The 72089-nt window shown below is 37.7% G+C and overlaps 1 protein-coding gene across 7 annotated transcripts; it reads left to right on the top strand.

The window, feature by feature from the left end:
• Positions 1-3559: 3559 nt before the first annotated feature.
• Positions 3560-56715, top strand: LSM14A (LSM14A mRNA processing body assembly factor). Of its 7 annotated transcripts, none has more exons than XM_054588993.1 (10): positions 3560-3887; positions 24646-24809; positions 28337-28466; positions 39514-39636; positions 44729-44905; positions 45191-45256; positions 48267-48449; positions 48556-48730; positions 49669-49897; positions 55624-56715. In XM_054588993.1, exons 1-10 carry the CDS (start codon positions 3767-3769, stop codon positions 55645-55647), a joined length of 1392 nt encoding a protein of 463 aa, XP_054444968.1. In that variant the 5' UTR covers positions 3560-3766; the 3' UTR covers positions 55648-56715. The 7 variants fall into 7 exon arrangements, with proteins under 7 accessions (XP_054444968.1, XP_054444969.1, XP_054444967.1 ...); XM_054588994.1 differs by having other exon boundaries at positions 48559-48730; XM_054588992.1 differs by lacking the exon at positions 55624-56715 and adding an exon at positions 50772-51209 and having other exon boundaries at positions 48559-48730.
• Positions 56716-72089: the final 15374 nt, after the last annotated feature.

The raw sequence follows: 72089 nt of genomic DNA on the forward strand, positions 1-72089 counted from the left end.
TTTGACCTGCCTTGGAGATCTCCAGAGGCTCTGCCCCACCCAGTTTATGGGCCCACCCAAGCTGCTTTTCCATGAGAATGGCTGGTCTTGGCTCCTAAACTCCTATCAAACAAGCACAAGCTGGTTTCAGTGGGCCCCAGCAGCAGTCACTTTAAATTCACAGCTTAACTTCACCTGATCTCCCTGCCCAGCACAAGTAGCAGCCTTCTCAGATTGCTTTACAGCTCAGGCAAGGTGTCCCAGGTGAAACACAGATGGGATCTGACCTTGGCCTGTACATTCCAGGAAACCCCAGGGCCAAAACACCCAGTGGACAGCTACAGATCACCTCAGAACACCTCCACCCTGCCCCTGCACAGCTGATCTGCCATGAATGGTGGAGATCGATGGTCAGTCTTCACAGCCAGTCCTTGCGGCTGACTTGCCTCCCATTAGGTAAATCCCTCCCATTAGTCTGCCAATAGCAACCAAGACTCAACTACAAGAGGAGGGTATATTCAGCCCACATGAAGGGTGCACCTCAAGTACCAAGCTTGGGTGATAGGGGAGGTTGTGCCACTGGACCCTACAAGACACCTACTATATTAGGCCACACTGGCAGGACAAAGCAGCTCTACCTAATACATAGAAACAAAAACAGGGAGGCTGCCAAAAAGAGGAGACGAAGAAACGGCCCAAATGAAAGAACAGATAAAAACTCCAGGAAAAAAAAAAGCTAAACAAAGTAGAGATAAGCAATCTATCAGATGCAGAGTTCAAAACACTGGTTATAAGGATGCCCAAGGAATTTAGTGAGGACCTCTGCAGCATAAAAAGACCCAGTCAGAAACAAAGCATGCACTCATTGCAGTAACAATTTACAGGGCAACAATAGTGGAGTGGATGAAGCTGAGAATTAAATCAATGATTTGGAACATACGGAACAAAAAAACAACCACACAGAAGAAGAAAAAGGAATCCAAAAAAATGAGAATAGTATAAACAGCCTCTGGGACAACTTCAATAAGTCCAACATTCGCATCATGGGGTGCCAAAAGGAAAAGAGAAAGAGCAAGAAATTGGAAATCTGTTTGAAAAAATAGGGAAAGAAAGTTTCCCTAATTTGATGAAGGAAATAGACATGCAAGTCCAGAAAGCGTAGAGAGTCCCAATTATGATGGATGCACAGAAGCCCACTCCAAGACACATCATAATTAAAAGACCAAAGGTTAAAGATAGAGAGAGACTCTTAAAAGTTGCAAGAGAAAAGAAGTTAGTTACCAGGTCATTGAAGGATGGGAGGAGAGAGAGGGAAAATGGGTGAACAGGTGAATGGATTAAGAAGTACAAATAGGTAGTTATGGAATAGCCATAGGGATGTAAAGTACAGTATAGGAAATGGAGTAGGCAAAGAACTTATACATATGACCATGATCATGAACAATGGTGGAAGAATTGCCTGAGGAAGTAGGTGACACTGAGGGGAGGAGAACAAAAGGGGGGAAATCAGGATAACTGTAATAGCATAATCAATAAAATATAATTTAAGAACTTTTTTAAAAAAAAAGAACAGGTTTGTTTTGGGGAAGAAGAAAATATAGATGTAGATAATTTTAAACATGTGGAGTTGGAAGTGCAGGTGGGACACCCAAGCAATCACATGTGGTAAATATGTAGTTAATGTGACTCTGGAAGTCAGGAAACCTGTAATGAAGATGTAAATTTAGAAACTGTCAGCTTATTTCAATAGATGGGGCGCGGGTGGGGCAGAGAATTAGCTCACTGGGCAAGCACGGGAAGGTAAACTAGGTTTCAGGCCTGGAAGGGGGAGGAAAGAACAGATATAAGAGTTCAACTCCCTGGCCACGATCTTTCACTTAAGCAGGTATTTCACAGCTTTCCTTTGAAGCCACTGCCTATCAGCTCCAACATAGCCTCTAGTGCTTTCCACTCTCTCCAGCTTCCCCATCTCAGTGTTGCCAGGCTTTTCACTATTTGTTCACTCAGCTCACCAGACATCCTGCCTTCTTCTAACTGTTCATTCATATAGCCACTTACTGATTGGCTTCCCTGTGCCAGGGACTGTACTTGGTCCTGACCATCCAGCAGTGACCAAAACAAAGTCCCTCCCTCAAAACATTTACATTCTAGTGAAGGAAACAGATACACAAATATAATTAAATAGACATATTGGGGAGAGAGAAATGCTTTGAAGAAAAGGCCAGCAGAGTAAGAAGTTGTAGAGTGATGCAGGTGTTCTTATTTTAAGTAGGACATTAGAGAAAGTCATTCCTGGAGGAGACATTTGAGCAGAGATCTGAATGAACTGTGAAAGCTCAGGGAAAAGAAGGGGTGGCTGAAACAAAATGGGGAAGTAGGTAACCTGGGGCTAAATCATGTATATCTTTGTAAGACAAAGTAAGAAGTCTGGCTTTCACTCAGTGTGGCATGGGATTATGGGGAGAGGAGTATTGACTAGAGGAGGAATATGATCTGGCTTAGATTTTAACAATACCCTTCTGGCTGCTTTGTTGAGAATAAACTATTGGGGACAAGGGCAGAAGTTGAGAGACCTTTTAGACCATTGCAGTAATTCTGACCAGAATAATAGTTGCATGTTACTGAGAAGTAGGGGTGGAGATGGTGAGAAATGGTTAGATTTAGGTGGGTGGTTATAAGCAAAAGTTCATTGGACCAGAGTAAAAGTTCCAGATGGTGGGGGCTTCTCATTGGCTGAGTGTGGTGGTTTCTCACTTGCTAGGCAGTTACTGGACGAGGAGAAAAACCTTACTCCTGCTAGGGTAGTAAAATAAACTTCATGCCTAAATTTGTAAAGAGGCTGTGATGGGTGGTACCTTCCAAAAATTTCCCCTGAACGGCTTCCCCACTCCACTTTCAATGTGGTTTTCCTTTATTCATTTTCACACCTCAATGGAGAACCATCGAAAAAGTTAGGTTTAGAAAGGAAATCAGGATTAAGGCTTTGGACACACAAAGTTGCCAACTAGACATCCAATTAAAGAGGTTGAGTCTATTGTTTATGTGAATCCAGAATTCACACAGTTGAACAAAGCTAAATACTCAGGATTGGTATGTGTATAATGACTTTGAAAGCTTTCAGCCTGAATGGGACCATCTGAAAACGTTGGACAGAGTCCCTGCTCCAGGAACAGGGAGTGGGGGCGGGGGGGGGGGGCTGTAGCGCGACCGTGAGACCTCTGTAAGGGGCACACTGGCCTCAAAGGGTGAAGGACTGGGTCTTAAGGAAATCGTCAGGAGTTTGGAGGCGGGTGGGCAACTTTCAGGCAGAGGATCAACATTTGAAAGACATGGGACTCTGGACAAAATACGAGTACGGACAGGTGAAGGCCACAGCTGAGGTCAACAGGGCCGCGCGCGCCCAGTGTCCGAACGCCACGATGCCTTTCGCCTCTCCTCAAACTCTTCTCAGCTGGCCCAAGCAGAGTCGCGATAGACCAGCCCAAGCGACGAGGCCGAGACGCCCGAGTCCGCGGCGAACTGCCAGACCACTAGCAGCCGGCCGAGTCTCGCGAGAGCGCGCCGTCGCTGGCCCAGCATACCCCGCGCCGCCGCCGCTGCTGCCGCCGCCGCCGCCGCGCCGCGGCTTGAGGGCGGAAGGCTGGGGGAGGGTAGCGGAGCCGGCGCCGCCGCCATGTTGAGTCTGAGGCGGCTGCTGTAGGCACCGACGGAGCGAGCGGGCGTGCGGAGCCGGGACCGCAGCGTGGGTTGTGCCTCTCTGCGAGCAGCCCAGAGCGGCGGCGGCGCCATGAGTGGGGGCACCCCTTATATCGGCAGCAAGATCAGCCTTATCTCCAAGGCGGAGATCCGCTACGAGGGCATCCTGTACACCATCGACACCGAGAACTCTACCGTAGCCCTCGCCAAAGGTACTCCGGGGTGGGGTGTCGGGCCGCGCGCATCGGTCTCGGCCTGCGGCCTTCTCGCTCCTTCCCTGTCCCTTCCGTCGTCCGCTGGGAGGCCGCTTCTTTCTCTCCCTCCAGGCCCTAGCATCGCGGGCCGGGCCGCGCCGCGGCCTCCCCCAGGGGTCCCCGGCTTCTACTGCCGAGGTCCGCGCCTTCCATCCGGGAATTACACGACCGAGAGCTGGGCGGGCGGGGCGACCCTGAAGTCCCAGAACGGGCAGGAGAACGCGGAGCGACGTGTCTTCCAACTCTGAAATTCCGTGGTCTGTCGTCTTACCACGAAACAAAGCCTGAGTAGTCAAAGAATTTTTCCGTCTCGCTTGAGTTTAGTGCTGATTTCTTGATTCTACAGCACCATTTTCTCACGTTCTCAATTTCAATTTGTTGTGATATTCCTCAGGTGAACTGTAACTAATGTGCTAAAACTTTGGGTTTGCTCTTCAGTGCATTCTCGAGTGGACCACATCCCTCTTGTCTCCTATGTGGCATTTACCTGTTAAACCGAATCCTTCTCAAAGTCTGTTCAACCATCTCTAAAAATGCTTGCTGCACTCGCGTCTGCCCTGTTTCTGGAAGCCTGGTGGGGAGGAGGGGTCAGGCTGGAACCTGGACGCTTGTTCCAGAGGCAGAACTGTGTGGCCCGTGGGTGCCAACCGACCCTTGTGAAGGCTCCCTGGGATAGGGAGTTCTGGGTGTTGAGAACGAGGGTATCCTACTTTAGTTTTTAGCTTCGCCACAGTCTGTGTGTATGGGTTTTGTTTCCTTCCCACACGCGCTAGGCCTTCCTTCCGCCAGGAAACCAGGAGTAAATAAACTTTTTAGCTCTCGATCTTGAAAGATATCTCGCAGGTTTGGCATACATATGAGAGGGAAGCACGATAGCTAAGGTAATTTTGCCAGCACATCTGGTAGACTTAGGGAATAAGTAAGTAGCTTGATAAGGACAGAGGTCCAGGGCTACGAAGGAATTTTCTAAATCTTTAAAAAAAGAATTAATCTTTAACTGGTAGGAGACTCATTTCACGGTATAAAACAAGTATTTAATGACATTTTTTTTTGGATGCTCTGGTAGATCTTTCTCGATAGCACTCGTGTTGGGACAAATCTTGACTTAGTTTCCTTTTCTGTTCTTTTTCCAGACGGGTATTTTGCCGGGTAGTGTTTTTGGTTAATGACTTTATGAAATTATGAAAAAGGCTCTCTGAAGTTCTTGGTGAGAGCCATATAGAGATTGAAAACACTTTTCCTTAGTAAAGTCGTTTAATAACTTTTAAAAAACTACTATTTCACCTAATCTCAATGTTAAAGTATCTGTTAGTTTAGTGACTTGTCAGTTAGTTGGCTGTGCCGCCACCTCTCAAAGAAAAAAACCTATACATTTTTAAGATTTCTAATGTATTCCAGTCTATTAAAAACCTATGAATATACTCTTCTGTGCAAGAAACCAAAATGTCTGTATTTTGTTAATGACCCACATTTAAAAAAAATATTCCTTTAACCAGCTTCTAGAGTCAATAACATTTTATTAATCTGTAATAGTTAAATCCACATGCCAAACATAATATTAATTTTATATCATGACGATAAATATGTGATACAAGGACAGCAATGAAAAGATTAAAAAATCTTTTTATTTTTATAAACATTTTTATATTTAATCCCACATACATAATATATGCTTTTTAAAAATTAATGAGTTATTTAATGTGTTTGGTAATTTGTGTTTGCAAAAAATTAGAGTTATCAAATCTTGGCATATGTATTCTCCTTAGCAATATCTAATCTAAAACTGCTTTATAATTATCCAGTCAACACTAGACACTTACCGGATTTCAAAATTAGAAGTGGGGTGTTTGGTATTAAAATTTTAGAATTTGCATTACTTCTTGAGTAATTTGATAACTGAAATTCCACCTTTATTTGGATGAAGGATGACATTCCAATACTAAAGCTGAAAATTTATTCATGGAGTTTAGAATACAGTAGGTATTTGTATTTAGAGGTCCTGATTAGTTTTTTAAATTATAGATTGAGTTGATCTCTCTGAGTAACATTACTAGAATTCTCTTTAGGATATTAATTTTTTTTAATACTCTCTAAGGAGAGTGTTTTCCTTTTTTTTAATTGCAAAATATAACCACAAACATTGAAAAGATGCATAGCCCTTGCAGGGTGGCTCAGTTGATTGGAGCATCATTTCGTACACTAAAAGGTTGTGGATCGGATCCCTGGCCAGGGCACATACCTAGGTTGTGGTTTTGGGCTCCATTTGGGTCCTATGGGAGGCAGCCGATTAATGTTTCTCTCTCCCGCTCTCTTTCTCCCTCTCCCCCCGCCCCTTTCTCTAAAAATCATGAAAACATCCTCAGGTGAGGATTTTTTTAAAAAGAAGAAACATAGATAAAAATGAAATATTTTAAAACAAAGATCCTTGTAAATAACACCCAGGGCAAAACAGGCATTGCCAAGATCACAGAAGCCTCTTACCTCTTGCATCTTCCCATCATGACTACTGCCCTTTTAAGGCTAGATATAAACGTCACTCTGACATTGATAGCTTTGTTACTGAAGTTTTCATTCCTAAATAATAGAGTTTAGTTTTGTCCATTTTTTAACTTCATATAAATGGAATCATCTTGTATATAAAGAGGTGGGCAAAAGTAGATTTACAGTTCTTATGGAAAAACATATAACACAAGAATAAATAATAATATAAGAATAAACTTGTGTTTCACATACAACTGTCAACCTACTTTTGCTCACCCCTATATTTCATTTTGGGTTTCATCATGGCATAGTAGTCCATCATAAATATAACACAAGTTTATCTATTCTGCAGGTGTTTTGGATATTCGGCATTTGATGTTTAAATTGCTTACATGTTTTGGCTGTTATGAACAATGCCTTTATGAAAATTGTGTTTAAATGCAGTGATGCACATTTTTGTAAATTTTTGAGGGTATACACTTTGAATTGCAGGATCATGAGGAATGCGTGTCTTTATTAGGTAATGTCAAGTTTTCCAAAGCAGTAGTTCACTAGTTTTTGTTTCGGTTATTAGTATATGAGATTTCTAATTGTTCCACATCCCTCACCAACAATAATGCTTAGTATCAGATATTTTCATTCTAGTCAGTCTGGTGGGTATGTGGCTGTACCTGGTTTTACTGTCCCTTATTACTAATGAAGTGCACAAATTCTCGTATCTTGGTCATTTAGATTTCATTTTTCATGAAGAGCCTTTGAAATCTTTTGTCCATTTTTCAATTGAATTGCATGTGTTTTTCTAGAGTTTGGTCTTCTCAATGTGAATCTTTTGCTGCATCTATCTGTTGCAAATAAATTGTCTTATTCAACAGTTTCTTTTGGTGAACAGAGAAGTTCTTCATTTTGATGTAAAGTTGTTTATCACTCTTTATCTTTATGGCTAGTGTTTCTTTTCTTGCCTTTTTTTAAGGAATTTTTTTTTCTACCCCAAGATCATGGAGATATTTTGATGGTCTTTTCAGAACTTTTTTGCTTTTGTCTTTTCACATTTAGGTCTATAGTACATCCGAAATTGATTTTGTGTATGGTGTGAGATATTTAAATCTTTAAATTTAGTTAAGGGATTCACTTGGTTTATATGGTCCACATTATAATTTGGACCATTTACTTGGATATTACTTATAATTTAAATTCACCTGGAACTCTGAAATACTGTTGAAATTTTGAGCTAGTCACATTTGATGTGATATATAATTAGGGTGACCACATGGCCTTGTTTGTCCTGGTGGAAAATCCTTCTTTGTGCCTATGGTCTGGCATAATTATTATGCTTCTTTTCTCTTTTGAAAGTGTTTTAGTTTGGGTGATAAATTGTATGGTCACACTATAGCTAATCAAAAACCCAATCCCAAAGGATTTCACAGATTAGTTCTTAATTCTTTAAAAGTGAAATTGAGGTAAATTGATAGGCCTTGATACTCACAATCTTCTAAATGAATGTCAAGAAGTCTTACAGGCAACCTTGAAAGACTTAGACGTGAGTCTGAATTGTAGTCTGTCATCACATCTCTGAGTTTATTTTATTCCTAGCACTGATTATGACCTAAACATAATAAGCTCATAAACATAAGCTTATTTGCATGTGTTTATTTTGTGTCTTCACCTTCTCCCCCTCCCCCCCATACAGTGAGTTCGTGGGATGAATGAATGTTTTATTTAATGAATGGGTAAATGGAAATTACTTAGCATTTTAGTTTATTAGTCTTGTAGAATTCTCTTGGGCATATCTCCAAATAATGCTTTTTATGTTCACAATTGTATTTGTCTTCAAAATTAAAATACCTAACATGTTTCTCCCTTCCATGCAAAAGAGTAAGTAGTTTTGGAGAATTGGGATACAAGAGGATAAAATCTTTTGACAAAATTGATATTGTTGAGGAGACGGTTTTATTTTATGGCTCAAGCTCAATTGAAGTTTTCAAGATTCAATTCAGGATACTTGAGAGAATGGCAAAGTTGTGACATGCATGAATAATTTGTGGAATATTTCCAATTATGTATGTAACTACGATGCCCAAGCACATACTAGATCTTGGAAGCACCATGAAGTCAGGATTTTTATTTCATTCATTGCTCTATCTTTAGTGCCTAGAATAGTGCCTTGCAAGCACATAGCAGGCTCTTGGTAAATATTTGAATAAATGAAGGATATTTGTAGTTATTGAAGGTTTCTAATTATGGGAATTTAAAAATTCAGGGAGTACACATTTCCTGTAAACAACATATAGATTTTAACACTTTAAATAAAATGAATGAAATTTATATCTAACATATTTGGTTAGTTGTAACTAGTTAGTTAGATGTAACTGGATAATTCACTTCTCAAGTGAAAACCAGATTGCCACTGTATTAGGAAAAGAAACTTTATGAAGAATGATTATATAAGCCAGCTGCTTTTAAAATGGTTTGTCCTTAAAATTAAAGTATTGGTGGAGGGATATAAAAACAGGTAACTTAGTAATAGAATATTTCCTTAATTATCTTTTAAGTGTTGCCCATTGGCATTGCTTACCCACTTTTTGATTGTTAATTAACCACTTAGTCATAAACTCCCATGAAAGAGTGGGAGAGCCTTGTATAGTGAATGAAATACTTGTGAAGTGCTGTATTGATTTCTTGCATTCTCACACTGGGGATCTAAAATCAGCAATTCACAAAATCACTGCCTAGAATGTCAAAGATCTAGTGAAACTTGAAGCTGTAATTTCTTTTGGTTGCCCTATTTAATCAGGTTGCCAGAATTTGGAGTGTTGGAAATGGTTTACTCTTTCTGTGTAGTCCACAGAAATACTTGATAATTATGGGAGTCTGAAGTCAGATACCAAAAACTAACTGCATTTTCCAGTGGAGTAAGATAAGCTGTGACTTTTGGAATCAGAGTAGAGAAGCAGAAAGCCTGAAAACAATAATGGAAGGCAGGAAATAGAATAAAGAAATCTTAATTTTGGTATGCGCATGACATAATAGCAGTAAATGCAGATGGTTTGATTTGAATGTATTACTATGTGGTAGAAGAGGCCCTCTATAGGGATAAATTACCTTTTGTCTATGATGCTTTAAAGTAATATTTCAATTAACCATTTTTAAAATTAGATGTCATAAAAGTAAAATTTTTAATGGGTAAAATGTTAGTCTGTAAAATATTTTATTCACAAGGTTCTTATTCTAATTTTTGTAGGGTGTGTTTTTGTTTTTAGAAGAAAATGTGATCCCAAAGGTCAGTTGAATACATAGTTACTCTTTGACCTTGGACAAGTTATTTAACCTTAGCTTTAACTTCTGTCTTTTAAATAAGTATATAATAAGTAAATAAATATAAACTGGTTTATTGTAGTCTCTCAATAGAGTAGCTATCTCATTATTGATTATATCAACATAGGATATTGACCAGTTTCTCTCTAAATTCATGTTCACTAATACAAGAGTCATATCATATTTCCATAGTTTGTTCATTCTCTTTTTCTGCTTGACTGTCCCATTCCTTCTGTTTTCCTCAGATCTTCAACACCTCCTCCCCCATCTTCACTTTTAGCCTGTGAACTTGCTTCCTATTTAATTGAGAAAAGAATAGCGAACAGAAGAGAATTTTAATCAACTCATCCTGTATGTACCCAGTTACCTGCATCTGTGCCCGAAACCTTAACCTTCCCTCTCACTATAAACTGTTCTTTCTTCTTTCTAAGGCCACCCTTCACTGTGCAGTAGGTTTCATCCTCTTTTGATGATTCAAGGACACTGTTCCATCAGTTCCCTATTCTCCTGTATATTCGGTTTTTCCTTTTCTACCAGATCTTTTCTGTTTCATTACATATAGGCTGTTGTTTCACCCACCTTAAAAACAGCAGCAACAGCAAAACACTACTACTATTAACTGCGTTTCCTCTTTTCTACCTTTCATTTCTGTTCTGCCTATATACCAAAACTTCTTGAGGGAGTTTTCTGTGTCATCTGTTTCTATAATTTTTTTGAACCCACTTTATTTAGGTTTTTATTCCCACGAAAGAGAAGCTGTTCTTATCAATTTTACTAAGAACTTTTTTGTTGCTAAATCCAGTGATTGCTTCTTATCCTCAGACCAGTCTACATTATACTGCACAACTGGTCTTCTCATCTTGAAACACTTTATTCACTTGACATCATCCTGATTTCTCTCATACTTCACTGGTTGCATCTCGGTCTCTTTTGTTGATTCTTCAACTCCTAACCCTCTAAGTGTTGGAGAGCTCCAAGGATTAGTTCATGTTCGTTTGTTCTCTCTTTTTAAAAATTATTTATTTTTATCATCTGCACTCTTCTCTTGATGATCCCATCTAATACATGGCTTCAAATTCTATCGATACATTACTGACTATTGCCTCTAATCTGGACCTTTTAACACCCAACTTGCACAGTAAGTCCTCACTTAGAGCTGTTAGTGGGTTTTGCAACTTTAAGTGAAACAACACATAATGAAACCAGTTTTCCATAGGCTACTTGATATAAAAAAGAGTTGAGTACCTACAGCATCAACGTTATAATGAAAAGATGTTATTCTAGAACCTGTTAAATATCCAAGTACCTCACTAACATCATCTGGAGGAATGTCTGTTGGACATGTACCCTTCAATGTGTCCCAAACCTGTTTCTCCATCAGGCTTCGCCATCTAATTGAATGACAACTTATTCTTTTTGTTGGTAAGACCAAAACCTCTGAGTCATCCTTAATTCCTTTATTCCTCTCACATCTCATGTGTTTCTGAACCTATCAGCTAGCTCTACTTTCAAAATATATCCAGAATTTGACCTCTTACCACCTCTACTGCTCTACTTTGGTCCATTATCTCTCACTAGTCTGTTTATAGATAGCCAGGGGTTCCTGTATCTTGTTTACAGTGTTGACCTCTGACTTGATCCTCTTTTCCCCCACAAAAATTGCCTGAGTGCATCTTTGTCATCGCAAAACCAAAAAACATGGAATATGTGAATGGCAGATTTTCTTAGCGAACCATAGTTTTCTTAATTACTTGATTGATTGGTTGGCTATATTATTCCAAATTCAGAATCTTTTTTTCCTATGGAACTTTGAAGTTATTGGTTTGTTGTCTTCTAACATTCTAGTGTTGCTGATACCAATGTGATTCTCAATCATTTTTCTCTCCAGAAGTTTTACCCTTGGATTTCAGAAGTTTTGCAACACTGGGGTATTTTTTTTACTGAGTGGTTCTCTGTGGACCTTGTAAATCTGAAGACTCAAAGTTTTTTAAACTATTCAGTTCATTCATTCTCCCCTCTCCCCTCTCTCGCTGTCTTTGTGGCTCTCAGATTAGTTTCTGTTTTTCCCTTATGTCATGTTTTCATATCTCTGTCTCTTGGTTTTATAGTTTGGGAGATTAAAATGTAAAACCAACCAGAAGGAAGAATACCTAAATGAAACCAGTTTAAGAGTCAAGTTTAAATTTAGACTGCAGATTGAACATGCTTTTACTTTTCCTTCCTGTTGATAAATCCTGGTAAAACTGTACTAGAGGGACTTCCTTTTAAAAGGCATATAAACCTGTAAAGGACAAGGTCAGTTTTGAAAGGAGGCAACAGCAACAAAATTTTGGAGGCTGAAAAGCAAATGGATGAGTGTAAATGACTTCTTAGCAGAACTGAGAAATCTGGAATCTAAATGAGTAGTTGGTAAAGCCAATAAGTAACTTAATTTGCACCTGGCCTCCTAAAAGGTTCAGGAATTGGCATCACCTGGTGCTACAGAAACAAGACTATGAAGTAATTAGGGGAGAAGATGGAACTAAAAACTGGAAGATTAATGCAAAATTTGTTTCAGCAGTGGTGATGTTTCCAGTCACCTTGTACATTTCATACAATTGGATAGGTATTCTTCAACTCTGGTACTCTCTGGGAGGATGAGGTAGAGGTTCTGGAGAAACCTAGACACAATTCAGAGCAGAGGTTACCTATTGGGTGTCCCGCCGGCAGCCCAGGATGCCTGTGAATGTGGCCCAACACATAATAGTAAATTTGCTTAAAACATTATGAGATATTTTTTTTGTGACTGCATTGTCACCATGTATTTAATGTATCACCCTAGACAATAGGTCTTCTTTCAGTGTGGCCCAGAGACGCCAAAAGCTTGGACACCACTATAAGACAGCATGAAGCAAATGGGGCAGATAGAGGGGAAGCTTGTATCTGCCTGGTGCTTATTATTTGATAAGCTGTTGATCCAGGAGAAGTACTGAATGCCTGCTATGACTGCATGCTAGATATAGTGCTAGGTGCTAGGAAACAAAAGAGAGCAATACAGACGAATTTTTTGAGGACACAGCATCTGAGCTAGGGCCTGATGGATAAGTCACAATTAGCCTCATGAAGAGGGTATCTAGGGAGAAATGTTCAGTCCAAGGCCAGAGGGAAGCAAACACACAGACAACCACTTATCCTGGCTCATAACACCTTGCAGTTCATTTAAGGTGGGACTACACAAGTTGTCATTTAGGCCTTCAGGTCAGTCAGATTCCTTCAGGTCTGGGACCTTTTTATAAGGTTCCCTTGCATTGGAATGTTCTTCTCTAAACTCTATGTGGCTGTGTTGAAGAACTGAGCAGTGCAACATATTGAGATAGGAGTCACAAGGGAAAGAGCACTAACAGCTCTGGAAGGCTCCAGTGCCAATGAAAATGTGTCAAATAACAGACTCAGGACCACACCCCCACTCATTCCCTTTCTTATTAGCTTCCTTTGCTGAATTAATCTTAATTTATTCAGTTTGTTGTTTGAATAGCAGACTAACAAGTCTTGAGGGGGTTTTTTGGTGGGTTATAGGGAGGCATTGAAAGTTTTAGCCAATAAAGTGGCATTCCAGAGTCCAGCTTTAGGAAGTTTATGCTGACAGCATTGTAGAAAAATTGATTGGGAGTGAGGGAAGAAACTGACAATAGTGAGGTCAGTTGAAATCTTTTAAGAGTTTGGAAAAGATAAAAATGTAGGCTGAAACTACTTAAAATAGTAAGGAACAGATACCTGAGAAATTAGGAGAATGGGTTGGACTTTTAAAAATTGCCTGGACAAGGAACAGGGAGAAAATGAGCAGTGGTCCACAAAGATTAGTTTCTATCGACCAAAATTGGGCATGGATCAGGAGGGAATCAGGTTTATCCTTTTGGATTTAGCTTGAGCATTATCATTCCTGCAAAGCATTCCCTGATTCTTCTAGATAGGAATTGTTAGGTGCACCTGTGTTCTCATTTGACCTTCTGTTTTTGGAGGGGGGTGTTTATCAAGCTTTTCTTACTGTTTCACTGCCAGACATCAGCATATTTTCCTCCTTTGTGTCCCTTTTACAGAGCAAATTAACTATTTGTTGGTCACATGAGGAGTTACTGTTTCTGGAAATGTATCTTGGTCAGAAAATGCATAGTTGAATAATAACTTAATATTTTATAGAAAAAGGATGATAAATGAAGACGGTATTAAGCATAATGTATTCTCTCAGAAAAGTCATCCCCCACAATTACAGGTTTGAAACTTTGCTCAGTTAATTAGCTCCTCTTATCTGCAACTTCACTTGCTTCCTCCATGCCAGATTCTTCCCCTTGAATTACTAATATATGTAGATTTACTCAGACATATCTTTTCTCAATCATGAGAATTTCAGGCTGAATGTAAGGGGACAATTACTAGTGAGAATAAGAATTTAGGGAGAGTTGCTCTGGGTGTTGTGGCTCAGTGTGTTTGAGCACTGGCTGCTGAACAGGAAGATTGAAGGTTTGATTCCTATTCAGGGCACAAGCCTTGTTGCCAGCCAGGTCCCTGGTTAGGGGGCATGCAAGAGGCAACTAATCAATGTTTCTCTTGCATATTGATGTTTCCCTCCCTGTCTTTTTCCTTCCCATCCCCTCTCTCTAAAAAAAAAATAAAATCTTAAAAAATATAAAAATTAAAAATTTAAGGAGTAGCATGAAAAGAGAATTGTAAAACCAAAAAAGCTATTTAAAAATTTAGATGGTGATATAACAAAAGTAATAATGTAAAACACATTTACAAGAGCCTCTTTGAAATTGTAGATAAGAAAGATCTTGAAATGTAAGTCACAGGACGACAAAAGAAATAATTTCAAAGAGATTTCTGAGCCACACCACTGATCACACCACAACCCACTGAGCAACACCACCCAGAACGACTCTCCCTAAATTCTTATTCTCACTAGTAATTGTCCCCTTACATTCAGCCTGAAATTCTCATGATTGAGAAAAGATATGTCTGAGTAAATCTACATATATTAGTAATCCAAGGGGAGGAATCTGGCATGGAGGAAGCAAGTGAAGTTGTAGATGAGAGAAGCTAACTGAGCAAGGTCTCAAACCTGTAATTGTGGGAGATGACTTTGGGGAAAAAGAAATAAGGGTCCTGCTGGCGGCGGCTCTTGGTGGGGCAGAGAAGAGCTGGAGGCACCCACTTATCCCCAAGGCCACCCTACAGAGCCCAGAGAGCCAGGGAAGGGAAGCCCTTTAAGCTCCTAGGAATTTTAGATGTCAAGAACATTCCCTGTGCATGGAATGTGCTATTACATATGGTTCGTTAGGACCTGTTGTAACTGACCTTAGAAATTTTTTGTTGTCTGGTAAAATTAGAAGGTCATGTGATGTTGGAGGAGGAGGATTTATCTTGGTGACTTTAGGATGCCGGTTCCGTTGTAGATATAATAACTCAAAGCCCATATGAAAGTACCTACTTTGATCCTGAAAGAAAACAAACCAACAGCAACAGCAGCACTTGAGCAGAGTCTCCAGTATAGAAACCCAAATACAACTCACTGAAGTCAGTGAGAACAAAGTAGAGATCAACTAAATGAAGTATGTGTAAGTTGTAAAAAAAGAAAGAAAGAAAATATAAGAGTCTGTCTTCCCACTCAAGACTGTAAAAAAGCATCAAGAACATATCACTTCCACCTGGGAATATCACTGGAAGAGTAATGTGACAGTAAATTTTTTATCAACTTGGCTGCGTCTCAGTGCACAGATATTTGATCAGATATTCTGGATGTTTCTGTAAAGTTGTTTTTTGGATGAGATTAAGTCTGTGGGCTTTGAGTAAAGCAGATTACCCTCCATGGTGAGGGTGGGCCTCCAATCGGTTGAAGGCCTTATTAGAACAAAGACTGACTTCCTCAGAATAAGAAAGAATTCTGCCAGCAGACCACCTTTGGACTCTCTTAGGTCTCCAGCCTACCAGCCTACTGTACATATCTGGGGTTTTCACTGCCAGTTCCTTAAAATAAATGTGTGTGTGCATCCACATTGTGTTGGTTCCATTTCTTTGGAGAACCCTGACAAATACAAGTAGTAAAGTATTTCTAAGCTGAAATTTAGGATAGGTTGGATGTGGGGAGGAGCTATAGTAGAGGAGAGAAAACCTGCTCTGTGAATTGAGAAGGATGAGTGTGGTTGAAACTTGTTAGTGTAAATGGGTTCGAACCAGTTCTTACCACTAATACTTGACAGGAATTTTAAATTTAAAACTACATCATAAATCTTATTCTAATTTTTTTTATTTGAATTTAGCCTTAGTCTCCTTACTTTTGGGCATTTCTTCACTAATTCAGTCATTTGTTTATTACTGTCACGTATTGGTATTCAACAGACTGGAGTGTTTTTTTTCTTTATCAGTTGATATTAGAGTCTTAATTTTTAATTTGTATCAAAAAAAAATTCAGGCTTTTGGGCCCTAGCTGGTGTGGCTCGATGCATTGGAGTGTCATCCCGTGCACTGAAGGGTTGCAGGTTTGATTCCTGGTCAGGACATATGCCTGGGTTACAGGTTCATTTCCTGGTCAGGGTGCATGCAGGAGATGGCTGATGGATGTTTTTCACATCATTGTCTTTCTGTCTCTCCCTCTCTGCCCCCACCCCCAAAATCAATAAATGTACTTTCAGGGGAGGGTTTAAAAATTAAGGTTTGTGGAAAATACTGATGAGGTCATTTGGGGGTACTAAGTATATTCAATTACGTATATGTTTATCTTATTAAACTTAGAAAGCTTTGGTTTTTTAATACTGTAAGTACTGTTTTGGAAAGTTGGTCACTTCCCTCTAGCCATGTACTATGACTATATATACAGGTGTTAATTCACTGGTAACCATGTTTGATTCGTGTGATGTTTGAACTTGCCTTGATCTGCAAATAAAGGTTTTTAGACGACTTTGCCAGAAATTTGACCTTATGAATTAGAAAAAAAAGACATGATTAATCTGATGCATTTCTATTAATAAACGTTTGCTATTTGTAGCCATACCAGGGAGTTGATTATATTCTTTAAGTCTAATAAAGAAAAGTTTTCTTCCTATTTCACACACACTTCTTAAACGCTGGTCTAGATGTAGGTTTTTCTAGCTTGGGGAATAAGAAAAACTAGAATACCTATTAAAGCAGTGTGACAACTTTATCGAGTTTAGACTACAGAGAACAACCACCCCTAGTTTCAGCATTCTAACCTAACTATTCCCATTTTGTGTGTCCTCTTCCAGGCTATATTTGTAAGGAGGGGTATATGTGTGTGCTTTATTGAGGTAAAATGTATATGATGTACAGTAACTTATAAAGTATATGATGTAAAGTACATGATTCAGGAGCATTTAGTCTACTTACAACGTTGTTCAACCACCACCTCTTAGTTGCATATTTTTTCGTCACTTTAGAATACCCCTACCCATTAAGTAAATCCCTCCCCATGATCCCTCAGTAACCACTAATCTGTTTTCTTTCTCTATGGCTTTTATTTTGGATATACACTATCATATTTAAGGGATCATAAAATATGTGACATTTGTATCTGACTTCTTTCACTTAGCATAATGGCTTTGTAGCTTCATTCTAATTATAACGTGTATCAGCATTTCATTCCTTTTTATGGCTGAATAATATTTGTGTGTGTAATTTTTTTTTAAATTTGTTTATCCTCTCATTTGTTGATGGGTGTTTGGGTTGTTTCCACCTTTTGGCTACTCTGAGTAATACTGCTTTAAACATTCATGTGCAAGTTTCTGTGTGGACATAGGTTTTCATATATAGTGAAATTGTTGAGTCATTTGGTAATTCTCTGTTAAATTTTTAGGGGAACCACCAAGTTGATTTCCTAAGTCGCTGCACCATTTTACATTTCCACCAGCAATGTGCAAGGATTCCTGTTTGCCAGTATTTATTTTTGTTTTTTTATTATTAAAGCCGTCTTAATGGTAATGAAGTGGTATTTAATCATGGTTTTGATTTGCATTTCCATATTGACCAAAAGATTAAACATTTTTTCATGAGGTTGGTTGTTGGTATAATCTTTTTATGAGAAGTGTTTCCAAGTTTTTGTACATTTTTAATTGAGTTGTCTTTTTGTTAAGAATTCTTTATACATTCTAGATACTAAAGCCTTAAATGTGGCTTGCATTTCTCCCTTTCCATAGCTCGTCTTTTAACATTCTTGAATTGTTCGTTGATGCACAGTTTTTAATTTTTATGAAGTTTTTCTTCTTTTGTTGCTTGTGATTTTAGTGTTAAATCTTAAAAATCTATTGTCAAATTTGAGGTCATAGACTTATTCCTATGCTTTCTTTTAATAGTTTTATAGTTTGGGCTTTTGTTTAGTGCGTTAAGCCACTAAAAGGAAAATGTGGTTCTCCTCTTCTCACCAACTTATTCTCAGTACATCTTGTCACCAAATGTGTGAGTGTTTTACCCAATTCTCCAACTCCCCGGACACCAACTGGGAGCCCTACAGTTCAGTTCAGTTCTGACACTATCTGTCAACTTTTTGGTGTATAGGATGACACTCTAATCCACTGAGCAACCCAGCTAAGGCTAGATAATTTATTCTTTTGGATTCTGTTATAAGTGGAATTGTTTTCTTAATTTCCTTTATGGATTTATCATTGTTAGTATGTAGAAATGCAGCTGATTTGTGTGCATTGGTGTTGTAACTAGTTCTTTTTAATGAATTTTATAGTCTTTTCTATATATGAAATCCTAGCATCAAAAACAGATAGTTTTACTTCTTCCTCTCCAATTCAGATGTGTATTATTTATCTTGCCTACATTGTTGAATTCCGTTGGTGAAAATGGGCGTCCTTACCTTGTTTCTGATCTTAGGGGAAAGCTTTCAGTCTTTCACCGTTGAATACATTAGCTGTAGGTTTTTCATTTATGCCCTTCATGTTAAGGTCCTTTCTATTTCAAGGTCACTAAGTGTTTTTTACCATGAAAAGGTGTTAGTTTTGTCAGAAAAAAATTTTCTGCATCTTTTAAGATTGAGTGTGTGAGGTTCCCCTTTTTACTCTGTTAGTGTTGTATATTACACTGATTTTTTTTTCTGTTGAACCACCCTTGCATACTTAGCATAAAATCCCAACTGATCTTGGTATGTAATTTTTTAATATATTGTAGGGTTCAGTTTGCTTTTCTTCTCTTTTTTGGGGGGGGGAGGAGTTTGGGTAATTCTTTTTTAAATGGGAAAATTCACTAGTGAAACCATCTGGCCCTGGTTTTGTTGTTGTTGTTGTTGTTGTTTTGAGTTGACTTTTAAAAATTAAGTTTATTAGAGTAACATTGCTTAATATAGGGTCATATAGGTTTCAGGTGTACGTTACTGTGCTATATGATCTGTATATCCACCACCTATAGTCAAATCATCCTCCATCACCGTATGTTTGCCCCCTTTACTCTTTACCACCTCCCCATCCCCTTTCTGCTGGTAAGCACCATACTGTTTGTCTGGTCTCTTGAGTCTCCATTTGACATCCCACATATGAATGAAATCATAAGGTTCTTAGCTTTTTCCGAGTTACTTATTTAACTTAGCATAATATTCACAAGGTCCATCCATGTTGTTGCAAATGGCAGTATTTCATCTTTTCTTATGCCTGAGTAGTATTCCAATGTATATATGTACTGTATCTTCTTTATCCAGTCCCCTATCAAAGGACACATTGGTTGTCTCCATGTCTTGGCCACTGTGAATAATGCTGTAATGAACATAGGGTGCATATATCTTTGCAAATAAATGTTTTTGAGTTCTTTGGGTAGATAATCAGAAGAGGGGTTGCTGGGTCATATGGTAACTCTATTTTTCAGTTTTTTTGAGGCTCCACCATTCTGTTTTCCATACTGGTGAAACCATTTTACATTCCCACAAGCAACAAATGAGGGTTCCTTTTTTTGTCCACAACATCCCCAACACTTGTTATTACCTGTCTTGTTGATACAGCCATTATAACAGATGTGAGGTCGTATCTCATAGTTTTGATTTGCATTTCCCTAATAGCTAGTGAAATTGAACATCTTTTTATATATCTCATGGCCATTTGTCTTTTTGAGAGAGGTGTCTGTTCAGGTCCTCTGCCCACTTTTAATTGGATCATTTGTTTGGAGTTGTATGAGTTCTTCATAAATTTTGGATATTAGCCCCTTGTCTGAGCTGCTGTTTGTAAATAACGTCTCCCATTCAGTTGGTTGCCTTTTTGTTTTTGTTGTCAGTTCCTTTTGCTGTGCAGAAACTTTAAATGGTCCTGGTTTTTTGGAGGTTTTTGATTACTGGTCCAGTCCCCTGTTGAGATTTTCTGTTTCTTCTTGAGTCACTTTTGGGTAACTAGAAATTTTTTTGTTTCATCTGGATTATCTAGTTTATTTTGGCATACAAATATTATATCTTATAAGCCTTTTAATTTCCATAAGGTTGGTAGTGGGTCTTTGTTTTCATTTCTGATTTTAGTTATTTTCAGATTGTTTCCTCCATCCTTAGCCACTCTAGCTAAAGGTTTGTCAATTTTGTTGATCTTTTCAGAGAACCAACTTTTGGTTTTGTTGATTGTTTTTCTCTTCTCCATGTTGTTTATCTCTGCTCTAATCTGTATTATTTCCTTCTGCTGGATTTGAGTTTGTTCTTTTTCTAGTTTTTTACAGTGTAAAGTTGATTTATTTTTTTTAAGGTAGCAGTCACAGATACAACTTTGCCTCTTGAGTACAGCATTCTGTTCACCCCATAATTTTGGCATGTTGTATTTTCTTTTTCGTTTGCCTCAAAAAAATTTATTTTTCCTAGTGATTTCCTCTTTGATTCATTGGTTGTTTAAACATGCATTGTTTAACTTCCATGTACTTGGGACTTTTCCAATATTCTTTCTATTACTGATTTCTAGCTTTATTCCATTGTGGTCAGAGAAGATACTTCATAAAATTTCAGTCTTTTTCAACTTGTTGAGGTTTTTGTGTAACATGGTCTGTCCTGAAGAATGTTCCATGAGAATAATGTATATTCTGCTGTTTTTGAGAGGGAAAAAAGAGTATTTTCTCTCTCTTAAATGCCTTCACCAACACTACAGGGGAAGCTGCTTTTGCCCTTGAAGGTTGAAAAAAAAAACAGCCATCTTCTGTGCTGACACCTCGGTGGATTGCCAGGCAGGTCAAATCATGCAGCCCCAATTTTTGGAGGACAAGGTTTCTATTGCCCACCTCTCACCAGCAAGTTGTACCTAGGAATATGGACTGCCATACCCATAACTTGCCTGTCATGGGGATAGGTGATGAATTATAACAGCCATCCGCTATGCAAAATGTCAGTATTAACCAAAAATTACCAGCCTCTTTCTCTAAGAAGTACTCCCATGGATGCTACAAGTATTTGACTAGACTCCATAATTCCAAAATGGTTTACAGACTGCACTTGTCAGCTCAGTAGTAGTTTTTGATGTTGCAAATAATGTATCAGTCTATTGTAGGGATGTGTGTGACCAGAGTTGGAGAATTTAAGTAAGAAGTTTCATTCAGTAAGTCATGTTATTTTGGTGAGCTGGAGTCTCTTTAAGACTGATCCCGCTTTCTGGAAGTACCTCTTCACCATCACCCACTTGTCCAGTAACTTCCAAACTGGTCTGCTTCCATTTATTTTCCATAGTTACAGGACAAATACTATTGAATGGTGGTTGCCATGGACTGGAGAAAATGAAAAGTTGTGGTTCAGCAGGTATAAAGTTTCAGTTAAACAAGATGATTAAGTTCTAGAGCTCTACTTTTCAATGTTTTGCTTGTAGTAATGATACCGTACTGTACACTTAAAAATTTAAGAGTTTAGATTTTGTTATATGTTTTTAATCACAATTTTTAAAAAATAATTGAAATGAAAACATTAACAAAAATGCTGGTGAAATATATCCATCCAACAATTAAGTTGTTGGTAAGCTTAAAAGAGAAAAACCGAAGGCAGCCTGATGGAAGAGGGTATAAGGATATAAGGAAGATGTGAGGCGACTGCTGGAAGAGGGTATAAGGATATAAGGAAGATGTGAGGCGACTGCTGGAAGAGGGTATAAGGATATAAGGAAGATTTGAGGCGACTGCTGGAAGAGTGCATCAAGATCAGGGGTGCTTTGAAAGTGCTTTGAAGACCAAATATGTAGGCAGGTTGAGCCAAGAGGAAATTTGGCATTAGTGGGCATCTTAAACTGTTCTTCCATGGCTTGCCCCCTTTTTTTTTTTTTTTTTTTTTTTTTTTTTACTATTACCTACATGTGGAAATAATAAACAGGCTAGGGAAAATTGTGTGAACCAATGTGATTTCCAGCTGTACTGACATGATTTTTATTGAGTGATTCCCTATAAAAGATGAGAGTATTAGTTTTTGTATTACCTTTAGTGCTTTTCTCTTTTCTCCACTCATTCTTCATCTCCCAGTTCTTGTTAGAATACTGTGTGATGCTGTGACTTAGAGTTGAGAAGTCTCCTAGGACTGTCCTGACTTATCTTGCCATACTTTAAAACGGTAGCCTTTTTTGGAACTATTAAAGTTAAAATTTGTTCTAGGACCATAGTAAAGTGTCACATACATTTATATGCTTAAGTGAATTTATTGTTTATCTCTTATCTTTTGTTACCACTGTTTCTGAGTTTGTTTTGATAGAGCAAAAGGTAAGTCTCTGTATGTCTTATAGTGCAGTAAATTTTTTTCTGTAAGTACAGTGAAACCTTTTGATCAAATTAGGTCTTCATGTCAGGAAATTTCTCCTATATCTTTCATTATATTTTTTCTTACTTAATCTGTTGTCCTTCTCAGAAATAGCAGTTAACTCTTAGGTCTATAAAAACTCATTTTTCTGTCCTGGCTGGTGTGGCTTAGTGGATTAAGCGATGACCTGTGAACCAAAGGGTCTCCAGTTCTACTCCCAGTTGAGGCACAGGCCTGGTTTGTGACCCAGGTCCCCAGTAGCGGGGAGGTGCATGAGAGCAACCACACATTGATATTTCTCTTCCTCTTTTTCTCCCTCCCTTCCCCTCTCTAAAAATAAATGCATAAAATATTTTTTAATCATTTTCTAACATTTGATTGCTGTCCTTTTTCTTTACATCTTGTTTAATGATTGGTTTTACTGCTTTGACTGTTCTGTTGTTGATTTATTTACTAGTCCTCCTGTTATAAAAGTGGTGTCTGTTTTTCTCTTTCCTTAACTCTGTAGGCTACCTTTTCATTTCAGTGTTAAATTTTTATCATAAGTTTTATTTTTCTTAACAATTTAAAGTAACCTTTTGAATATGTGGTTATAGTTTTGATGGTTTTGTTAGGCCGTGGAAAACTAATGGAGCTCCTTTTATTTTGTAGAAGGGGAGGCCTTTGACTTTTACCCTCCTCTGCTTCAGGATGAGCTAATCTATCACTTCGGAGGGCTGGGACATTATACATTGTGTGGTGATGGTGGTGGTGCTGAGGTTTGGAAGGAGATTGAATTATTTGTAGTCTTCTTAGTCCTGCTTTTTTTTTTTTTCTTCAATTTTAACTCTTTGTTTAGCCTTCATTTTGGATAAAGGACAAAATGTAGAACCTTGTCACTTTACTGATAAAGTACTGTTTGGCTACCTGGGAAGGGGAATTTTCACGTTTTCTGCCTTATCTGCATCTCTCTCCCGATCCTAAGTTGGTGGATGTCAGTGAAAATTGGTGGGTGGTATGCTACATATGGTTTCTAGGATTCATCTTCCATATGAATCTTAGCATCTGATGATACTTTTTAACAAAATTTCATGGTATGAGTTTGAGATCACTTCCTGGATTAGGGATATTTTTAAACTTTTTTAATTTTGTGTAGTTTTCAGGAGGAATATTTTTCTGCAAACCTACACCTATGCCACTATCTTCCCTGGGAGTCTTATAAAGACAAGGAAGAATTTTTAGGATTTAAAAAGGCATTATTCAAGCTGGAATAACATTTGCCTTCAGTCTAGCTCTGGATCAGTTCTGTGGGAAAATGTATACATTCAAAACTTTGGGCAATGTTGAAGGGTTTACTTCCTCTAGAATGCTCTTTAAATGGATAATACATGATTTTTCAAACTTTCTTATCTGGAACTTTTATACGGATGCAGACATTTTCCGAAGTTTCCTAAGACAGTGAAGATATAACTTCGGTATTCATAAGAAACTCTTGGGGAATTGTGCAGATTTGTGGACGGTCTTTCCAGAAAGTCTGATTCAATGTATTTCAGTAGGGTCTCAGAAATCTTTTTAGCTTACCCTGATACCAGCAGTCCACAGTTTCACTTTGAGTAATGCCACTATCTTAAGTGTTAAAATAATCAGATTTAGTTTTGAGATAGGTAATTTAGGTAACCTGGGCATCTCAGGATGTCCCAAGGGGCTGGATAGCTGATAGCTACTTCTCTCAGCTTCTAGGTGACCTATTACTCACCAGGATAGATGTTCCTTTCATTGTTTTCTCATAACCCCAAAGTTCAGTTCCCAAACTTTGGTATTTAATGGACTATATAAATCTTCATGCACTCCCTCCCACACACATATGCACAAATATTACATAGGTTTCCAATTTTTTATTTTGCTGAACGAGGACATTAAAAACAAATCAACAGTGGAAGAAAGGACATTATAACACTTCCTCTTACAAGTACCAAAGATATAAATAAATAAATAATGTAGGAAGAACACAAGCTTGTAATACAGTCCTTTAAACAATACATTTAGCTCTACGCAAAGCCCACGCATTTTCCTCTTTTTAAAAAAAAATTACTTACCTACAGATTAATGAGTGCTTCTTCATGGGTAACATTTAAGAACTGCTGCTTAAATGTACTTGGAACAGTACACTTACAAGAGGCACTACCTAAATATGAGTAGTCACATATCTCATATTCTCTGTTTTTTTAACAGTTCGGTCCTTTGGTACAGAAGACAGACCAACAGATCGTCCAATACCACCTCGAGATGAAGTATTTGAATACATTATATTCCGTGGAAGTGATATTAAAGACCTCACTGTTTGCGAACCACCAAAACCACAATGTTCTTTGCCTCAAGACCCAGCTATTGTTCAGGTAACCGATAGTAAATGTCTTGGAATTCAGATTAACTTAATGCCCGTGGTTAGCCTTGGTTTTTGCCCCTCCCAGGGTTTTGAGGTTTTTTAATTTTCTCAGTTGAATGTTCATTCAGCTTACCATTTTCTAGTTCCCTAGATACCTTAAAATACCTGGATAATGTTTTCATCTAGTTTTTTCTCTTTAGATCATAAAGGACTAAATAAAGAAAAGCTGAGGAGTTTATTGTTATCATAAAATATTTTCTTATTTCAAAAACAGTTAAAATAGCTAACATTTATTGAGGTCTAATTATATGAGAAGCACTAGTCAAACCACCGCACATATATCAATCCTCACAACACCCTCTGAAGTTGGTATTATAATTATTCTCAGTTTTTACAAGTAAGATTGCAGTAGAGCCACAATTTGAACATACTCCGGCAGGCAGTCTGGCTCTGGAATCCAGGGTCCATGCCGCTATATTAATTCTCATGTGATTGCTATTATAAACCAGGGTGGTGATAGCTACTCTTATGTAAGATTACTAGTTTAAGGGTAGTGGGAGGAGCTAAATCACATTATATTGTGCATTTTGGGAGGGGGGGTGTAATATACATGTGTTTTATAAGATAGCCAAACATAAAAAAATTTTAACATAGGTTCAATTCTTTAAATAAGGTATTAAAAAAGAAGGCTAAGTGTTCTCAGTAAATGAATTGTGTATTTTATTAAAAACAGTAGCATGTAATGTCCAAATGACTTTATGTTATGGATTAAAGAGGGTGTCCATTTTAGTACCTGTTTGCATTTTAATTGGAAGCATTAAAGAAATTGTCAAGGCTCAGAGAGCCAGCTCTCTCTCTCTTGGATTCTAGCACAGAAGACACACCCAGGATTCAGGTGTTATAGCAGAATATACACAGACTGCCCTTTGGCATTTGTGGTTTATAGAATATAACCTTTAATTTGTGCAGTCTTATTTTCTGTCATTGGTCTGTTTTTCCAGGTCAAGTGTAAACTTGTTGAAGGCAGGACCAGATAAATATAACATAACTTTTTAGCCTAATCTTATTTTATTTAATCTTCACAGCATCAAATGAATCGCTTAATGAGATTTAAGCCAAGAAATCTCAATATTAAAGTAGAATACTTGAAGTGTTTATGGATGAAGAAAATTGTTAGCTTTAACAGCAGAGGAAGCAGGTTCACATAAGAGAATTTTTATTTGAGGGCATAGCTGATTAAAAGCTTGTGGCGCCCTTAGTTTTCCTCTGAATCCATTTCCTCCTCAACCTTTTTCCTTGTTAGAAGTCTTTGCGCTAAAAATTTGCATTAAAATATGTCTACTGATTTATCAGTGTAATACTTTTAAATTAACTTTCCCTTTTTGGGCTGTGAGTTATAAAACCTTAGTTTTCCCCAAAACAGATTCTTAAAATAATATGCAGGGGACAGCACAAATAGCACCCTTTTATAATAACAAAATCATAAGCATGTAATTCTGTAACATAACAATATCACACTCAAGCACACCATATGACATTTTAGGTGAAATGTTCATGTTAAAACTATAAATTATTACACCCATATTATTACCCTGCCAACCATGCTCAAGAAGGCATTACTTCTGCCAGTTTCTGTATTATCTTGCATAGGCTTTGTCTTCTAGTTATTGAAAGAACATTCCTCATGAACTTTTCTAATATGAAATTAAAGCAGAAAAAAGGAAAAGGACATTTTAACATGTATTTACTCTTCATTTGTTAAATGAATATTAAAAAGATAAGCTTTTTAATAAGAAGTGGTGAATTTCATTGTTGTAACATAAAATGGAGAAATTCTTTAGTCTTATCTATCCTTTCTTTAAGTCTTACTTTTGAGAAAGTAAATCTGAAGGAATCCTGAGAAAACCTGAACTTTCTAAATGGAGGGAGAAGAGAAACATTCTAATAGAAATAGCTGCCTATACCAGCGATTTTCACCTTTGTGCCACAAGAATTTTTAAAACTTGTGATACCTGACTTTGTCAGGGTCACTGACCTCTTTTTCCTTAGATTGTCAAATTTAAAAATGACAAGCCAACACAACAATAGCTATCCAGTGTGAATGGATCAAAATTATACCTTTTTTTCCTTTTTGTCAGATGGGCAAAAAAATATTTTTGGTGTGCCACAAAATTTTAGTAATTAGTTAATATGTACCATGAGATGAAAAAGGTTGAAAAATCTCTGTTCTATACCAAAGAGTGGTGGTATCTGTCAGACAGACAGACAGACAGATGATAGATAGATAGATAGATAGATAGATAGATAGATAGATAGATAGATAGATAGATAGATAAATTCTCCAAGGAAGCAGTTATTTAAATAATCAGCTTTATAAAAAGAAAAATCAAGAGAGCACAGATCAGAGTGGTATTGAATAACTTTTTCTAACTATCATAAATTTTGAACTTTCACCTTTTGATTCACCCTTTTGGTTGTATTTCTTGAGCACCTGCTATGTGCTGATACTAGCAGTGAATACAGATACAAGGTCTTGACATCAGTGAGCTTGTATCCCAGTAGTTATTCATGCAGTTCATATTTATATTATAAAATATTTTACATTGATAAGCTAGTATGTAACTTTGTATATATACATATTAAATTATATTTCAGGTTCAGTAAGTTAAGATTTTTAAAATTCTTTAACTTAATGATAACTATATTTAAAAATGTAAATTTTGTGTGGAATAGTTTGTTTTTGCATCTCTTCCCTGTAAACTTATTTGATACCTCAAATAATCAAAAATAAGAGTAAAATCAAAAGTGAGATGTCTTATTTGTCAGCACCAGACTTAAAATTCATTATTGCTAATTATGATTTTTCTTACATATTTTTTAAGCAATTACCTTACTTGATACTCAAATAACTTTTCCTCAGTTCTTCCTAAATCTGCTACAAAATGCTTTATTAAAGGGAAGAGTTTATTGTAGAAAAAAAGTTTTTATAGATCACATTGAGTATAGTTGGCACATATAGAAAACCCTTGAAACAACGCAGAACTCAGAGGCACCAGCCCCCATACAGTCAAAAATCCACATGTAACTTTTGACTTCCCTAAAACTTAAGTACAGTTGTCCCTCCGATTGCACAGGGGTTTGGTTCCAGGACCACTTGTAGATACTAAAATCAATGGGTGCCAAGTCCTTTACATAAAAAGGCTTAGAAAAATACCTACAGTCAACCCTCTCCATTTGTGGTTTCAAGCAACCAGGGATATGGAGGGCCAACTATAATATTTATTGAAAAAAATGTGCATGTGAGCGGACCCCCACAGTTCAAATCTATGTTGTTCAAGGGCCAACTGTATATATAAATTGTGAAATTAGAAGGTTATTCAACAGTTGTAATGTTAAATGTATCTTGTAAGTTATAATTGCTTTTGTGTCTAGTAGTTAAAATTTAATAGTTCTCTTAAAAATGTAAATATCCAAATTTCTTTCCATTATACGTGTGTTGTTTAGAGCCTGGAAAAATAACCCATGGTTTTTCTTTAGTCTTCACTAGGCTCGTCTACTTCTTCATTCCAGTCAGTGGGTTCCTATGGACCTTTTGGCAGGATGTCGACTTACAGTCAGTTCAGTCCAAGTTCATTAGTTGGGCAGCAGTTTGGTGCTGTTGGTGTTGGTACGTTTAGCTTTTTTCTTTCTTTCTTTTTTTTTTCTTACCACAAATTTTCAGACATCATGTTTGATGTTCCTTTATATTAAAGCCTATTGTATTAAAGTCTTCATTTAATGTCCTTATTGACTAGTGGTCCTAAAATGGTCATTTTTTGGCCCTGGCCAGGTAGCTGGGTTGGTTTGAGCATCTTCCTGATATACCAGGTTTGCAACCAATGAATGCATAAATAAGTGGAATAACAAAATTGGTGTTTCTCTTTCAAATCAATAAGTAAAATGGTCATCTCTCAGAATAATCACTTTTAAAAAAAAACAACCTAGATATATCCAATTACCAAATTTCACTGAATGTTATTTTAAGTTTATATAAGATATATACATTTAAAATAAGTATTTTTCCAACAGGGTGGGTTTTCAAAAGGGTGATTGGAGATAATGCCATTAAGGAGTATTTATATTATTTTGAATGTAGCAATTATCCCATTTAACACCACTTATGAGAGAATCTCACATATAACAAGCACATTTGGGGGCTTGATGCTTTGTTTATACTAACAGTGTTTTAGAAATATTATATTGTAAGGAAAAGAGTACTATAAGATGGACTAATAACAGTCCTACTTATGTTTGGTGGACCAAGACTATTCATTGCATGCAAAAGGTAGATGTAATCAGACCAACTCAGTGTTGTTTTGTTTTTATAGCTCTGCATTTTGTTCTTACGTACACCTGTATTAAAAGTCCCACAGTGGGCTTTTTAGATGTCATACTCTAGCCCTTAATCTTTTTTAAGTTTCATTGAAATAACCATTTATCAGTTTAATAAGTTTACTTTGTCTCACTGAATCACAAATCCAGTTTCAAATGTATCTTAGTATGCTAACAAGTTATATTGAAATTAATACCTTTTTTATATAGTTCTAATTTTTCCAGTATGTAAATGTTTGACTTATTCACAAAATAAAAAAGGATAGTGATTCAATGTTGTGAAACACAGAGAGACTTGTGGAGACAAGAGAGAAATAGCATTCAAATATAATAATTTAATTGGATCTGGATTTTTGTAAAAAGTTGATATAAAGAACGTCATAGGGACTACTGAGAAACTGAGCACAGACTGAATGTTAGATGGTGTTATTGTTGATTTTCTTAGATGTGTGTTGTGGTGGTGTGGTTAACCATATAAGAGAATGTTTTTGTTTTGGAGCGATGGTTTTGAAGTTTTGTTTTGTTTTTTAAGATTTTATTTATTTATTTATTTTTCAAGAGGGGAAGGGAGGGAGAAAGAAAGGAAAAGAAATACCAGTGTGTGGTTGCCTCTTGCACAGAGGACCTGGCCCACAACCCACGCATGTGCCCTGACTGGGAATGAAACCTGCAACCCAAAGGGTCACAGGCTGGCACTCAATCCACTGAGCAACACCAGGAGGGCAGTTTTGAAGTATTTAAGGGTACTTGTGCTCTATCTAGACAAAAGAGAAATGTGTACTTCAATATAAATAAATGAAGAAGCAGAATAGGCCTGGCAAGATGTTTGCGGTCAGTGAATCTAGATAAGGATTATATCAGTATTCAAGTGTACACTTGCAATTTTGACATAGGTTTGACATTTTTCAAAATTAAAAACTAAATATTTAATTCCTTTTAGATTTATTCTTGGATAGGTGAAATAATATAACTTTGGTTCGTGTACTTCCCAAACCTATTTAAGTAGTAAGACCAATGTTAATTACACATGTTAAATCTGTATATACCCTATGTTAGCTATAACTACTAAAATCCTATTCTTAGGATTCAAATAAGAGATGGTTGCAAATTATATTAGCCTTTTGAAATTCCTTTCACTAAGTTGAATAGTTGGCTAATGCTGGAATTACTATTATATTGGATTGGCCAAAAAGTTCATTTAGTTTTTTTCCATACAGTGGCTCTAGTTGTCTCTAACTTCATTTGAAACAATTCTGTTATATTGTATTGTGACAGCTGTCATATCAGCATGCATTTTTTTTTTCTAAAAACTTACCAAAATTGGTGAATTTTTGTGCAGCCATTTTAATACTGAAGATGGAAGAAAATACACAGCATTTTCTGTGCATTATGCTTTATTTCAAGAAAGATAAAAATGCAACTGAAACACAAAAAGATTTGTGCAGTTTATAGAGAAGGTGCTGTGACTGATCAGACCTGTCAAAAGCAGTTTGCAAAGTTTCTTGGTACTATTGACATATGACCAAATGATTTTTTGCTGTGGGGCTATCATGCATTGGGAGATGTTTAGCAGCACCCCAGCCTCTACCTACTAGAAGCCAGTAGCGGGAGATAGCCGACATATTCAAAATATCCAAATCAATAAAGTTATTAGTAAAAACTAAAAATGTGTCTTTTATTTTATGGAAAAAACTAATCAGGCTTTTCAGCCAAAGCAATACTTACCTTCTACACTACTGTGAAGTTTGCATTACTTAATACATATATATGTAGAAAAGCATTTGAACAGGGTCTAGCACATTGTGTCTACATAGTAAATACTGCTCAGCCTTTCTTCAGAGGCTGCCCCTCTAATCAGAGTATTTTGTGGTGGTGAAATATATGTTCCTTGTGAATGACTTTATTTTTAATATTTTTAGGAGTTACTGGTTTAGTATTCTTTAGGTATCACAAAGGCAGAGGATTTTAGTTGTGCTTTTCATGTTAATAGGGTAATTTTGCAGTGGTGGGTTCTTTTTAGATTATTTTATTTCAGTATTGATAGGATAATTTGTGGAGTAGCTAATTTGAAAATATATATATAAAAGTTGTTAAATGAAGAGGAAGAAAACTGTAGTGTTGATTAAGGTGACAGATGTTTCATAGAAAAGGATTTAACTCAAATACAGTCAAATACAAATTAAGCCAGATTTTAAACCATGTAAGAGACATGGTTTTCATTTTTGGTCCCTAGTATTCTGATTTTTTTAATTTATTGATTTGAAGGGGGAGGTGGAGAGAAACATTTATTTGTTGTTGCACTTATTTATGCATTCATTGGATGAATTCTTGTATATGCCCTGACCAGGGATCAAATCTATAACATTGGCCTATTGGGATGATGTTCTAATCAACTGACCTACCCAGCCAGGCCTAGTATTCTGATTTTAAATGGAAGTTTAAATAAATCAGGATTATACTATTTCTCTTTTATTAGGAAAAGTTTTTTTCCACTTTAATTTTCATATGTTGTTATAGTCTTTTTACAGTTTTATTTGCAATTTATGTCATGAAGGATTAATATCCTTATAGAGCTTTCAAAAATAAAGGTCTGCAACCCAACAGAAAAATAGGCAAGGGTTAAGAACTAACTTTGCCTTTGTCAGAAAAAAAGAAATACAAATGGCCCTTAAACATGGAAAGGTGATTAAATCTTGCTTAATAAGAGAGATACAAATTAAATCTACATCAAGATACCATTTTTCACTATCAACATGACAAAATCCAAAAGTTTGAGTATATTCTCTTTCAGCAAGATGATGGGTAAACAGAGACTATCATACATTGAAAGGATGTACCAGAGGGAATTAAAGCACTGTTTATTTTAAGCCAAAATAAGTGTTATATCCAAATATTAGGTCATTATTGACCTTAATAATTTATGGATGCTTAAGAAAAATTATCTCTTAATGTATCAAGCAGCAAAGCAACCATGGCATGCTAAGTCTCAATACTGTTAGGGGCAAGATGAAGGAGTATTGGCTGAACAGACTGACAGATGGGTATATTTTATCTGGTTAAATAGTCAAATCATACTGCACGATGATTCTTTTAGGTCTCCAGTGTTTTGTACAAGTTAATTTTTAATCACTGAGTTTGATAAATACTTAGAAGGCATGTTTATGAATTTTACACTTAACATAAAACCAGGAGGGTAGTTCATGCGTTATGGGTGACAAACTAAAGGATTATTAAAGATTTTGGTGGCCCTGGCCAGGTATCTCAGTTGGTTGGAGCATCATCCTGATATGCCAAGGTTGCAGATTCATCCTGTCATCAGGGCACATAAAAGAATCAGCCGATGAATGCATAAAGAAGTGGAACAACAAATCAATGTATCTCCCTCTCTTTTCTTCTTCTCTCTCTAAAATCAATAAATTTTTAAAAGCTTTTTAAAAATGTACTTTGGTGAAGGGTAAAGGAATTAAATATTCTAGTTAAAAGGCAGAGGTTATCAAACTGAATTTTTTTTTAAAAAAATCAGGCTATATGCTGCTTATAAGAGATGCACTGTTTGTAAGAAATACAGAAAGTAAAAAATACAGACATGACGTACCATACAAACACTGATGACAAGAAAACTATGTTAGAGAAATGATTGGACAAAAAATTTTAAAGATCAGGAGCACTATCAGAGATAGAGGGATTCTTCATAATGGCGCAGGGAGTAGTTCATCAGGAAGCTGTAACAATCCTAAATGTGTGTTTAACTTTTATAAAAATAAAACACCCAACTTTTGCAGAAAATAGTTTCTTTTCAAATAAAAATAGTTTAGTCAGTGGGATAGATCAATTCCTGATCCATAAAATGTTACATTAAATTCAGAAGGATTAAAGGCATACAAAGTCTGTCCTGAGAGTATCCATCCATGTCCAATGAAAAATAGAGGCATTTATTGAAGAAGGTACAAAATACAAAAAACATTGTACATAGGACAGTAACACTTCGGTCCCCTTCAAAGTAGGCATCTTGGGACCTCACCCAGTTCTCAGTCTCCATCAGCAGCCTGGTCATATTTTCCTGAATCTCATCAACATTGTGAAATATGTTCCCTTTCAAAGGTGATTTTAGTTTTGGGGAAAGCCAGAAGTCACAGGGCACCAAATCTGGCTGTAGGGGGGCTGAGTCACCTGGGTAATTAGATGTTTCGCCAAAAGACTTGATGAGACGTGATGCATGAGCAGGCACATTCTCATGATGAAGGTGCCAGTCATCAGTTGCCCATAGCTGTGGCTTTCTGAATCATCAGAATAGTTTCCATGGATGAATGTTCAAGCTTAACACAGAATTTGTTGCAGATTCATTGTTCTACTTGCTCAGTCATTTTGAAATCAACAGGCACACAGTATATACGCTCCCTCCTTGGCACCTGCTGCTCCAGCTGACTGGTACAGTACAGTGAAGTCGTCACTGTTCGTGCATGCACATTCCAGTCCACTCTCCTTGGCTACCAGGTGACATTGATGTCATCATACAAACCGTTCTTGTTATATCAACAATGGTTGGACTTTTTCCAGACAAACCTCGTACATAGTATCTTCTCAAATCACAAAAGAAATTAAATTTGGAATTAATAATGAAGATAACTTGAAAATACCCAAATAATTGGAAATTGAGTAAACTTGTAAATTACTAATGAATCCAAGAAGAGATCATATGGGAAATTAGAAAGTATTTATTAATTTAATGATTAAAAAGTGCAATATACCAAAAAAGAATGTAGCTAAAGCACTGCTTAGGGAAATTTCGTACCTTTAAGTACATATTTTAGAAAACAGGAAAGTTTTAAAATCAGTATCCTAAACTGCCCAGCTTAAGAAGCTAGGAAAAAAGGAAAGAAATTTAGCTCAAAAGTAGTAGAAGGAAGAAAAAAAAATTTTTTTAACATTTTTATTTTTAAAGAGGGAAAGGGAGGGAGAAGAGGGAGAGAAACATCAATGTGTGGCCTCTTTGAGTGCCCACTTCTGGGGCCCTGGCCCACAACCTAGCCACGTGCCCTGACTGGGAGTGGAACCTGCGACAAAGGGTCACCGGCTGACACTCAATTCACTTAGCAACATGAGCCAGGGCAGGAAGAAAATTTTTTAAAGCAGAAATCAACAAAATAGAAACAAGCCAAAATATATATGACATCACTTCTAAGAGTTGGTTTGATGAAAAAATTTCATAAAATTTGGTAACATACAGAGATGTTTTTGGTTGTCACAACTAGAGGTTACTACTAGTATCTAGTGGGTAGAAGCCAGGGATACTATAACATCCTACAATGCATAGGACAACAGGATAACCCCTTACAACAGAAAATGATCTGACCAAAAATGTCAGTAGTTTTGAAGGTAAGAACACTGCTCTACAGTGAAAACCACAGAATATTGCTGAGGGAAATTAAAGATCTAAATCAATGGAAAGTAAGTTCATACTTATGTGTTGCAAGACTCAATATCTTTAAGATGATTTTTTTCTTTTTTTTTTTAAGATTTTATGTATTTGTTTTTAGACAAAGAGAGGAAGAGAAACATCAGTGTGTGAAAGGTGCATCAATCAGTTGCTTCACACACCCTCAACTAGGGGTACCTGGCCCATAACCCAGGCATGTGCCCTGACCAGGAACCAAACCGGTAACCTTTTGGTCCACAGGACAGCGCTCAGTCCACTGAGCCACACCAGCTAGGGCAAGATGATTTTTCCCCCAAAACTGATTTACAGGTTGAACATAACCCTGATCAAAATCCCATCAGATTTTTTTTTTTTTTTAAGATTTTATTTTTAGAGAAAGGGGAAGGGAGGGAGGGAGAGAAACGTCATTGTGTGGTTGCCTCTCATGCATGCACTACTGAGGAAATGGCCCACAGTCCAGGCATGTGCCCTGACTGGGAATCGAACCAGCGGCACTTTGGTCACAGGACAGCACTCAGTTCACTAAGCCACACCAGCCAGGGCTCCATCAGATATTTTTTAAATAGTAATTGACACACTGATTAATTTTATGGAAATACAAAACCTAGAATAACCAAAACAGTCTTGAAGAGGATGAAAATTTGAGATTTTTACTCAGTTTCAAGATTTACTATAAATTTATAATAATCAGAACAGTGAATTGTTAACACAAATACAAGAGTAAAGAATAGTTAAGTACAGACTTCTGGTCAAGATGGCGTCATGGGCAGATATGGCTCGTCTTTTCACACAACCATATCAAAAATACAACTAAAATATAGAACAGCCATCACTGAGAAACATCAGAAATTGAGCTAAATGGAAGTCTGACAATCACAAAATTGAGTTGAGTGGGAAGACTGACAACAATGGAATTGAGTTGAGTGGAAGTTTGACAACTATGGAACTGAAGAAGCCACATCCATCCAGACTGATAGAAGGGGCCAGACATAGAACAGGCTGGCTCCAAACCCACATGGATAAAAATTGGGGAAGGGGGTATATCTTGGGAGTGAGGAGTCCCAGACCCCCAGCCCAAGATTCCAGTACCTGGAAATCCAGTGATGTCCCCACAACTTCTGGCTACAAAAAGTCCGTGGAAGAAACTACTGGAGCCCCAAGCAGTTCATCTTAACCCACACATAGACTCACCTACTGAGACTCGCGTCCTCTGAGTTCCAGCATCATAGTAGCAGCTTGGGAGGCAACAGTGGTATAGAGGGAGAAACTGACGTATCTGGCATCAATGGCCTCTGCTTAGAGGTCATTGTCACTTTGCTGAACCCTTACCCCACAGAGCCAGCAAGCTGGTGCCATATCTGAGACTCCATCAACCTGGCTAACACTATTTGACCTGCCTTGGAGATCCCCAGAGGCTCTGCCACTCCCCCCACCCCCAATTTATGGGCCCACCCAAGCTGCTTTTCCATAAGAATGACTGGTCTTGGCTCCTAAAATCCTATCAAACAAGCACAAGCTGGTTTCAGTGAGCCCCAGCAACATCAAGATTAGATTCACAGTTTGGCCTCATGTGGGAATCTCCATGCCCAGCACAAGTAGCAGCCTTCACAGATTTCTTTACAGCTCAGGCAGGGTGACCTGGGCTGACCACAGATGGAGTATGGCCTTGACCTGCATCACCCAGGAAACCCCAGGGCCAGTGCACCCAGCAGACAGCTAACAGACATATCGTAGCATGACCACTCTGCCCCTGCAGTTGATTTCTCTGTGAACACCGGAGGTTGGTGGTCAGTGGTCACAGCCAATCCTTGCAGCTGACTGGTTTGGGTAAATCCCTCCTATTGATCTGCCAACAGCAGCCAAGGCTCAACTACAGGAGGGGAGTGTACTCAGCCCACACAAAGTGCATACCACAAGTACACAGCTTGGGTGATAGGGGAAAGCTATGGTACTGGACCCTATAGGACACCAACTACATTAGGCCACACTACCAAGACAGAGTCAAAGCATCTCTACCTAATGCATAGAAAAAAACACAGGGAAGCTGCCAAAACGAGGAGACAAACAGCCCAAATGAAAGAACAGATAAAAACTCCAGAAAAAGCTAACAAAATGGAGATAACCTATCAGATGCAGAGTTAAAAGCATTGTTTATGAGGATGCTCATGAAACTTAGTGAGGACCTCAGCAGCATAAAAAAAGACCCAGTCAGAAATGAAGGATACACTAATTGGAATAAAGAACAATTTACAGGGAAACAACAGTAGAGTGGATGAAGCTGAGAACAAAATCAATGATTTGGAACATAAGGAAGCAAAAAATAACCACGCAGAACAAGGAAAAAGAATTTTGAAAAAATGAGGTAGTATAAGCAGCCTCTGGTACAACCTCAGGATGTCTAACATTCGGATCATAATGGTCCAAGTAGGAGCAAGAAATTGGAAATCTGAAAAAATAGTGAAAGAAATCTTCCTTAATTTAGTGAAGGAAATAGACATGCAAATCCAGGAAACTTAGAGTCCCGGTTATGTTAGGTGCACAGAAGCCCACTCCAAGACACATCATAATTAAAAAGCTAAAGATTAAAGATAAAGGGATACTCTTAAAATCAGCCAAAGAAGTTAGTTACCAGATGGTTGCCAGATGGGGAGGGGGAGGAGGAGCATGGGTGAAGAGGTGAGGTGAGGGGATTAAGAAGTAGAAATAAGTAGTTACAGAATAGCCATGGAGATATAAAGTAAGTATAGGAAATGGAGTAGCCAGAGAACTTACACACGTGACCCGTGGACATGAACAATGGGGGGATTGAGTGAGTAGGGGGCTCTGGGTGGAGGGGCAACTCTAATAGTATAATCAATAAAATATAATTTAAATGAAAAGAATAGCGAATATATAATGGGCACATTTAAATACTGATTTAAAACAAAAATGCCAGTATAGTACAATGGAGGGAGGAATATCTTTATCATCTTTTTTTCTTTTTAAAGACTTTATTTTTAGAGAGAGAGGGGAAAAGAAGGAGAAAGAGAAGAGAAACATCAGTGTGTGGTTGCCTCACAAGTGCCCCCTACTGGGGACCTCACCCACAGCCCAGGCGTGTGCCCTAACTGGGAATTGAACCAGTGACCCTTTGCACTCAATCCACTGAGCCATACTGGCCAGGGCTGCTGCGGCCTTTTTTTTTTTTTAAAGAGTGCGCTAAAGGAACATCAATTCGTTGTTCTACTTATTTATGCATTCATTGGTTGCTTCTTGTATGTACCCTGTCTGGAAATCAAACCCTTTGCCTAGGCATATGGGGATGACACTCTTAACCAAACTAAGCTACCCTGCCGAGGCCCTGGAGATGGAGATGTGTTTTTAACAAATGATGTTGCAGCAGCTGGATATCTGTTTGGGGAAAAAATTACAATGACCCTTATCTCACACCATATAAAAAAATAATAATTTGAATTAAATTAGTAGCAGAATTGGGGGAAGGGAGGTAGTTGTGGTATGACCAGCTCAAAGAAGAGATGTAGGATATAGAAGAGTCTGGTAACCAGGGAGAAAACAATAGAAGGTTGTCAGGTAAGGAAACCGAACAGCTTGGAGATATTAACATATATCACCAGAGTGTCCTATGTCTTGATCATTGCCCAGACATAGTAAGAAAAATGGGATAGATTTAGCTTCCCACAGAATTACTAGGAGCACTGTCCCTACATTTCTGTGGGTGTGTGGGGGGTTCTGTTAGGCTTCTCCTGGGCTAGCTGGGGCTGCAGCCTGACTGGATCACATCCCCAAGAGAGTCCTGTTAGTTCTCATCTAAGAGACTGTGCTAGTCCCTGATGCCCCATTTTAGAATGGATATTTATTAAATTAGGAGGCAAAGGGTAGGGGTAGATACCACATGAGGGTGAGTAATGGTTGAAGGAACAGGAGTTGCTTAGCCTAGAAATCAGAAGACTGATGGGCATGATGATCGTAGTCTTCAAATATTTTAAGAGTAAATGGATAAACTTCTGTGGAGTAGACTGGTGAAAATAAGGAAGGTCGTGAGAGAAGAAGTAGGCATACAAGGGAGGTGCTGAGGTGGTTTGAACTTTTATCCTGAGAGCAGTGGAAAGCCATCAACATTGTAGTAATGTGATTATACAATATTTGAATTTCATAAAAGATTACTCACTACCACCTTTAGATTGGATTTTGGGAAGGGAGAAGGGATATAGAGATAGTTCATCCCAGAGAAAACCTACATAGATTAAATAATAAGTAACAAGAAAGCACAGCATATAAAAAATGAATAATCCGTTAAGTACTATGGAAACTTAAAGAAGATTGTCCTAACCTAGCATAGCAAAGAATTTGGGCCCTTTCTAGGAATTTGTTGCTTGCATGACCGAAACTTTGTGGTGGCAGTAGGCAGAATGAAGCCACACAGTGCCATCCTGAGTAGAAGTATTAAAATGGACTGGAGTCCTTTGTCTGTTGCCTTAGAAATGCGGGGAAAGGACTTCATAGACCTGTGTTCCAGTCTGACCTTTTGTGCAGATATTCGGGATTAAAATTATTGAACCTTAATGTTGGTGTAGAATGTACCATTTCGGCCACTTCTATCTGATGTGGGTCCCTGCTGTCTCTTTTGCACAGCTGCTTAGAACAGTATGGCATATTTTAGGAAAATTTTTGCATCTGGGATTCTAGAGAATATATTGGCTTGTATTTTTTTTCCCTGTACAGTATTATCAGAGTAATTTTTAATTACTCAAACTAATTTTTAATGCACTTTCATTAATTTCTAGGGTGATCAATTTGTGATACAGGAGGGTGGTGAAAATTATTAAAATAGTATGTGACTAAATATAACTGAATGGTTTAAAATTTTAAAAAAGATTTTTTTGTCATTAAAAAAAATCTCTTAAAGCTGGAAGCTCCTTGACATCCTTTGGAACAGAAACATCAAACAGTGGTACCTTATCCCAAAGTAGTGCAGTTGGTTCAGCCTTTACACAGGATACAAGATCTGTAAAAACACAGTTATCTCAAGGTAAGCTGTTTTTTCCTTCAAATATTTTCATTCTAAACTTCTATAGTGGTTTTTACCCTCTGTGAATGTAAGAAATTTTGCAGCTTGTAAATCACATGTATAATTTCTATTTGGTTCTTTTAAAATTTTTCTCTTAATTGCTGTTGCAATAAGTATATTAAAGAATGACTTCTACTATTTAGACTTTTTACAATTCTTAGATCATAAAACTGAAGCAGTGAATTTTCTGTAAGTTTGACTTTTTTGCAAAACAAGTATAATATAAATTGTATAATAATACTTAAGTATATCAAATTAATTCGAGTTATCACTGAAGATGAACTCTCCTTAATGAATTTGAAATAAACAGATGAAAAAACAAATTACTCATTATGCTCTTGCATCTTTCGTACCATCCTCACGGGATTTAGATCAGTGATTTTCAGCCAGTGTGCTGCAAGAATTTTTAGGCCCTGGCCGGGTAGTTCAGTTGGCTAGAGTGTCAACCTGATACACCAAAGTTGCAGGGTTGATCACCAGTCAGGGCACGTACAAAAATCAACTAATGAATGCATAAATAAATGGAACAACAAATTGATGTCTCTCTCTCTCTCTCTGTCTCACACTCTCGCTCCCTTCCTCCCTCTCATCAAAAAAAGCAATTAAAAACAAATTTTAAAAACATGCAATACCAGACTATTTAGTCAGGGGCACTGACCTCTTCCCCTGAGATTGTCAAAAAAATGGCAGTAGCCAACATAACAGTAGCTGTCCCAGTGTGAATGGATCAAAATTACAAGTGTATTTTGTCAGATTGGTAAAAAATAAATATTTTTGGTGTGCCACAGAATTTTGGTAATTGTTTTGTGTGCTATGAGATGAAAAAGGTTGAATGTCACTGATCTAGAGCAGTAGTTCTCATTGTGGACCACCCACAACTGGAATTACCTAGAGTGCTTAAAAATGTAGATCCTGAGAACTGCTATATCAGAATCCCTGGAGCTTGTGGGGTCTGCATCTTAAATAAGATGCTTAAACTATTCTGTTTCTTTTTTTATTTTTTTTTACCCCCACCCAGTCTTACAGCCTTAAGGGCTCCCAAGATTTCATACCTATTTTATCTGCTGCCAAAATAGATATTATTAGCTCACTGCTTTATATGGGTATTTACTTCCACCCCCGCCCCCCAATATAGAGAGAGGGGAAGGGCAGGAGAAAGAGAGGGAGAGAAACAGCTATGTTTAAGAGAAACATTAGTCCAACTGCAGACCTGGACCACAAATAGGCATGTGCCCTGACTGGGAATCGAACTGGTGACCTTTAGGTTCCTAGGCTGGCACTCAATCCACTGAGCCACACCAGCCAGGGCTGGATGTTTACTTTTCAATAAAAACAGTGTGAAGTCCTTTCAGAAAGATACTGTTATCACAGGACAATATTTTTAAAAGCAATTGAGGATAAAATCAAGCTAATGCTAAACATAATTCTATTTCACTTGAGATATTTTGAAATAGTTGTTACTATTATTTATATTGATTTAAAATAACTTTTAAAATATACTAAAGATTTGTTGTAGATGGATTATAAATACAGTAAGCATAAGAAAGAAAATTAAAATACAGTCTCACTACCCAAAAATAAGAAATATTTATATTTTCTTGTGCATACTTCCAGACTCTCTTTAGATTGTGTATTTTTATTATGTGTATTGGTTTGTTATTTTATTTTTTAATTTTTTCTTAGGGAAAATATTTAATCTTTTTAAGCATTAGTTTCCTAAACTATAAAATGAGACTTTACTGGTAACTAACAGACTTATTATGAGGATTAATTTTTTTTAATATATGCAGTGCCCGTAGGATAGTGTCTACCACGTAGAACATGATCAGTAGATGTTAGCTAATAACTAATAACCAGCATTAACCTTAATATGAAAACACCAGAAGAATTCTTATTAAAAGCATAAATAAGGATGCCTATTATCAGTACTGTTCAGCATTGTTCTGGAATTTTTAGCCTAATTAGGAACACATGAAAAAGGAAAAAGGCATAGATATTAAGATCCACATTATTTGTTAATGCCATGACTTTCTACTTAGAATTAAGAATTCACTGAAAAGTGAATTCCTAGAAATAATAAGGGACTTAGCCCTGGCTGGTGTGGCTCAGTGGATTGAGCTTTGGCCTGTGAACCAAAGGGTCGCTGGTTCGATTCCCAGTCAGAGCACATGCCTCCCATGCTTGGGTTGCATGCCAGGTCCCCAGTAGGGGGTGCACAAGAGGCAACCACACATTGATGTTTCCCTCTTTCTCTTTCACTTTCTCTAAAAATAAATAACTAAAATCTTTAAAGAAAAAATAATAAGGGACTTAAAGGGAAAATGTAAAGTAAATATACAAAAATCAATAGTCTTCTAACCTAACCTAATTATGTAAGGGGGATGAAATAGGATGTTCAAAATAATGAGAAATAGAAATTATGTATAAAATACATAATGAGAAATAAGACCAACTTCTATGATGAAAAATATAAACAGTAATAGAGGGACTGAATAAGAAAATAAAATTTGAAAAACATCTTATTTCTAGATACAGAGATAAAATATTGGGAAAGCTTTACTTGTCATATTAATTAAATTTACTGTACTTCTAATAAATGTAAATGAGATAATATGAGAATTTAAACACATGCATATACTATCTTAAATATAAATGTGGATGCCCTGACCGGTGTGGTTCAGTCGGTTGGGCATCATCATGCAAAGCAAAACATTGCCAGATTCCTGGTAGGGTACATGCCTGGGGTGTAGATTTGGTCCCCAGTCAGGGAGCATAGGAGAGGCAGCTAATCGATGTTTCTCTCCCTTTCTTTCTCCCTCCCTTCTCTTTCAAAAAATAAATAAAATCTTTTTAAAAAAATAAACATGGCAGTATAACTACATATTTTAAAAATCAAAGCAACAAGATAGGGCTTACTCATTGATAAAATATGCGTAAAATAAAGCACTGTAGGAATAAATTAAGGGATGAATGGAACAAAAGTCAGAAACACATCCCAGTATAAATAAATAATTAATGTATGACAGAGATACTATTTTTAAGTTAGAGAAAGTCTAGCCCTGGCCGGGGTAGCTCAGTGGATTGAGTGCCAGCTTGCAAATCAGAGGGGCTGCCAGTTCGATTCCCAGTGTGAGGCACATGCCTGGGTTGCAGGGCAGGTCCCCAGTAGGGGGCGTGCAAGGGGCAGCCACACACTGATGTTTCTCTTTCTCCCTCCCTTCCCCTCTCTAAAAATAAATAAATAAAATCTTTGAAAAGTGAAATAAAAAAAATTCTTTTTAAAAAACACTAGCTGTTCAATAAATGGTGTTGAGACAGACAACTGCCTGATCATTTGGGGAAAATTAACTAGATTCCTTCCCTCATACCTAGGACTAAACTAAATTTTTTTTAAAAATTTAAGTACATATTTATTAGAAGAAAGGGGGTATATTTATATAAAGAATGGCAGAGAAGGCCTGGGAATCTTTTTACCTTTACCAGCTATAATTTCTGAATTTTATAAAATTAAAACACCTAGAATTTTTTTTACCTGTGTCAAGAATGTGAAGTGAGCTCAAGAGGTGTGTTGTTGTTATGCTAAAATAGCTATTGTATTTATTCCTAATAATGTTTCTAGTATTGTCTATATTTCCATATTTATAACAAAATTGCCATCATGACTAGTAGATGTTAATTACAGTGGTTTTAAAGTACACAAAAAATGAGTTCTTACTTGCTGTGATTGTCCTATTGCTTGTGATTCTGCAATACTTGCAAGAGGGTCTTTTCACAAAGAAAAGTCTGATGAAGTTAGTTTTATAAACTTAGAAAATTATTTGATGTAGAATCATAAAACTAACTAAACAATAGGATTTTCAGAAAACTTAGTTCTTATTTTATAAATTAAATCCCTTTGTAAGGTTTAAGTGATTACAAAATGTCTTCTCCTTGACCAAAACTTACATAAACCTCCATGATTTCCCATTATAACCAATGGGAAAGTAAATAGTGTTTCTATTAATGGCAGAGTAAACTTTGGCATTAATAGCTGGAAATGGTGATTCACATTTGCAGTTGCATACTTTAGATAACCATAAAGTTGGGGACCGTTACTAATAAATGGTTGCTGAGGCATCCAGTGCATAACCACCAATGCTTTGTCAGCATTCACCAGTTCACCAGTTGTTTGGAGCCTGTGCAGATATGCACAGGTGGCTAGTGACATTTCCAGCATATTTGGGATGTTTTTAAGTAAAATGAACATAATTTATTTTAAGCAAAATATTTTGGTGCTGTATGGTAGGATATGAGAGCACCTTGAACAGAGATTTATCACAAACAATATAGGGACAAGTATGATGGGAGCACCTGGTATTGCATTCTTCTGTTCATTTTGTAAGTACAAAACGTATATTAAACAAAAACTTGACAAGATATCATTTAAATGACAAGGAATGAATATCACTGCTGTGTAATTATCCGAAGGGCTTTTTAGTATTAATGTTTACCCAAGCCCCTAAGGAATTGAAGAACTTCGCCTAACTTTGTAGTTCTTGACTTCCTTCATAGAAATAATTTATTGGAGCTAGTACCTGTAGCTATAAAGATACCATTTTGGACATATCTTCAGAAAGTACTAAAAATATCAAAGCCTCTGGAAATAATGGCTAAAGTATCAATTGAATCTTGTGGTTATAGTTACTGTGGGAAACTGGTATCTAACCCTACAGCATGATCTTGGGTAGTACTCCTAGGGAATCTTGTACCAGGCCGAAATTTTTGAAAAACTTATTTAAACCTTATTTCAATGGGTAGAAATACAGGTAGAATGCCAGAGTTTTTTGTTTCAGGGTTTTTGTTTTGTTTTTACCTTTTTTTTTTTTTTTTCCTTTAAATGACCAGCCCACTAAAGAGAATCAGTTTTAAACTCTGGACTAGTGCATAGATTAACTCAAGTTTGTGCTAAGGATTTTAATTGGTAGAAGTAAAACTGGACTTTTTTTGTAGGGTCTAGTTTATTTTGAAATCCCCAAAGGATAGGGTAGTTTCTTATCTTTTGGTTACGTTTTAGGTCGTTCAAGCCCTCAGTTAGATCCTTTGAGAAAAAGTCCTACCATGGAACAAGCAGTACAGACCGCCTCGGCCCACTTACCTGCTCCGGCACCTGTTGGGAGAAGGAGCCCTGTATCAACCAGGCCTTTACCATCTACCAGCCAAAAAGCAATAGAGAATCAAGAGCACAGGCGAGGTAGAACTTTAGCTATTTACTAATTCCTTAATTGACTCATCAACATTTTCCATTCACCTTATTTTCATTAAAAAGATACACTTTATATGAATTATCCTAGAAGGTTTAAACTGAACTTAAGAGAATGTTCATTCTTTCAAATTTGGCTCAAAGTAGTGATGGTGGTGGGGGTATAGATTTGGGAGTGGTTGTTTTGGGGGTTTTTTTTTCCCCTCATTTCTAACTTTACAGAAGTTTTTGATTATGTGTCCTGAGTTAATTTGTTACTCTCTGTGTCCTTTATAGCTGAAGTACACAAAGTTTCAAGACCAGAAAATGAGCAACTCAGAAATGATAACAAGAGACAAATAGGTAAGTTACTTGGATCTGAAATCCATATTTTATGCTTCTTTGTTAATAGAGAACATTTGAAATGTGTAGTGAATAATTACAGTTAAAAAAAATGAATGGCAAGGGTTGGTGGCTATAAAGGAGTAGCTCGGGAGTTTCACTGTGGTTACAAAACAGTTTTTTATCTTATTTTTGAGGGTAGTTGTGTGGATCTGTATGTGTGGCAAAATGTCATGGAACTATACATAAAGACTGCTGAAAAATAAGTATATACAATATTGTTGAAAACTGAATGAGATCTGTAATGTGGTTAATGGTATTGTGCCAGTGTCAATTTCCTGATTTTGATAATGTATAGTAGTTAACTAAAATGTTAGCTTTAGAGGAGAAGTTGGGTGATGGGGGTGTAGGACCACTCTGCTAATTTTTAAGGGTTTTTTCCTAGTTATTTTAAATTAAGTTTCTTTTAAGCATCACTGCATTTCTGGAATAAACCCTACTTGACAGTAGGCATTTTGTCTTTTGATATGTTCTTGAATGTTACTCTGCTGATAGGATTTGTCCACTTAATATTTACATAGTTGTGTGGCTTCATTTTTTTGTACTATCTTTTATATTCATTTTTTACACTTTTGTGTCTGTTTCATATTAGCATTATAAAATTGTTTTCATTGTTTTCTGTGCTATTAAGAATAGAATTATCTGTACCTTAAAAGTTTGATGTTTTCTCATTAAAATTATTTAAGCCCTGAGCCTTTTTTTAAAGTAATTGTTCAAGAACTAACTTTCTCTCATGGTCACTTATTTAATAAGGTTGTATATTTTATCCATTTTTTAATCTATATTATTTATCCCAAATTTATCTATTTTATTAATATTTTCTAATTTACTAGTAGAAAATAAATAAAGCTCTTTCAAATTAAAAAATTAAGGCAACATGTAATCACCTGACTTGGGTAAGAATTGGAAAGTGATCTTTCACTTAATTTTGGAAAGCTAGATATATTTTAAGTGTATAAACCCCTCATTTGTCCTGTACACTTTTATATGTGTTTTTATTTGTGCTGTGTGCCATAGGATACAGAGTTTCTAGTTTATTATATTTCACTTTTTTTTTTAATTTGGAAAAAGAACCGCTTCTCTCAAGATGAAATAATTACTATACTGTCATCATTTAAAAATAATATAAAACAGCCCTGGCTGGGTGGCTCAGCTGTTTGGATCTTCATCCCACGTACCAGAGGGTTGCAGGTTCCCTCATCGGGGCGTGGGTAGGAGGCAACTAATTGATGTTTCTCTCTTGCATCAGTGCATGCTTGCGCGCCTGCCCCCCGCCCCTTCACACACTCCCCTCTACACCCCACCTTCCTTTCTTTAAAAAAAATTATATAAAATAATGCCTTGGCCGGAGTGGCACAGTGGATTGAGCACCTGCCTGCAAACCAAAACCTCACAGGTTCAGTTCCCAGGCAGGGCTCATGCCTGGTTTGCAGGTCATGTCCCCAGTTAGAGGTGTTTGAGAGGCAACCAATCTGTGTATCTCTTGCACATTGATGTTTCTCTCCCTCTCTTTCTCCTTCCCTTCCCATCTCTCTAAAATCAATAAATAAAATCTTTTAAACATTATTTAAAATACTAAATAAAAGTATATTTCACTTCTCTTCAAAACTCATCACCCAGAGCCTCATTAACAGAGCAGTGGCTAATCTTTTAGATTTTTTTCTCTTATAATTTTACAGATAAAGACTATATTTAAACTTTTTTAATTTTAAAGATTTTTATTTATTTATTTTTTAGACAGATGTGAAGGGAGGGAGAGAGAGAAGGAGAGAAACATCAGTGTGTGAGAGATGCATCGTGAGAGATACATCAACTGGTTGCCTCTTGCACACTCCCAGCGGCGACCTGGCCCACAACCCAGGCATGTGTCATGACTGGGAATCGAACCAGCAACCCTTTGGTTCACAGGCTGGCACTCTGTCCGCTGAGCCACACCAGCCAGGGCTAAATCTTTTTTTTTTTTTTTTAAGACAGAAAGATCATGCTGTACTTCCTGGCTTCTGGCCAAGACATTTTTAATAGTAAAGTTTAATGTTTTAAATATCCTGCTTAACTAGATTTAAGTGTCTGGATGTGCTGCTGCAGGGGGGTTGTGATTTATTTTCTCAAACCTGGGCAGTTACCCAAACTTTAGTAAACACAAACCTGTCATTCTGTAATCACTTCTGATCTTTGTCAGCATGTATTAAACATTACACATAATTCTAATCATTGAATTGATACTGTTTTGTGCTCTGTATGTTTCTGTTAACTCACATCAAGTACTATTCCGTGTTCCTGTTTTGCTTTGTTTTTTTAACTATTACTCTTACATTGGATATTTGAGTTCTCAAGCTTTCACTATAATTCATGCTGCTTTTGTGTTGCTTTATCATACCTTGTAAATCCTATTATTATATTATATTGCAGAAAAAGACTAGGTACAGAAAGACTTGAATAATATGGAGCCACTTAGAGGGAGACCAATAAAGATGGAATAGAAAAGGGTTGGACTGGTTAAGACCTGGTGCTTCTTGTCTTTTGTGTTATCTGTAATGTAGAAATAACACCACCTACCTTGCAGTTTGTTCTTGTTCATGTTCATTTATTTTTCTTACTATACCTTTGGTCCCTGTGATCCTTTCCATAAAAAGCTTCCTAAATTTTGAGAACACACTCTGTGTTTGGTACTCTGTAGGTGTTACTGATATGAGCAAAACATAGCCTCTGCCCTCAAGGGGTATACAGTAATTTTGTACTAACGTCTCCCAAATTGGCTGTGTGTTGTATCAGTTACACATATGAGTGTGGACCTCATAAATATGAATTTCATGTGTGCTATATATTAAATGTTAATGAAACTTCACTTTTTACATAAAACATACAAATATAATATATGGAGACTTGTAAGCATTTCTGTTTACCATTTAACATAAAAACTACAATAATGGCTTCTGTCTTAAACTGGCTTATTTTTTCTTTATTAACATAGTTCCAGGTGCTCCTTCAGCTCCAAGGAGAGGGCGTGGGGGTCATCGAGGTGGCAGGGGACGATTTGGTATTCGGCGAGATGGTCCTATGAAATTTGAGAAAGACTTTGACTTTGAAAGTGCAAATGCACAATTTAACAAGGAAGAAATTGACAGAGAATTTCATAATAAACTTAAATTGAAAGGTAAATTTTTACTTTACTCAGAAAATACTCTTATTTGACTTGTGAATCATTGCTGTTTAGTAAAAGTCTTGACTTTTATGGTATGTGCCCCCTTTTTTTTTTTCAGTAGAAGATAAACTTGAGAAACAAGAGAAGCCTGTAAATGGCGAAGATAAAGGAGACTCAGGAGTAGATACTCAAAACAGTGAAGGAAATGCAGATGAAGAAGATCCACTTGGACCTAATTGCTATTATGACAAAACTAAATCCTTCTTTGATAATATTTCTTGTGATGATAATAGGTACAGTCCTTTAAGCTGCTCTTCAGCTCTTAAGAGGTTGAAGTGTGAAATTATTTCTTATAAATTCATAAAGTTTAATGACTACTTAAAAATATCTAATGGTTTATTTTTTAATGTTTTACTTTGCTGAAAGAAAATAAGTGTGCTAAAATTAGAATTAGTGATTAAAACAGAAATGGTCATCTAACATCTAAGACAGACCTTTTACTTTACCCCTCTACAATGTAGTTCAAATAAAGCCAGGGCCAAAAGTACCAATGTTACTTTGAAGTCTGCTAATGTAGTAAAACTCTGCCACATTTCAGTTAATGTGGATCCAGAAAATTGTCAGGTTAAGTAAAGGACCTAGCATAACAAACTTAAGAGTCCCAGGGTTTCTGCTGACCAATCCAAACTGCCCTTCTGGCTGCAATTTAGTGCCACCTGGTGGCAGTTGTCTACTTCAGTTTAAACATGAATGGGGATAATGCTGGGTCCTGTGATTGGGCTCTGTGATAGGAACTCCAGCAGCAATTCAGACACTTGCTTCATGCATCAAGTTCAGGAATTGGTCAGGATCATAGTGGGAATTCAGGGATTTACCTCCTACTCCCAGATCCCTGAGACAGAGTTTCCTTTACTGGCTTTGCCTTCTCTTCCACTTGAGCTAAGTGGAGGGTGGAGTTAATTGCCAATTCCATTATATCAGTGCTGTTACCATGTTTTATCAACTATATTTGTAAGAATCTAAATACCAGTCATATTTTCACATGAAATTTAACAATATGATAGGAAATATTGCCATGGACAGCTTGTGGTGACTTAGGTAAGGTGCTTATTCTTGATCTTTAGAAATTGCTTCTGCTTAATTTGGGAATTAGTGCTACATAGTTTTTCTTGAAAATGTCCTTTAAAAATGTTCTTTGATATACGCTAAAGATTATTTGTTCTTATAATAGAGAACGGAGACCAACCTGGGCTGAAGAAAGAAGATTAAATGCTGAAACATTTGGAATCCCACTTCGTCCAAACCGTGGCCGTGGGGGGTACAGAGGCAGAGGTCTTGGTTTCCGTGGTGGCCGAGGACGTGGTGGTGGCAGAGGTGGTACCTTCACCACCCCTCGAGGATTCCGTGGTGGATTCAGAGGAGGTCGTGGGGGCAGGGAGTTTGCAGATTTTGAATATAGGGTAAATATATGCTTTTCATAAAACTACATGCCAAACAGCATGCATTTCAGTGAAACTCAACATGTGTTATTTATTTTGGGTGAATATTCTTAGGGCATTTGTATAACTTTCATTTTCACCTGATTATTATATTGATATAATTTTACAGAGCAGTAACTTCTTGGGTAATAAGTATCTTTTGTCTATTATAAAACTGTGGTTTTAGATTTTTATGGACTGGTAAAATTTCCCCCCAAAAAACTATTAAAGACTGACCTAGGATTATTTTTTTTTTAATTATCTATTTTAAAGGGTTTTTTTGTTTGTTTGTTTTTGTTTTTTGCTGGAGGCTCAGGGGATCGTTAAAGGCACTATCCAAAAAAGAATTATACCATCTGTATTTCAGATTACAAAGTATGCTTTAACACCAAAAGAGTCTAGGAAGGATATACTTAATAACAGAAGACAAACCTATGTGTTTAATAGCAGCTAACATTTCTATACTATTTTTCACTTACTAGACATTGTTCTAAATGTTTTTCATATATTAACTCACTTAAACCTCACAGCAACTCTGTGGTGTAGGGTTTTTTTAATCGCCATTTTACAAATGAGGAAATAGGTATAGAGATAATAAATAATTTGCCCAAGGTCAGCTTGTAAGTGATGCTAAGTCTTGAACCTAGTAAATTTGTTCCTCAGTCAATGCTCTTAATTTACTTTTGTGGAAAACTCAACTACATTTTATTTTGCCAGGGTCTTGAAAATCTCATGACATAATGACATTCGGTAACTGTTGCTAAAAAATTGTATAGCTCTGTATAGTATGTTTATATGTTATTCATTTAAAGGAGTCTGTAAATTAGTGTCACTATCCTAGTTTATTGACTTTTAGGAATGGTGGAGAGGAAGGTATATACTCACAGAAAGATCAAAATCCCCTTGTAAAGAGGTCTAGGAATTGCCAAGAACAGCTAGACACAAAAGGACCTGCTGGTAGGAATTTCATTGTCCAATATTTAAAACTGACTGTTGCTGAGATCCTTCTTAAATGTTCAGTTTTAGTGACTTTTGCGTCTGATCTGTTAATTTTGATGGCTTTGGTATTTGTCTTATCACAGCCAAGACTGCCTTGTCATTAGCTCAGTCTCTCCAGTAATCGTTGTCTAGTGGAATTGCAGCACTTCTGCAAAATTGCCATAGCACCTGGAAGACTAGAAAATGTTTTTTGCTTGCCACTATTTCTGCTCTTGCCAGTGACATTTTGCTTACAAAATTCAGTAGCCTTTTCACAGATATTTGCCCTTAATTCCCCTGCAATATTTGACATTCATGACCAACCACCCAACTTGAAGTCTTTCTTGTTTTTTTTAACACTCTTGATTTTTTAAATACAACACATTTCTCAATACAGTCTATAAGATGCTTCATGCTCTTCCTGTTTTCCAGTTTAAATCTAGTGCTGTCTCTAGTCCTTTTAGCCAGTGGGTCTCCCCTTCCCTTAACTCTGCCACAGATAATGTGGGCTTTGCTCTCGTTTAGTGACAAGCTTATTCCTATCTCAGGGCCTTTTTATCTATTCCTTCTGCCTGGAACATTCTGTTTGTTCCTTATTGCAAACATTCATCCTCATGTTTGCACTCTGGCAAGTGTTCAGGCATGTCTGAAAGCATTCTTTCTCTTTCTCTCGCCCTCCCCCCTCCTTTCCCCTTTCCCCCTTTCCCCCGCCTAATCTTCCCCCTTCTCCCCTCCCCTCCCCTCCTCTCCCTTCTTCCCTCCCATTCCTCCTTCCCTCCTCTCTCTTTCACTTTCCCTTTCCACTTTCCCTTTGTGAGTTTGTGGATGCATAGCTTCTAATATGTTTTTCAGCTTGGACCTTGTATGCTTCCAACTGCATTGCTCCATCACATCTGCTTTGTGTCTGTGATCAACTTAAACTTAACCTTCCTCAGAATGACCTCCTCATCTTCTTGTCTTCCGATCATCTAGGCTTTGCCTCTTCCCGGTATTTGATTGGCTAGTAATAAACCATTCTTTTTGTTTCCTGGGTTGTGGCAGTATCCACAGTTGTGGCCCATTTCCACATCAGTACATTCATTCCTTTGACATGTCCCTGCCAACTACCACAGTAACCCCCGATTGATCTTCAGACCCTCTCTCTCTTTACCTCACTTCAAGCATATCATCTACCTGTTGAAGAACTTAGGACAACTTACTGAAGACTGCATTGAGTCAGCTTGGTTTGAGAAAAAGTACGTTTAAAGTAGACTTGGGTCCCAATGAGAATTTTTGTTAATTATTGCTAGGGTGACCTTAATTGAGTTGTTAAACCTTTCAGGCTCTCAATTTTGACATTTGTGTAAGAGAGCTGCATAGTCTTATCTCAGATACACCTTTTAAAGATCATTAAAAGTCTCAGTTGGAAAGTGAGAGGTCTGACCTCCTGGCCCAACTGTATACTATTTCTGTAGTATCCCTTATAGGAGCTGGGGCCTTATTCTTCCTGAGGGCATCATCCTGCTCCAGGGATGCTCTAAGTATTTGGATTTCACAGACATACACACAGTTTGATTGCAAATCTTTTTTCTATATCTTCAAACTATTATAAACTCTGTAAACACACAAAGTATATATACTCTTCATAATTTTTTTATATATTTAAAAGAATAGCTGTCATGTTGGTGTGAGACTGGACTGTTACTTCACTATATCTAAACTATGAGTAATCACGGCATGTGTGGTATATGCACTTACCAGTGCAAACATTTTTTTGAAGCCATGTCTCACTGTTAAGTCATTTTGAGCCTTTAGGTAAAACCCCTACCCCATACACTGTAGAGCAAAAGTAGGTTTACAGTTGTGGGTACATGAGAGTTTATTCTTATTTATTAAGTATTGTATTATTTTCCACATGAACTATAAACTTACTTGCCCCATCCTGTATATTGCAGAATTAGAATGTATTGTAGACGTAGTCTTCATGAGCCTTTTTCTGCACTAGTGTATCCCTGACAAAATCATCTTGGGTGTTTCAAGGAGTGACAGAGTCACTGGACTCTTTAAGACATTGCCCTAGTGATTAAAAGATTTTCATGTGATGTTGCATTGCCACCTCTTACTGTGAGGTTCCCACTTGACATACCCAGCCCCATTTCTCATTACCCTTTAACTTATCCAAGCAAGTTGATTCATGGGCATCTCTTACAAAAACTGTGCTTGATTCCAACTCTGACCTCATTCATTGACCAAATATATTGAATTCTTCTTAGATGCCAAGTACTGAGCTGGACATTGCTGCTAAGCAGAACAGACTCAGTCCATCCCGGCCTTCTTGGTGTTTATAGTACAGTGGAGAGTCAGACACAGCAAAAGTCAGGATCTCCTTTTCACTTACCCGTCACATTCTTGCACAAGGTTTCCTTTATCCTTGGAAACTTCTCTTCCTTCCTCCACTGATTTCTTTTTCTCACCTCCTGTAGTATCTGCTTTCATTAGCATACATTTTAAATACATTCATGTTCCTTATAGCATAGTGTTTTGTTCTGTATCACCACCTAGATGCAAGCCTCTTGGCATCATGACTATGTATTCTACATTTTTCACCAAAAGACCTTGCTCAGCATGGAGCATAATGGGCTTAAAGTAAATGCGTAGCATACGTTACTTGGAAGTACACTACTTTAGCCTTTAATGATGCCGAAAGTCCATCAATGTGGCCAGCCCTTGACTGTCCATTCCAAAGTTGAATGACCCTTCTCTCTGCCAGGAGAGCCCTGGCCTTCTCAGCAGCCTGTGCCTTCTAAATCATATCATCTACCACCTATAAAGGTAGAAATAGTGAGTGATGACTGTTAGATTAAGGAGATTGGCCTGCAAGGATTAAACTCACTTCTCAAATATCTAATACTTCTCAGTGGTGGATGTCAGTGGCATTTGCAGCAGCCTTCATGTAATGGTTGGCTTTGTTTTTTGTGGCATGAAGCATTACATTTTTAGGATGAGCATAAGCAAATCTGATTGTTTAGTGAAAACATGGGTTTGATAGGATTATTGATTTTTAGAACTCTTTAGAAATATTAGCAAAACTTGAACCTCTCTCCCACCCCACCCCAGTACACAGTTAGGAAACCAAGGACCCAGAGAGGTTAACTCTTCCTGATACAGGTACAATCTTATATATACAGTAAAGCCAGAACTTACTCTTTGACTTCCAGTGCAATTTTCTTTCTTTTCTTTGAAGGGAAGAAATCAGGCCAAGGATAATAAGAGGACACTCAGCCCCTGTCCTCTTATGTGTCTTTTATGTGCTTCTACTAAGAGGTTAAGCTACCAGGGTAGATGAGACAAACTGCCTCCCAAATGAGTGTCCAGGCACAGTGGGGTGTCTGAAATGACTCATTGTGGTTCTCTCCATCCCTTTCACCTTTTTCTCCTCTCTGTCTCTCCTTCATCCTCTCTCTTCTTTCTTGCTTTTTTTGTTTTGTTTTGTTTTTCTTTCCCCTTTCAGAAAACTACAGCTTTTGGACCTTAATATGTCTGGATTAATCAGATAGCTTTCTGAAAGATTAAAGAAATCGGAACATATGAAAATTGGCTTTGTGGGGGCAGGTGGTAGGATCATTGGCAGAATCATCTACAGTTTAATTCTTTCAGCACCAACTTACACCATGCTATATAGATATATTCCAATTTAATAACATTATGCAGATGGTTTGGTGTTGTATGCAGAAATCAAGTTAAGTCCTTAACAGGATATGTGTATTTCTAATGGGGTGTGAGAATCAGCAGTAAAAGCCAGGTATGTGTTAGTAACCAGTCCTGAGGAAAATGGAAGCCCGTGTATCTGATGCTATGTGTGTACAGGCCTTTAGTTTAAGTTTAGTCTCACTGGAAAGCTAGAAGCTCCATGAAGTTTTGTTTGTTTGTTTGCTTAAAATTTTTTTAATTTATTTTTTAGAGGGGACGGGAGGGAGAAAGAAAGGGAGAGAAACATCAATGTGTGGTTGCTTTTTGCATGCCCCCAGCTGGGGACTTGGCCCGCAGCCCAGGCATGTGTCCTAACTGGGAATCGAACCTATGACCCTTTTGTTCCTAGACCAGCACTCAATCCATTGAGCCATACCAGCCAGGGCTCTCCTTGAGGTTTTTACTGCTTTTTTCCCTGGTTTTTTTAATTTCCCAGTCAACTCTCTGATTTTCAGAACTTACTCAAATGTAAAAGTTATCCTTTAAAATGAATTTCTAAATCGCTGCTTGCTTCTGGCATGACCCTTTGGCAAGAAATGTTATTTTACTGTCATTTTATTACTTAGTTAAGGTGTCAGAAACTTAGATTTTATTAAGATTTTATTAATCTTCCAAAATATGTTCGTTGTATTTGATGAACTTGAATGGTATGTTGAAGGTTGAAATTTTTGTCATTGTTTTTAAAGATTATTAGAATGGCAGCCGAAGATAGTGGGATACATCTGTATCTTCAAAGGGGGTGCTTCTTGCTGGGACCAGCCCACAACACTGCTGCTTTAAATTCTACTAATTAGAAAATGCAGTTAACAAATAATGAGCTCCTGCTGGGTGTAGAAGTTGTAGAAAGTATTTTTGGAACTCAGTGGTACAGATTTGTACATGAAAGTAAAAGGAGGGTGTGTTTAAAGTTAATGTAAAATATATTTAAGCAAATTAGAAAGAAATAAGTATTAATTAACCAATAATTTGAAGCATGAGCTAATTTTTTTTTCCTTTTTTAGAAAGACAACAAAGTTGCTGCATAGTCTACAAACAAGTCTTTGAAAATAGTTGAATTTCTAGCCCTTCAAGGTCCTGAGAATTGGTTTCTGTCTTTACCAAGAATGAAGAAGTGAATTCGCTGTATATTTGTCACCAGCACTGGGTTTTTGTTTGTCTGTTTGGTTGGTTTTTCTGCTTAATTTCAAAGATACAATGCAGTTATATTGGGCAAGGGTGGGGCAGCTCATCTTTAAAAATGAGCATTAAATATATTTGAAATAGCAGAAGGTTAAGTAATTTCTTATGTATAGTTAAACTAAAGCAGTAAGTACTTCAGCGGAACTTATAAAAGTATTTTTTCATCACTGAAAGGATTTTTCTTATCATTAAATTGTATTTGGCAATTATTGCAGCTTGCCTGCAGATAAGGCCGTGATTCTGTGTTTTGAGCCACAGAAGGTTGTGTGTGTGTGTGTGCGCGCGCGTGTCTTTTTACCTTCCTTTCTTTCTTTTTGAAAACACTGTAACACCCTTTAGTCAATTAATTAGGTTGCTGGAAGGTAGAGAATTTTGTCAGTGAACTATGTACACACAGTAAATACTGTTTCTTAGGCAAAGGTAACTTTTTTATATAGTTGTAAAATTCCATTATATTCCATTGCCAAAGAAACATTAAGAACTTTGTATAGCTGTATAAAAAGCAACTAATTTTTTAAAGAATAAACATTTTAAAGTCAGCAAACATACTGTGTCCTTGCAGAAGTTGATGTGCTGAAGAGCAGAGATATGGATGGGTCTTTTTTTCATAGTTTTCCAGGCTTAAGATTTTTTATTTTCATTTCTTTTTTAATGTTTGGAACACAAATGAAGATTTGATACATTCTTTACATAAAAAGGATAAATTACTCATGCTCATTGTAAGAACTTTATAGTAAATGGCGTATCACAGGATTTGTCCAAATAATAGATATTTTCAGTATATGAATGTAAATAATCATAGATAAGAATGTACTTAGCTGTATTTTCAAATAATCCCCCCCCCTTTTTAAAACAATAAAACTAGGCATCAATTAACCTGTCTTTCTGATAATGCCTGGAATTTTGTCTGATAAGTTGACTCATTCCATTATATTTCAAGAGGAGTCGGAGTGTAGAAATTATTTTGGCAACTATGAGATACCATAACACTGGTCTTAGTCCTATAATCCACTAGTGACTCAGAACAGAGTTCATTGCTAATATAATTACTAGTAAATCTTTTTTTATATTTTAAGCTATAGTGAAGGGGGGAGGAAATCTGGCCACTTCTGTGTTTTTATGAAGGCCATGGAATAAAGGGATCCAAAGATTTAAATATTTTTATCTCTTGATTTTATTAACTTTCTCCTTAAACTATTTAGTAGTGATAAAGATGTGGGAAACGGCACTATAGGAGAAATGGAGTATTTAAAGATGGTTGATATTTTAAATTTTATATCTTTTGTATAGCTGTACAAGAAAATGTTTTGTAATTTGGTTTCATAATTAAACTTCAGTACTTGGCAGCCATAATTTAGATGATATCGCTTAATACTGTTTGCTTGCATGTTAGCAACAAAGCCTTTTAGAGAACCCACAAATCATGACATTGAACACATTTCTGAGGCATTCTGAACATCAAAGCAAGTGCTATGTCAATACCTGTAGACTGTCTTAGATGTCCTTGGCTGATTTCAAGAAGAAAAACTGTAAATACCAGTTTTACATGCTCTAAAGGTATGAATTCTTGCATTTTCCAAGCTCTCTGGGTCACTGACTAGGGCATTTGGTGCTCCAGTAATAATTGGCAGCATGGCATACCTGCAGTGCACCTTACAATATTAAAGCAAGGTTCCTATTCTGAGACAGAATAAAACTCTTCAATAAAAAATGTTCGTCAAAGTTCTTTCTCTTTAAATAAACAGCAGTATTTTCTTAAAATAGAGAGTGAAAGGCATCTTTAAAATGTCAGAGAATTATGATCGTGTTTATATTCCGTAAAATAACTAAATTAACTTCTTTTATTCTAAGATGTATTTATTTTTAGGCTAAATACATCTTAGCCTAAAGGCTAAGGCTAAGTACATCTTAGCCTAAAGGCTAAGGCTAAAGGCTAAAGGTAGAAGCCCCCTTTTCCCCTTCTAGAGTGGAGACCACACCTTAGTTCAGATCTGACAGGAGGAGACAGCCAAGTGGGAAACCTTAGGCTAGACTGCTTCCTCTGTGGCCAGGTAGGTACAAAAGAGAAGAGAGGGAAGGGCTGGCTCCTCCTAAAGTCACCTATTGGACAGACCCTTTCTCCCTCCAAAAGTGGAACTTAATGTGAAGGGTAGGGAGATAGGAATGTGAGGGATGTGTTTTTCGGTTCTCTCAACGAATAGGAACCCACTGTTGGCATTCAAGAATAAGAGTCAGGGATGGTAAATGTCCTACACTATGCTGGATAGTACCACATAATCAGTTATCCAGCCCTAAGTGCAGCTGTGGTCTGTCCTTTTAGAGAAATACTAGCCAGATTCCCTCCATGTGGGAAGACAATCAGTGGGGAATTAATTCCACTCCCACCCCTATCCCCCATCTTCACATAGTACATGAAAGGACAGGTATAAAGGGACCTTAATTCCAGTAGCAGTGTCAATGTTTTGGAAATCAGTTATCAACAGTAGGAGTTACCACTCCATTTCTCTCTTACTGGTTCACAAATCTCAGAATCATCTGAGAAGCATTTTTAAAGTAAAAATGTCCATGCTTCACATGAGAGTCTGATTCTGAAGTTTTGTAGTGGAGCCTGGGAATCAGGCCAAGTCCCACAGGTAGTTCTGGTCAGCCAGGTTTAGAAAGGTTTTTTTGTTGTTTTTAACTTTTTTTAAAATTGTTGACCCTCTTACAGATGTCCCCATTTTCCCCCTCTTTGCCCATATCCACCCAGCCCTCCCTTCCCTCTGCTATCACCACACTGTTGTCTCAGTCTGTGGGTTATGCATATATTTTCTTTGGCTAATCCCTTTACTTTTCATCCAGTCCCCTCTCTTCTTCCCCTCTGATAGCTGTCAGTCCATGTCTGTTCCATCCTATTCATCAGTTTATTTTATTCATTAGATTCCGCATAAAAGTGAGATCATATGGTATTTGTAGAAAGACATTTTTAAAACATGACAGCTGGCTCATCTAATGTAGCCCTCTCGTTTAAGGGCCTTGGTGAAGTTTTCTCAGTAGGATTATTTTTTCATTTCCCCATCCTTCCAAATCCAGTATATTCAGGTTGTGACTGGGGCGGGAAGAGAGTGAACAGACTAGTAAGTGTGAGGGGCTGAGGGGTGGGACGTATTTGCAGCACAGAATTTGAGGTGAAGAGATTGAGGCTTAAGTTTCCTCCAAGGTTTGACTGCTTTTGAATACTGAGATTGAGTTTTTTGTTCCTGACATACAGGAAATGGACATGTGTAGTGTCTGTGTCTCAGATTTACATGGCTATTGTCCCTGCTTCTGGATTATCTGCCTGACAACAACTTCTGTAAGCCCTGGTGGTAATAGTTCAGATCTAATCATGTCTGGGTTCAGTGTTGCAGAATACTACTGCCCTAATCATTTAAAGACTAAGCTTATTTAAACTGACAGTGGGGAGTGTCATGATACAATCAAGATGAGCAATCTCTTAAAGGAGCTAAGATGTCTTCAGTTTGCTTAGTTTACTGATTTTAACTGTGTTTTTTAAAAGATGACAAGTATTAGTATAGTTGGACTCAAACTTAAAAGTAGCACCATTTATCCCTGAATCTGAGGATACTAAACAGGGATTTGCTTAGAGCAGGCTGCCTTAGCTTCTCTCAAAATGGAAACACGGACTTCTCGAAAGAGGTATCCCCTTAGTAGGAGTTGATGAAGCTAGGGAAATAAGGGAGAATGTAGCTTTGAGCAGCAGGGGCCAACGGCAGCCAGCCAGCCAGTGTGCTCTAGGAAGCTAGAGATGCAGGTCCCAGTCACTGCTCTTGGGGTAATTCCAGCCTTTTGAGGAGTGCTGCAAACATACCCTATTTCTCAGAGCCAGTATTAATAAAAGCATTTTGGTTTTGGACTTTTATAAATCTGGCTTCAACAGCACATGGTGAGGCTATGAATCTAGTGCGGTTTCCATTCTCATGGTGCAGAGCTGTGAGCCAGTGGTATGGGTATCCTTTAAATTCCAGCTGTTTTCATATTTAATGAACTTCACTAACTGATAAAAAATGTTCTTAGATTTAGCTCATAAACATCAAAATAGTCTTATTCCAGTTCATAATGAATGTTGGTTTTAAAATGCACTGATGTCCAGTGTTATGGTTTATAAAGAAACAGAGCAGCTCTGTGAGACCAAATCATATTTCAGTTCAAAAGTGAGGCTCTCAAGAGTGATTCATACTTGAGGTGCACAGAGACAACTGAGGGCAGCCAGCAAAGAGCAGCACATGGCCTAGAAAGTGTTGCCTTTCCCTCCAGACTTGAAGAGTAATGATTGTAAATGGTTTACAGTCATCCTAGTAAGAAAACACTAACATGTTTACTAGACGTCTGGAGTGTGCTTCTGTAATCCTGGTACTCACCTAATCCTGATAATCTATGGGGTTAGCCGCACAGAAGATTGTTGAGAATGCAAATCCCAAATTGCAATTAAGGATTTTGCTTGTGCTAAAATTGTTCTGTAAATTTTTTTAAGGGTTGGCTGAGTGATGGTTAATCTCTTTTTTCATTCTCTAGTATACTTAATAGCATTTCTTTGTCCCAAAGTGAGTGTGGAATCTTAACATGTTGCAGTTTATAAAATGCAATTAGGTATAGTTTTGTTTTTGTAAAAGTGATACATCATAGCCCTGGCCAGGTGGCTCGGTTGGAGCCCTCTGCCCACTAAAAGGTTGCGGGTTTTGACTCTACAGGAGACAACCAATCAATGTTTCTCTCTCCCTAAAATTGATTTAAAAAACACATCTTTGGGTGAGGATTTAAAAAAGAAAAAGGTTGTTCATTGCAAAAAAGAATATGGGAAGTATGGAAAATGGTTTTTTAAAATAGGTAAAAGGCAGGGGGGGAATTACCCAGAGCTAACCATCATTAACACTATTTGAGTGTATATTCTGCCTAGTATTGTTATGTACAGTCACATGCTTTTCAACAAAAAACGGATCTATGGTAAATGTACTGTTGTGAAATATGTACTTGCTCTTTTTACATATAGTGAGTATCACTTTTATTTTGAAAGATATGCACACAGAAAAGTACACATATTGTAGTTACCTATGTAACAAGCACCTGGATTCGCCATCAGAATATCAACAGTACTCCCATCCTGTAAGTTGTTCCAACACACGCACAGGGGTCTTCCAGTAGCCCCCTGCAGCCTCGAGGATAACTACTATCCTGACTTCTAACAGCATAGATTGCTTGTTTTTTGTTCTTCATATTAATGGAATTACAATACAGTGTATGCTTTTGTTGTGCTTAGCTTCTTTGCTCAACGTTCTGTTTTGGGGAGTCAACCATATTGGATTTGGCTGTGGACTGTTTTCATTGCAGTATAACATTCCATTGTGCTAATATACTACAATTTATTCTGATGATGTCACATTTGGGTAATTTCTATCTTTTGGCTGTTAAAATAATTCTGGCAATGTCTTTTCCTCCATGAGAGAAGCCAAACTAGAGTGAGTGAGAGGAACATTGTTTTACGCTTCAGGACTTAGAATATGGTGAAAGATGGTGCACAGCTATAGTGCCGCTCCATACCAGTGTGCTCAGCAGGTAATTTGTTACCATCAGGTACCAGAAAACCCTGATGTACTGTCAATGTAGACGTAAATAGATGTGTATATTAGAGCAAATTCAGGGTTAATCCTCTGTATACCCAATCTCTGACCCCGAAGAATACTGCTCCCACCAACCACCTTTCCCAGGGGTCGCACTGGAGTATTTCTTGCCCTACAAACCTGTGTTCATAATGTGGGCCTGAAGTCCTTGCTCCCTTACCTCTTCTTTGTTGAGACTTGGGTGATTCTCACTCTCCTGATGTGATTATCTAATTAGGTAATTATTGCCCATCATTTTGAAAAACCTGATAACCTGCCTTCCCCTTCTGTACTGCTATCCTTCCAAATGATTTTAACATCTATGGCCATACCACCCTAAAGGCACCCAGTCTCATCTGATCTCAGAGGCTAAGCAGGGTCGGGCCTGCTTAGTACTTGGATGGGAGACCAAATGATTTTAACTTTTGTGTGGTCTACCCATGATAACCATATTCATGGCTATGATTTCTTACAGCAAAAAGACACAAAGCAAAATTAGCAAAGGGAAAAGCAGGCTCAAACTTTAAGTGGGGTCTTTGAACGTAAATAGTTCAGGCTCAGTGAGACATTCTTACTAGTTTGGGGAATGGTGGAAAACCTGAAATCCAAGTTTCCAGATGTCAGCCAAGGGCAAAATTTGTATGCAGGCCTCATAGAGCATAGTCAAGTCTGCTGCATTAACTCTTCTGGACCCACCCTGGTTCTTGTTCCTTGTCCTGTGACTTTTTCTTCTCATCCCCTCCCACCCAAAACAATACACCTGGACCTTGTCCATCAACCTCAACTGCATCACCTCTGAAATCAAGTTAGACACCCCATACTTTTATCTTTCAACTGGCTTGCTCAAGAAACTTAAAAACAGCTTTCTACTTTGGATTCATTAGTTATCTTTCTTTCGCTTTCCCCTCCACTATCTCCAACTAGCCCAGACTCCATGATCTTTCATCTGTCTTGCAAATACCCTAAACTCCCTTGTACCTCTTTTGAGCTGCTTGAACTCCTGCCTAGAGAGACTTCAGCTCTGAAAGCATCTGCCCATCTACAATGTTAATATTCACCCAGAGGGCTGAGTCCTATGGAAGAAAATCACTAAAGAGTAAATTAGTACCACTGTGAACCTGATTACTGCTGCTTACCAGGCCCTGGACATTGCCAGCAAAACTTAGTACTTTTTTGTAATCATTTCTCTGCAGTCAGCAAATGGCTTTGCCCTCTATTTTAAAGAGAACTAGAGGACATTAAGTGGAAACTGCATCAAGCACTTATCATACTTTTTAAACCAACCTCATCTGCAGTCCAGCCTTTTCCTGGTAGCCCAATAAAAAGAGAAAAACATCAAAAAATGGCTTGTGCTCTCGCTCCCTAACTCCCAGACTTAAAATATTGATTTATATCTTTTTCTACCTATGTCTTCCTTAGTAATGGATCCCTTCTTTCACATTTAATTTTTTGAGCTGGCATACTACATAGCATAATCATATATTAATATATAATAGTAATTATGTGGCATATTTAGTAATTACAAACTTGAATCCTATATCCTTTCTGCTCCTGCTTAGCTTTTTGTCAAGAGGCCTGATTTCTCTTTTCACTTAATGCACTTGCTCTGCTCCTTTCGATTAGGTCACCAGTGGTCTCCAGTGAGCCTATCCAGTTTTCCCCTGTTTGCTTTGCAGAAGCATTCCATACAGTTTACCTTTTCCTTAAAATACTCCTATCTTCCTGGTTGCTGTGTTTATCTGGTTTTCCTCCTCCCCCGGCTAGCTGCTGTTCCTCGGTCTGTATCCGATTCCTTCACCTCCCCTTCTTGAACTAATTGTGTTCCTCAGGGTCCTACATTAGCTTTTTTACTCCTTTTTTACCTATATACTCTCTGGCATCAACCCCTATGGTCTTAACTATATGAAGTTATTTTCAAATTCATATATCTAGCACAGTTCTCTCTGAATCTAGATCTGTTTGTTTTTTTTTTTAACCTTTACCCAAGGATTGAACCTGCTACCTTTTGGTGCATAGGATGAGACTCCAAGCACCTGAACCACCGGGCCAGGGCTAGATCTGACTTTCTGATATCTGTATTTGAAGGCCTCTCAAATTTAATGTTTCCCAAACTGAAGTAATCTCCCCTCTACTTTTCTTCCAGTGTTTTTGATACCAGTATTTAGCAACATCACCATCTACTAACCTGAGTCTACCGGAAATATAGAAGTCCTTTTTGACAGATTGCTGCAATATTGCACCAGCCTCATACCTGTTACCAAATTCCATCAGTTCTACTTCCTAAATATACTTAGTACCTATTTTTTTATTAAAAGTTTATTAAAAGTACACATAGGTATGTGTACATGTATGTGTTTTAAGGTAAATTCCTTGGAAAGGTGGTTGTGTTTTTGTATTTGATTGATTTTTATCCTCACCTGAGGGGTTTTTTATTTTGTTTTGTTAATTGACTTTAAAGAAAGGAAAGGGAGAGAGACTTCGATCACCAAGGATCAAACCTGCAACCTAGGTATGTGCGCTGACCAGGGATCCAACCCACAACCTTTTGGTGTACAGGACAGTGCTGCAACCAACTGAGCCAGCCTGCCAGGGCCCCCAGAAAGGTTTATGAGGAAAGGCAGCAGTCATGCTAATAGTCTTACTTCTTCCTACCTCTAATACTCTGTTTTTAGTTTTTCTGATATACTGTGGAAAAGAGGAAAGAGTGTAGTCAACAAATATTTGAGTATTGTGGAAGAGGTATAGTTCTAATTTCAGGATAAGCAGCAACGATAAACAATCCCAGCCCTTTTTAGAGCTTGTATTTTGGAAATAAGTGAGTAAACTGTAATACGTTAAGATGCTTGGAGTACTTGAAGAAACAGCCAGGAAGAGACGGGGCGGGGCAGGATCTGGAGGGGGGATTGTTGCTTCCAATTTACTGTGGTTTCTCTTCAGATAGTATAATCTTTCATCTTTTAAAATAGGATAGGGAAGCTGACATTTGAGAAATGACTCAAAAAGGTGATTGGATATTCAAGCAAAAGAAATTGTATTGCAAAGATCCTGAAGCAGGAGTGAACCTAGTATGGCTGGAGTGGAGTAAGGAAGGAGGGTTGGTAGAATATGAGGCTAGAGAGGGAACAGTGCGGGCAACTGTAATGATTGTCATGTATTCTGAGGTGGAAGCAATTGTAGGGTTTTGAACAGAGGAGTGACAGTATGGGGGTTTTTTTTAAGAGAGGGGGAAGGGAGGAAGGAGGGAGAGAAACATCAATGTGTGGTTGCCTTTCACGCACTTCTTACTGGGGACCTGGTCCACAACCCAGGCGTGTGCCCTGACTGGGAATTGAACTGGCAACCCTCTGCTTTGCAATCTGGTGCTCAGCCCACTGAGCCACACCAGCCAGGGCACTGTGTGACTTAATTTAGAAAGAATCTCTGGGTGCTGTGTTGAAATTAAGCTACACAGTAGGGCAAGAAGCAGAGAGGCCAGGTAGGAGGCCAGTGCACTACTCCAGGGTGATTCTCCTTGCTCACTGCAGTTGGAACATGGGCTCAGACTCCAATAGTGAATCTGTTGCAGAGGCCTTTGTCATGGAGTCCTGTGATATGAGGGTCAGGGTAGTACCCTCAGCAGATTGTTCCTCTGGCCAGGGTTTTAACGTATGCATTCACACTGTTCAAAAATAAGTAATAGGATACAGTCAAAAGTCTTCCTCTCTTCATTGTCCCTCAGACTTATATTTACCCTCTCCATGTAGAGTGAGGTGTTTTCCAATTTTTGCTAGTATAAACTGCCGTAATGAAGAACCATTGTGAATCATTTCACAAATAGGTAAATTTATCTGTAAAATAAATCCAATAACTAGAAATTCTTGATAACAGGAGACATAGCTTTGTAATTCTAATAAATATTCCTGTGTCCCTCTTAGTAGAGATTATACCAGTTTACACTTTAACCAGTTTTTGAGGGTGTCTCCTAGTCCATATTCACCAGTAGAATGTTACCATTCTACTGATGTTACCAAACTTTAGAATGTTTGTTACCAAACTTTAGAAATTTTTTGCAAGTCTTATAACTGAAAAATGTTACCTCAGTACCCCATGCATCTCACTTTGTGTGAGGTGAACATTTTTTTCATAAGTTTAAGTTAGTACTTTTCTGTAAACTGCATATAAATATTTGATTATTTTTCTCCTTGGATGTTAGTCTTATTTACAAGAGCTCTTTTTCTCATTAGGGAAAAATTGGTTTTTTAATTGAATAATACCTATACATAGTTACTACAAATGAAACAAAGTAGTGTACATTCAGTCTACTTCTTTTCCTTAAAGGAAAAGACTATTGCTTATCTGTATTCTAGAAAGTGTTCCTCTCCAGATTGTGCACACATGCATGTGTGTGTGAGAGAGATACCCACATCCCCCTTTTTACTAAGTAGGAACAGCCTGTATAAACTATTCTTTGTGTTTTTCACCTGTTCATCAACTACAGGCCTCTGATGTGAGGATACACTTTTAACACCTCACATACACACAGATTCACATACCATTGCTCTGTATTTTATTAATATACTTACCATAATAATTGGTTATAGTTAATACATATTACAACTAACTAAACACAATTATGCATAACCAAAGTAGTATAAACCCCACCTATATTTCCTTTCTTACAAAATGGTAGTCTTCCTGCCATTAAAAATTTCCTTATATACACATGTTGGTTGACTTTAAAAGCTGAAAACCAACAAACAATATTCTGCTATGACTTTTTAAGAATTCTTCAGCACAGAGCCAACTGGTATGCGTTCCCTGCAGTTCTAATCATAAATACTATACCTTTAAAAAATATATTACTATGATCAAGATTAAATGGATTATCTTAGGTTCAAAATCATCTACATTTTAATTTGCTTCATAATTGGACTTTTCTCCAATTTTTAAATTGTTTTTCCTTTTATTTTTCCTTTTGCACACTTAATACATGCATCAGAATATGTGACCTATAATGCGATGAGTAACTGAACCCGTCACTTAACCCAAAAACTAGGGTGTTTCCAACAACCTGCATGTATGTATTACAGCTCCCCTATTCTTTTTCTGCTTCACTGAAAAGGAAACTGCTCTCCTGAATTTTGTATGTATTGTTATCTTGACTTGTTTTTATTTACAAAATTTTTCCCTAGAATTTCCAGTTGGCTCTTACACATGTTTTCTCCCTCTCATGTTCCCCCTCACACAGGAGTGTGTTTTCTTCCTCCTTCCCTTTCCTCCTGCCCCCTCCCCCGCCTCCTCTCTTTCTCTCCATCTCTCATCTTTGTGTCATCTCTCTCTCTCTCTTTCTTATTTCCTATTACTTGGAATTCATTCTTGAGCTTACCGATTTTCTGATCCAATTTAGACTATTTTTTTTTTTTTGGACCATTATTTTCTCTACAGTTTTTTTGTTCGTTTTTCTTGGAGTTTCTGAATTCTCTTTGTTTTTGTTTTTGTTTTGCTTGTATTTGTTTCCTTTATCAAAAAATAAAGATTTCCCTAACGCTCAACCGTACTATTTATTTTATTTAGTCACCTCCTTTATTCCCTAGAGATGGTTATAAGACCTACAGATTCCCTAGGTCTTATAACCTTCCGCCATCCTGCTAAAGTCCAAACATGTTGCTTTCAAGATCTTCATAAAGTTAGTATCCTGGGATTTCTTCTCTTACTGTTCTTTTAAGTTAGAGTCATAGTTGCCTGGATGCTGTGTTTTCTATTCCCTTGTTTCTACAATCCTTCCTTAGGAAACTTTCTAAAAAAGTATATACAGAGGGCCAGATAGTAAGGTTTCTGTCACATCTTCCTCTCCCTTTTACTTAAAATCCTTTAAAATTATAAAAACCATTCTCAGCTCAATTGCCAATCCTTCCCCTAACATGCAGTGGTGCTTAATCCAATTCCAACCTGGTTCTTTAAAGATGATATTCTCTCTCTTTCTCTCTCTCTCTCTCTCTTTTCCCCCTCCCCCGCTCCTTACCCCCTCAACTTAGAACTGTCTTTTATGTTAATTTTTACAATGACTTCTCTGGGTGTGGGTGATCTTCGTTTTATTGCAATGTTATGCTGGATAGTTCATAGACCCTTTGATTTAAAGATTTGTGTTTTACCTTTTAGCACATTCTTACATTATTAGATAATTTCTTTGATACCATCCAACATGTTCTTTCACTCAAAATATAAGAGCTGTGGGATCCATCCTTTGTGTCTTAGTTTTTTCTCATTTTCTTTCCTTATCCTGATTGTTAATCTTGATCTCCTTCCTCTAGGAGGCAGAAGAGTTCCTTGCCCTGGAGCTCTTTGTGTGGCCAGGATTGTCATGTGGCAGGGTTTGCTTTAAGGTAGTGATCTTGATCTTTGAGATCTCTGAACTTCAGAGGCCTTTGTTTAAAGGTGCCAGTATTTCCAGATCCCACTGATCTCTGTAGATCTCACCTACAGAGAAGAGTCTTCCTTTTACTTGTGTTTCCCAGGAGTGTGTGGCCTAATTACAGGTCATTCTAATTACAACAGTGAGAAACAGGATGGTTCACTGTTTGTGCAGACAGACCCTAGATTAGTATTCCTGTTTTCAAGCCTCCTCCTCACTCTTGACCTCTGTCATATCTGCTCCCTCAGAGTCTGAAGTGCTTCAGAGTTACAGGCAAGTGGCTCCCCCTGCACACTAGCGCTCCAGGCCTGGTCCAGGTGGCAGCACCCTCTGCTCTGCCCTGGATCACCATTCTGCCACCTCCTCTCATCAGTCTAGAAATTTGTTGGAAAATACCTCACAGACTCCTCCCTGCCCAATTCTATTTATATTATAAATAGCATTTTACTCATTTACTGACATTTTAATGTGGACTTTAAAAAAAAAAGGTAAACATTTGTAGTCGTTTGGCATCTTAAAGCAACAATCTGCTTGCCTGTAGTGTGCAGCACCTTCAACTCTTGCCTGTGCTACTACCTCTTCATTGGTCACCTTCCATCTGTCCTGCACCTCTCCAAATTATTTTCTATGCAGTAGCCAGAATGAACCTTTGGGAACACAAATCTGATTGTCAAATTATATCACATCTTAGAGAAGACATCTATGTAATATGGAGGCCTCAAGAGATGGTGTCCTACTGAAAGTTGTATCACTGCAACTCTGGTCTAACATGGATGTGATCGTGATGTCGGACAGCAAGACCCGACTCACAAGAGCCAGTCCCTGAACAGGGCCCCTTCTCTCTGAAAGACCTCAGCCCTGGTCTAGGGCTCTGAGTCAAAGATCTAAAAATAAGTCACAGGGCTGTAAGCTAGTGGGCCAGCTACACACCTCTGGTTCAGTGGCTAGCTGCTGTTCAGCAGCAGTGAGTCCACATGTCCAGCACTGCCCACTGTTCAGGACAGCCTAGAGATGCGGCTCAGCTTCTGACTAGGCCTCAGAGCTTCCCATAACCTGGCACTGGGCTTATCTCTAGGTGTGAATGATCAGAACCTCAGACCTATTCTCTGCAAGTGTCCAAAGGACTTCTTCACAAAGCAAGAAATCAGGCTAGCCTATACTTAGGATAACTTTTCCCTGGATGTGTCTCTGTCAGATGCCTCCAGGAGTCTTGCTTCCAGACTGTCAATGGGTTTCCTCTAACTTTCATCCCAGGTCATGACTTGCACTCAAAGTATACCTAGTGTCCATGCCATCTTTTCCAGCTGCTACTTGGTTTAAATCTGGAAATCCTGGAGTCTTCAGACTTCTACTGAACTGAGATAGGACTGTCAGAATACAGCTGCTTTCTCTTTTTCCAGAAATGGAGCTGTTAGACATGCTCACTTGTGCATTATTCCAACTTGAACTTCTCACTTAAGGATTCAGGGAAATATAGAACCAATTAGTGAGTGTGCAAGTAATGTCTGCCACAGCCAACTACTGGAAAAGGACAGCCACATGGCCTGTCAATGACAAGCCCACAGAGACTTGGTGGAAAGCCTAGCATTATTCCAGCGATTGCCAGCGTGAGCCCCCAGGTGCCTCCTTGAGTAGGGTTGACATCTTTTCACATTTGGTTACCCCACTGCCACCAACATCAAATGAACAAACTGGCTGTGTACACAATCTTCAGCCTTTCAAAACCAAGGGAGAGTAGGAAAACTCAGCAAATTAGGAATAGATGAAAATTTCCCTAATCTAGTAAAGGATATTTACCTGCAAAATGTACAGCTAACATTATGTATAATGGTAATATATTGAACTCCTCGAGACTGGTGTCAGATCTATAAACTACTAAAATTAGTAAGTGAACTGTCAACATATACAAAAATCACTTGTTTCTATGTATAAGCAAAAAGCAATTAGAAAATGAAAAGTTAAAATATTACCATAATTAGTAGCACCCTGTCAAAAGTCAAATACCTAGCAATCTAAGGAAAGATACACAAAACATCTACACTGAAAACTATAAAACATTTCTGAGAAAAAGCATATCTTCAGGACCTTGGACGAGGCAAACAGGACAAAAAGAGTGATAACTTTAAAATACAAAAGAAAATACTGATAAACTGGACTTCATTAAGTCTAAAAATTTATCAAGACATCAAGAGCCCTGACCAGTGAGTGTAGCACAGTGGGTTGCACATTGTCCACAAACCAAAGGGTTGCTGGTTTGATTCCTGGTCAGAGCACGTGCCTGGGTTGTGGGCCAAGTGCTAGGTTGGAGGCCTGCAAGAGGCAGCATATCAATGTTTCCCTTTATTCCTCACTTTCCCTCTCTAAAAATAAATAAATAAAACCTTAAAAAAAATTAGCCCTGGCTGGTGTTGCTCAGTGGAGCGAAGGGTCGCTGGTTCAATTCCCAGTCTAAGGCACATGCCTGGGTTGCAGGCCAGGTTTCCAGTAGGGGGTGCACGACATGCAACTGCACATTGATGTTTCGCTCTCCCCCTTTCCCTCTCTAAAATAATTTTTTTTTTAAAAAAAGACATCAAGAGAATGAAAATAGAAGCCACATCTTGAGAGAAGATATTTGCATTATGGAATATCAGCCATCAGAGGATTCATAATTCAGAATACATAGAAAACTACAAATCAGGTTTTTAAAGAAAAGGGACCAACAATTCAATTTTTTATTTTTTAAAGGTTTTACTTATATTTTTTAGAGAGGAGAAGGGAGGAAGAGCGAGAGAAGCATTAATGTGTTGCCTCTCGTGCACCCCCTACTGGAGACTCGCCTGCAACCCCGGCATGTGCCCTGACTGGAGATTGATCCTGGGATTCTGGTTCGCAGGCCTGCACTCAGTCCACTAAGCTGCACCAGCCAGAGCCAATCTCAAATTCTTTAACATAAATGAGGATATTCAAGTATCTCATAAACATAAGAAAGGTTCTTGACTGTCATCAAAGAAATTCAAATACAAGTTAAAAGCACAAAGAATCACAAAGAAAAGTTTCATTCTACCCCCATGAAAATGACTGCAACTTTTCAAAAGACTAATGTCAAGTGTTGGTAAGGAAGTGGAAGAACTGGGACTTAGATCAATTTGTTGTTCCACTTATTCACGCATTCATTGGTTGATTTTGGTATGCTCCCTGATGGGGAACCAAACCCACCACCTTGGTGTGTAAGTATTATGCTCTAACCAACTGAGCTGTCTGGCCAGGGCAGAACTGTGACTTAATATAATGAGAGTGTAAACAAATACAGTTACTTTGGTTAAAGAATAGGCAGTATCTACTAAAGCTAAAAGTATTTATGACCCAGCAGTTTTCCTGTTGGGTATATGCCCAACAGAAGTTATTGGCTTATGTCCACCAAAAGACTTGAATGTTCATAGTAGTCAAAATAGCCAAAACCTGGAAATAATTTGAACATCCAACACCAGTGGAATGAATAAATACTGGTATATTTATCAATGGAATATCAGTGAAAAAAAAATAAGAACTTGTTCCACCCAACATAAGTGAATTTCAGATATCATGATGACGGGAAGAAGCCAGACAGAAAGTACATACTGTATGGTTCCATTTACATGAAACTCAAAACTGGCAAAACTAACCTATGGTAATAGAGATGAAATAGTAATGATCTTTGGGGGAGGAGGGCTTGCTAAAGTATTTTCTATCTTGACTGGGGTGATGGATATAGTAGGTATGTATACATAAGTGAAAATTTGAACTGTGTGTTTAAGATTTGTGTGCTTTATATAAATTAAATGTCAGTATAAAAGATACATGAAAGGGGGCCTTGATTCTCTCCCTTGCTGTCCCTCATACCACACACAGACCTCTGAGTACCTTGCTAACTCCCTCTGCTTCTGCCCTCCTGACCCCAGTTCTGTGAAAACACAAATGTTTGCATCAAAGTCTTCAGTGATTTTGTTTCTCTTACAAAAAGAGTTCCATCCTTCCCAGCCTGCCTTGTAAGATGTATTCCCTGGGGAGCTCCCCTAGCCTTCCTCACAGCCTAAAATCAGCCAAATCCCTTCTTGCTTCAGGGGCCTTTCCACAGGCAGCTTCCCCTGCAGGCACTTTCTCCTCCTCAACTACATAACTGCTGCTCATTCTACAAATGTCAATTCAATCATTCCCTTTTTAGGGATGCTTTCCAGGACCTTCCAGAATGCTTTTAAAAGTTCTTGCAAGAGTCTAGCACTCTTACTTTTTCATCTCTCAA

Source organism: Pteronotus mesoamericanus, unplaced genomic scaffold (genome assembly GCF_021234165.1).
Source record: "Pteronotus mesoamericanus isolate MK-2021 breed Mesoamerican mustached bat unplaced genomic scaffold, CSHL_Meso_final scaffold_165, whole genome shotgun sequence".
Lineage (NCBI taxonomy): Eukaryota > Metazoa > Chordata > Mammalia > Chiroptera > Mormoopidae > Pteronotus > Pteronotus mesoamericanus.

Excerpts from the sequence above, each read along its gene's own strand:
- LSM14A (XM_054588991.1), top strand. The coding sequence starts at position 3,767 with ATGAGTGGGGGCACCCCTTATATCGGCAGCAAGATCAGCCTTATCTCC. Across the intron at positions 28,467-39,513 it reads GTTTGGTGCTGTTGGTGTTG|CTGGAAGCTCCTTGACATCC; the intron begins GTACGTTTAGCT and ends AATCTCTTAAAG. Across the intron at positions 44,906-45,190 it reads GAATCAAGAGCACAGGCGAG|CTGAAGTACACAAAGTTTCA; the intron begins GTAGAACTTTAG and ends TGTCCTTTATAG.